This window comes from Numenius arquata, chromosome 24 (assembly GCF_964106895.1).
Source record: "Numenius arquata chromosome 24, bNumArq3.hap1.1, whole genome shotgun sequence".
Lineage (NCBI taxonomy): Eukaryota > Metazoa > Chordata > Aves > Charadriiformes > Scolopacidae > Numenius > Numenius arquata.
In genome coordinates, this window is record NC_133599.1 from 6,270,268 (window position 1) to 6,341,393 (window position 71,126).

Sequence of the window (71,126 nt, forward strand, 5' to 3'; positions counted from 1 at the left end):
CAGTCAGCAGGGACACCCCCAACTAGACCAGGTTGCCCAGGGCCTCGTCGAGCTTCACCTTGAATATCTCAAGGGAAGGGGCCTCAACCACCTCCCTGGGCAACCTGTTGCAGTGTTCCACCACCCTCAGAGGAAAGAACTTGTTCCTAATATCCAATCTAAATTTCCCCTTCTCCAACTTAAAACCATTTCCCCTCGTTCTGTCACTGCAGGCCTTCGTAAACAGACCCTCCCCAGCCTTCCTGTAGCCCCCCTCAGGGACTGGAAGGCTGCTGTGAGGTCTCCCCGGAGCCTCCTCTTCTCCAGGCTGAACAACCCCAGCTCCCTCAGCCTGTCCTCATAGCAGAGGTGCTCCAACCCCCTGATCATTTTAGTGGCCCTCCTCTGAACCCACTCCATCAGGTCCATGGCCTCTCTATGGAGGGCTTCAGACCTGCACACAGTACTCCAGGTGAGGTCTCACCAGAGCAGAGTAAAGTGTCTTGGCTCCCTTCTCTCCAGGATGGTGCTGCTCAGGGCTACGGGCCTCAGCTTTCTGGTTGATGTACTCTAGAAGGAGATGCTGCTGCAGTCCCACCTCTGCGTGCACCCAAGAGTTTAAAGACTGTTTGGATGATTGTCTTGTTTGGCTCGTAGGCCGGAGGTGGAGTGGGGACTTACTCTGGTGTCCTTAGGAAGCCTTTCAACGTGAAGATCATTGATGCCTGCAGCAGTGCAGCCTCAGACAGAGCGTCTTGACACAGCCCTTGACACGGAAGGGTCTGGCTGTGTTGGTGTGAGTCTGTGAGGTTGAACTTGGGGTTCTTTCCCCTTTGAGAAGGATAACGCCTTTCTAGCTACAAGGTTCACAGCCCATCCTCCTCCTCCTGGCAGGCCAAGATGGTGATGGATTGACCCACTTGGAGCAATGGCTGCCAACTTTGGCACCCATCTCCTGGATCTGGCTGCTCAGGAGGGGATCCAGTTGCCTCTGGAGATGGCAGTGCTCAGCAGGGAGAGGCAGCCTTTGGAACAGCCTCTGCCCGTGCTCCTCCCTGGCCGCACCACTGGTCCCATCCCTCCATCTCCAGGGAGTGGTGCTATAGGACTGCAGAGCCCTCCAGGTCTCCCCAGTGACAAGGCACAGAGGTTTTTCCAGCCTAGGAGGCTCTTCAATTCCAGTTCCTTCAGAGGACTGAGATGCTTTAGAGTCCCAGCATCCCCCATGAGGCTTAGTTTAAGAGTTTCCATTGGTGTGTCTTACCTCTAGCCAGGGAGCTGAACAATTCCTTCCTGGGTGATGAGGTTAGGGCAGAAGGAGCTGTACACTCAGGGGTGCCCTGGCAGTCTCTCCCCCAAATCTTTGAGGATGATGCTCTTCTGTAGGCTCCTGTAGCTTAGATCCAAACATCATCATCTCTGATTCTCTCCCTTTTTCTCCCTGTCTCTCCCTTTGCTCCCGAGCGGAGTCAGTGTGGCTGGTCTGGAGATGCAGACCAGGAGGCAACTGCTGCTGGAGCTCCCAGAGGGAGTGAGAAAGGCACGTACACCCCATGCAGAGGGGTTTGCAGGAACTCAGTCTGTGTGGGAGGGCACCGCCATGAGACCCGGTCGCGTGTCCTGCTGCGTTCCCTCTGTGCCACATTCAGCTCTGCTCACAGGGCTGGAGCATGGAGAGATCTGAGAGAAGAGCATGACTGCATGGAAGCTGCTCTGGTTTGCACGGACCAGGCCCTGTGGTCACCAGCCCAGGGCAGCATTATGCTTTGGGGCAGGATGGGGTGATGGCATCACCTAGGTCCAGCTCAGTGTCCTGCGCAAGGTAGAAGAACTAAAAGTCAAACTGCTCTGGTCTGCTTTCAGTCTCCCATGGCTCCCTTCCTTTCTCAGTCTCAGGTAAGAATTTTTTTCTTTCCTTTATACAGTCCCCAGTTCCCCACAGAAGCTGGTCAGCCCAGCAGCAAGTGTGCTATGAACTGGCAAGCAGAGGGGAGTGTGAAAGGACTGATATTGGCCATCCCCAGCCTGCCCATCCTAGTCAGTGCAACTGCACCGGGATTCTTGGGAGAGCATCTCGCCCGCAGGAGGGGGATGAGTTTGATGCTGATCATAACATTGCCCATTTTTGAAGGCACTACTCCCTACTCCAGAGCGTCCTATAGCACCTGCGCCAGGAAAGTCTGGACAGGGCAGGATGCTTTGTGCTGGAGGATGCTGGTTTGGGTAGTGAGGAAGGTAAATGGGAGCCCAAGGGGCTGCTGGGTTGCTCCATGGCTTTCTGGAGTCAGGGGTATGGAAGACCTGTTCTGCAGGGTCAGCTTTGCTTGATTTGTCCAAGGGAAGTGAAAGGAACAGGATCTCTTCATCCACCATCCCAGTCTGGGGAAGAACAGAGACGGGGCTAATGTAGGACAAGATGGACCCACTTTCTGGCTCTGATGGTCCTGGATCTGCACTGGTTGCAAGTTCCCTCCCTGGAGTACTGGGCTACTCTCTGTGCAGGGGTGATGCTCCGAGGGGGGAAGTTCTACTTTTACCAGTTTCCGAGTCCTTACCCTTTGTCCTCGCAGGTTTGGGGTGCCACAGGCTTGTGAGTGCCTTCACCATGTTCCCCTGGCCCTGGAGGTCCCTTGCATGCTCTGTCAGTGCATTTTAAGATGCAATCTCCTTTCTGCATTAGCAGAACTGTTGGTGAGTTAGAGGGGTGCAGGCACGGAAAGCTAATATTCTCTGGGTTAGTCACCCTCAACTGCTCTGGTGCAATTGGCAATGCAAAGAAGTAAAACTGGACAGGTCTGGAGTATTTCTAAACCCTCTGCAGCGTGTCTCAGCAGTGATTCAACTTCTGACGGGAGTCCGGCAGCTGCCCATCTCAGCAGAACCTCTGCTGCGATTTAGGCAGCTGGTGCGAAGCTGCAGCTCCCAGGGCACTTCCCAGTCAGTCACGCTTACCGTGATGGCCATCCGAGGCAGGGGCCCTATGGGGCAGAACATCAAAATGCACGAGCTTCTTGAGCTTCTCAACTCAAAGCGACCTGTCAGTAATGCTGGCAGCACGAAGCTGGATGGAGGTGTTGACCGGACCATAATTTCCTGCCTGATCTTACTTCTGGGCACCGTAACATGAAAGACAAACCAAACCCACTGCAGTGAGGACGCTGTTAGCCCTTCACTGCTGAAGCCAGGCAAGGTGAATCTCCCTCTGGGTTACCACTGAACACGGTCTGGGGGCCACAGGCGTGTGGTTAAACCAAGCACTGCCGTGTCTGATGTCGCTGTTATTCGGAGAGTTTTATTTTAAGCCAGTTCGGTAAAAGGTGATGCTGTGTGCACTTGGTTTCCCTCACAGCAGCCTCAGGAGGCACCTGGATTGAGAGGCATCAGAAAAGATCCCATTAAGCCACAAGGAACTAGGGTGCTTGCACAAAGACAGGGAAATTATTGGAAAGTCTGTGCAGCTCATTCTTGCTGTAAAAAGGCCCTCCAGCTTCACGCCTTTCTCTCTGCCCAGCCCTGGCACCGCCAGAAGGGCTGAGTGCCTGCCCCACAGGCTGTGGTCCCCCAAGGGGTCAGAGCTATCTGAGAACTCAACCAAAACGGGTCACGCTGAAATGAAACCTGAGTAAAATCACAAAACCGTAATGTGCTTGTACTGGCTGACACCTGTTTGCCTCAGCCTCGCTGGTGACACGGGCTCCTCCTCGCCCTCAGCAGGCGCAGTCTTCTCCAGCAGATGCAGATTTGCATGACAGACCCAGAGGCACTGACCAGTGAAGGTCTGTTACCCTGCAAATGACATTTCCTCTCATTTGCTCACTCCCGCACGAGCGAAGCCACTCTATGCCCCGTCCCAAACCGCTGGGCTGGGCAATGCCATTCCCTCTGGGGTGGCCTCAGCATAGCTGGAGTTTCTCGCGGTGTTGTCTCGTGCAGCTCTTCATTCTCTGTGCCCACAGCTCTGCTTTTATCCCCTGCCCTTGTCCGTGCTTGTGTCCTACACGGTCCCTTTGCCGGCACCATGGCTGCACCCCGCATCGTTTGCCGCTGCTTTTCCTGCTGTGGTTGCTCGGTGCCATGCAGGCAAAACCAGATTCCTCTGCCCTCTTTCGCCTCCTCTCCCTCTCCCCAGCTCCTTCGCTGGCAGCAGCAGCCACCCCGGCTTTCCACATCCCTGATGTAGGGCTGGCGGCGGGGTTGGGGTTGTTTTGCGTCCTGCAGCAGCCTGCTGCCTGCCCTGCCTGTGCCTACACCCCACTCCTGCCTCGGCTGCCTTGGTGGGGCTTGGAGAGGCCTTTGTTCTCGCCCGTTGCATGGCGAGCAGATGAAAGCCAACCGTGAAGCATAATTTATAGCTAGCTTGAAACACAGTTTTGGCAGAGCAAAGCACGCCAAAAGATGTAGCAATGCCCGAGGAGCTGCGCTCATAGTGCTTATCAAATGATGCTTGAAAGGCTCGGTAATGCAAGAGGAGGGTTGAGTTGCTCAATTCTAGCAGAGGATAAACTGCCTCTATTACAAGGACACGTGTTTGGGAGCAAGGAGCTGAGAGCTGGCTTTTGGAAACTCGTCCAGCAAGGCAAATCCCAGCTTTGGGAGCCTTGGTCCAAAGGGCAGCGAGGCTGCAGGAGAGCAGCCATGCACATCCTAAACAGGGCTGCAGCACCTCTCCTTTCCCCTCTCCTAGAAAACTGGCCCAGAAAGGAGCTCATTGCCTTTAATACAGTCAAACACATCAGTAAGCTTCACATCAGTGGCCCCAAAATCTCTGGGCAGCAGGAATTCGGCACCGGCACACCCTGCAGGGATGTGGGCTGCCTGCCACCAGGAGAGCCTGGCCAAGAGTTGGGTGCGTGGCAGCCTTCGCTACACCGACCTGCCGTTTTCTCCTGAGCAAGCCACACACTGCCCTGGGCTCAGCGTGAAAGGAGAGTAGACCACACACCCTGGGAGCTTGGCGTGCCTCTTCCATCATATGGCAGATGCCCAGAGCATCCCTGTCACTGCTGGTTCCTGCTGGCTCTTCTGTGAGACGCCACTGGCCTGGCTGCTGGCCCTCTGCGGTGGAGGGAGTCTCGTGGTGCTCAAGGAATGGCAGGATTGTAACACTGCAGGGTGAGAAGGAACCTCAAAAAGTCACCTCGTCCTTTCCCTGCTCCCGTGCAGGACCCAGAGCAACCAACCCTTGCTCAGAAGAGGCGTCTGCCTTCTTAAAGACTCCCAGTGCTGTAGGGTCCACGTGTTACTGGGGTATGAGGCACTGGCCCCAAATCACCAGCACCTTCTTTTTTTCCCCTCCAAACCCCTTTTTCAGTCTGCTGGTAGGAAGAGTCCAGGAATTATCCTCTCCATTAACCATCCCCAGCAGCCAAGAGAGGCCAGAGTGTGGGCGCAGCCTCCTGTCCCCTGGAGCAACATCAGCTGTGAAACCCTGGGACAACGCTGGGCCTTTAGGACACACATGTTTCCAGTGTGGGAAAGACGAGGCACTGCGGGAAGACGCTGTGATGCTGCAGAGGCTGTTCCAGCAGCTGTGTTGGGGTTATTGAGCTTTTTGGGATGCTGGAAGAGCTGTCAGGTGCCTTAGAGATATCTGGACCACACATGGATCATCTGCTGGTGTTTCATGTGTGCTTGTGTCTTGACCTATCTAGGTACCCGTGTGCTGCTGAGGAGGGGGGTCCAGGCAGCAACTCCAGTCCTGACCCAGGTTCCTCCATCGTTAGCTCACCCTTTGGCTTTGGTTTGAGTTATTCCAGGACAAAGCCTGGGTTTCATGCTATAAAACCCCCACCCCACCACTGCCCTCAAATTATTTCTGACTTTTGAGCCAGGCAAAAAAAAAACCCTTATGAGAAAAATAATGATGTCATAGGCCACCATGTGGGTTTTAAAAGCATGATCCATAGACGTAGCCTGCTCTGAAGAGGGATGTCCAAAGCAGGGTGACCAGGAGCCCATCCGTGCTACCTGTCCCAGGACCAGTCTCTGTCTCTCTGGCTTTAGCTGTGACGACACCACCAGTGTCACCCTGGCCTGGGTGGGAGTCCCCTTGGCCAACACTTCTGTGTCTTAGCTATTGGGACAGGACTTTTTGTACTGCCCAGAGCCAAAATAGCATCCTAGGTGAAAATTTGTCCTTCCCACAACCTGTGTAAATGCTTTGAATGCCACGTGCTGTGCCAAGGACAAAGAGTTTCCCTTCCCAAGGAGGTCCCCCTCCTTCAAAAGCTCCTGCTGGGCTGCAGCAAGGTGCCCTTCCACCCCTGTTCACCTGCCCACAGGGGCAGGAAAATTCCAGGAGCTGAGACCTCAAGTAGAATATGGAGTAGACCTGTCTAAAAATTGGTGTTAAAATCCATTTCTGCACAGAAGGCTCTTAATTTTATTTTATTTTGCCAAATTAACTTAAATCAGAGGTTAAAAATTATTCAGGGCAGCTGCTGCTTAATAACTTCTGGAACATCCTTTCTTTCTGGCTTTCTAGATCAAACATTTGTATAAAATTTCAGACTGTTTTTATTACAGGAGGAAGATGAGGTACTTTGATCTACAGAAGCAAGGTAAGCCTAAGCAGTAGAGCAGTCCTTAATGATTTAATTTTAATCAAATTATATGGGTATTTCAACCTCAGCATTTACTGTGTCTTTAAAGAAAAGAGAAATTGCTTTCTGGTGTCACAGAAGTGGAGAACCTACTCTCCAGCCTTGGTATCTTCACAATGCAGATTAGCCTTGAGTTTTGCAGAAATGGAAGACAAACACCGTAGACCCTGGTGTTGGCCACATTTTAGGTGCCAGACTGCTCATTCCTACCCTTTCACAGGGATGTTTGCAGCCCCCCAGATGTTATGAATGACTTTATAGTTCAAAATTGTTATATTTGGGCAGTTTGGTTGCAGTGTGATCATCCTTACTCTGTGCACTGAAACTCTCTAAGTCCATGTGGCTGCTGGTCAACTTGCTTAAAAACCCATTTTTTCCCCTGTCAGGGAAGATGTTTGGGGCCTGAGCACACCACCATGGGGAGGCTGAAGGAGGTGGTGCCTTCAGCCTGGAGAAGCAGGAGCTGAAGGGGGCTCACCCAGCAGCCTTCCTCCACCGTGGCAAGAAGGGCCAGGTCCTTCTCCAAGGTGCTCCTGGAAAGGACCAGTGACACTGTGCAGAAGCTGCTTTTCCTGTGGGAGATGTGCAGCCCTGGGATGGTCTTCTTTCAAGGACATTCAAAACTCAGCTGGGCAAGGACTGGAGCAACCCGAGCTGGCTTTGCAGTGAGCCCCACTTTGAACGTGACTCGGGACCTCTCAAAGTCCCTTCCAACCAAAATCTTTCTATGATTTTCCCCCGCTGAAGGGCAGTGACACAAACACACACGCGATCACTTGCATCCTACAGAGACTTGAACAAGAGAGATGGCCCTTGATGATGACATGTCTTGCTTGGGCTTTGGCAGCCTTGGTAGAAGGAGGTGGCACAAAACCCAGAGCCTGCTTTCTCTGCAGCAGGGCACATCGTGTGCAGGACATTCCTGCACGGGTGAGTTGGTTAGCTATTTCCTTTATAAAACAGGGGTGGTGTGTGCTGTCCTCCAGCTGCATGGTAGGAGGTGAGGGATGTGCTCTGGAGGATGAGCTTCTTGTTGTCCTCCTTGATTTTGTGTCATGGCCAAGACATCAGAACTGAACTGCGGGTCAAGAGCTATTTCTGCCCCTGACTCCACTTTGGATTTGCCAGCCGGTGTCACCAGGTCCCTCCGTGGTGCCTGGGGCTGCTGGGATGTGGAGCAGGAGCCCAGCCAACTGCCCAGGAGGCGGAATAAATTGCATCCTTAAACCAAGGCTGAGGGGAGGTGCACTCCTCCCTGCCCCGAGCTCTCTGAGCTGGGTGTCGGAGCCAGGTCAGACTATCCGGGTGGCGGGGCAGCCGGGCTCCCCTGCCAAGGGGAGAGGGGCTGGACCAGCAACGCTGTGCTTCCTGGAGCATCCCGGCTTCCCTTCTGCACATGTCAATGGGACTGCAAAACTTTAGCCTGACGCTACAGCGTATGTCCAATAGGGAGGGGATTTCACAAGAAGAGACCTGGCAAAAGGGTCTTAGAGGCCATGCAAGGACCAGCACCAAGTGTGCAGGTACGACTCGGACAGTTGAACATCCCTTTGGATGTCAAGGAAGCTCCTTGCCTCATCTCGAGCGCGGTTACCTGGAGACTGTGCATGTGTCCAGCCATAAATTCACTTTAAATGTCAATTTAAATCTGTTTCTCCCTGCTTAGTCTGAAGGTGAACATGTGAATACCTGCCCATCTTGAAAACCTATCTCAGCATGGACTCTTCCTGGAGAGCAGACACGAGTGAAACAGGTAACCTGTGTGTGACATACGCAGATTAGCCTCAAATATTATCTCTAAAAGCTAGTATTAGATTTTGGCATTAAAATAAACAATATCCTTAAGAAATAATGTTATGACACATAAGTACGACACATAAGTCTATTGATTGTCCCATAGTAGTTTTTATTCAACAGGGTTTCATAATTTATTTAGAAAAGAGAATTCACTTCTAGGTTACCTGCTTCATCCTTTAGCACTGGGATTATTATTGTCATCAAAGTCCCTCCCTGCACCCTGCAAGGGCCACCTCTGCCCCACACTTGATGTCCATGTGCCCTCTTCATTCCCCGACTCTACTTTGTCTCCCTGTGCTTGACACCACAGGACCTCTGGGCCGTTGGGATGGAGAACCCATGGGTGAGTCCTGCTCTATGTGTCTCCCACCTGGTGATCATCCCCAGCATGTGATGCTGGGGAGATGTGCCACCACAGTCCATGGCATCCCAGAGTCTTCCCCAATGGGCACCTAGTGCTTGGGAGTAATTTGGGAGCCTGTGTCCTCCTCTCAATCATATTCTCTTCTCCTCCTTGGCCAGGATTCCGCATATCAGCTGAGGCTTCTCCAAGGACTGCAGAAGGGATGCCACAGCCCCACGTGTAGGCGGACGATGGTCTCAGCATGGCCTGGTGCACCTCATACCAGGGAGGTACTAGGTGCTGTGCCGGCATCAGAGCCTTCCCAGACGCAGGATGGGAAGGCTTCAAGGAGGATGCAGAGACAAACTCCCCAGCAGCCACTTTTCCAAAGGAGGGGATGAACGTGGCTTGGATGTGATCGATGACACACTGTTGACTGAGTGTGGGTGACTCACTGTCACCCACCATGGATCCCAGCAGGCAGCAGTGCTGAGTGGTGCTGGTGTCAGAAATCGGTGGCATCAACACTGCGCACACAGGGTCAACCCAATGTCTTCATCTGGAAAGGACTCACCTACGTTGGCAGCTGCAGACAAACACTCCTGGATTTCAAGTAGCCAAGACACCAGGCCTGGAGGACAGGTAGCGAGATGGCATCACCGCAAACTGGTGATCCCAATGCTCAGGCTGCTCTGACCCTCCCCATGAGAGGACAACCATGCCAATGTAGACCAGTATCTTTGTGCTTCAGCTAGGAGGAAACTCTGATGGGACTCCCTATTGCACACTGTGGGGAGAAATAAAACCCCATCCCAAAGCCCTGCACTGAAACAATTAATGCTTATAAGTATCTAAAGGGTGGGTTGAAGGAGGATGGAGCCGGACTCTTCTCAGTGGTTCCCAGTGACAGGACGAGGGGCAATGGGCACAAGCTGGAACATGGGAAGTTCCATTCAAATATGAGGAAGAACTTCTTTACGGTGAAGGTGCCAGAGCCCTGGAACAGGCTGCCCAGGGAGGGTGTGGAGTCCCCTTCTCTGGAGATCTTCAAGCCCTGCGTGGATGCAGTCCTGAGTGACGTGCTCTGGGCAACCTTGCTTTGGCAAGGGAGTTGGACTAAATAGTCTCTAGAGGTCCCTTCCAACTCTGACAATTCCGTGATTCCGTGATGCTCTGGAGGGAAGGGAGAAGGCCCTGCTGGTGCCAGGAGCATCTGCACCTCCCTACAGAGCCCACTGTGATGGAGCGATGGCGCTGCCAGACATGGTTTGGACTCGTGGCCACATGTAACCTGGTGGAGAAGCCAGTGTTTGTCATGGCGTGGGTCACGGGCTACGCGGTGCTCACAGCCCTCCTCTGCTCGCAGTTGCATCCCATGTTCCCCATCTGTCCCAGGGGACAATGGCATGATCCCCTCCCTCTGCCTGCTCCCCTCGCCAGAGGCTGCTTTAACGAGTCGGGTCACAGCGGGATATGTTGCTAAATCTTTACATAAGCTGGTCCACAAGGTTTCCTCCCCCACCAGCTGTGCAGGAGATTTCACAACGCCCTGGAATTGAGGGCATCCTCGCTCCCTTTCTAAATTTGGCCCTGTCATCTCTGCACCCTCCACGGTGGGAACAAGCTTTCCCTTCCCTGCAACGTTTCTGAGCTGGTCCACATTGTGACGGGCATGGGAAGGTAAGGAGCACAGGTACCATCCTGGTTGAGATATCCTTCTACCTACCCTTCTCCACCTGGGTCTCCAGCTGCAAGAGACCATTCACACCTATTTGGTTGTAGACCTCCCTGAACTATGTCTTGACTTATGGTGGGCATGGGCTCAAGTCCTCTCTTTGACTTTCTGCACAGTGTGTTCATATGCTCCTGGGCCTGGCAGCATCACCTCTGGAGATGATGCCCCACACCCCTCCCTCCAACTGCTCCTGGAAGCAGCAGATGCACCTGGTAGGACCTGACTTGACTGCATTTACATGGCACCACCCAGGTAACATTCATGCACCCCATGGGGCCCCTGAAACACACTTAGGTTATCTCTGGGTTTCTTCATGGCAGTGTAGGCTCTTCTCCCACATCTGAGTGTGGTTATTCCAACCCCAGCCACCCTCAAGCATTGACTCCATTGACAGCCAGCTCCCTCTAGACCTGCCAGCCATGGCATGGCATGAAGAGGGGGATTCTTCAACCCATTAAACTTCTAGAGGCAAGGGAGGCACTGGTCAGTCCTTGGGTGGTCCTCAAGACCTAGAGAAAGAGAGCAGGTAGATGAAGCTAGGGAGAATGTCTCTACCGCAGAGGTCTCTTGGGTCTTCTGGGCATGGTCAAGCAGGATTCACTGTCACCTGGCAGCCTGTAGCAGGAACACAACTTGCTGAGGGGCTGGCACGCCCTCACAGGCAGCCACGAGAGCTCAACCCTGAGTGCACACGACTGGAGGTGGTGGGCAGTAGCATGACACAGACACGTAGACAATCATCCCGTTATCTCAACAGCATTGCCCACTCTCAAGGGAAGCCTCTTGCAGCAGCCCCAGGTGACTGGTCCCCGAGAACAGGCTGCAAAGGTAAGTGCCATGAGCACAAGGAGTTCCTCCTTGCACCCATCCCCTCCCACGTGTCCTCTCCTGCCAGTGTGACAACCCACCACTGAGGTGCACCAGCACCAGGGAAGTTCTTGGGAGAAGGCCAGCCCCAAAGATCCTGAGCTGGGATCCTCACGCAGTCTCCTGCATCTCCTGGGACTCATCTGCAAAGGAGTTCGTTATCCCAGACTCATGCAAACACGGTCACAAGCTTTGTCCTTGGGCTGCTGGGCAAGGGCTGCAGCAAGGAGGGGCTTTGCCAGCAGGTCCTACATGGTAAGTCTTGGTGTGAAGCATCTCCCCACAGTGCATCTCCTTCACAGAGATGGGTGAGGAGACAAGTACAGGCTGAGCTCACCCTGGACTGGACATTGCCCTGGGAGAGTACTGGGTAGAGATGGAAGGAGGTCAGCAGCTCCTTGACCAATTTTGTAGAGGCTCCTCAAGTGAGATGGGGACACAAGGAGATGAAAACTGGGTGGAGTGGCCAACTTGATGGCTTTCTCCTGGAGAGGAAGCAGAGCTCCTTCCTTCTCCATCACCATCCTTTGCTCCCAGGGTACCTCCCTGATGCCTGCCCTTCCCTGGCAGATGCGTGGCCACTCCTGGTGCTTGTTTCCGGAGTGACCTGCTGACCAAGGCATGTCCCGTTTTAGCTGCTGACAAGCCTGCACAGCCCTGTGAGCTGTACGCAGTTCAGAGTTGCAATGTTGTTGCTCATCAGAGGTGGGAACTGGGATGTGACTCTTTGGTAGGGGATGTCCAAGTGTAGGGAAGGACCGAAGGGACAACCTGTATCCTCAGCCTTGATAGCGCAGAGTCTGGACCTGCTGTCAGGCACCTGCAGGTTCCTGCACAGAGCTTTAAGGGTGGTCTCCAGTCCACAGATGTCCTGCCCTGCTTGACATTCCCTTGTGTAGGTTACACATACCATCTGCCACAAACAGGGGCAGCAAAAGCAGAGAACCAGGAACGTGAGCCCATGGAGGTCCAACTGACAAGGGCAAGGGTTTGGCCTGCTCTCCAGCCCCAAGATGGTCAGGGGTGGAGCACAAGACGTGCAAGGAAAGGCTGGGAGACCTGGGCTGGTTCAGGTTGAAGAAGAGAAAGTTTGGAGGGATCTTACAACTCTCTGCAGCTAATTAACTGGAGGATGCAGAGAAGCTGGAGTCAGATCTTCTGAGGTGCATTGGGAGAGGAAGCAAGGCAAGCAGAACAAGCTGGGACGTGGGAAATTCCTCTTAGATACCTGTAAAAAATTTCACCATGAGGGTAGTCAAATACTGGGAGAGAGGCCAGATGGGATCTCTATCAAACCTCAACTGGACAAGGTCTGGAGCAACTGGGCCCCAACCTGGATCAGTAAAGCTGGCCCTGCTTTGGGCAGAGGGTCAGTCCCTTCCTACCACAATTATTCCATGTTTCTGTTCGGGCACACCTTAATGGTGCCTTAACATTGTTCCCAGGTACTTTATCTCCATTGTGCAAGACTTTCATCTCACTGCACGTAGCCTCGCAGCTGCTCTGCGTGAGCCGTCCTTCCTTCGTTTGGAGAAATCAGGGATTTCCTTACTTTCCTCACCTAAGCACCTCCACAATGGGAGATCTTTGGGGCTCACTGAAGTCTACCTGCTTTGCCAAGGGCCAGCCCACAATCTGCCAGGCGCTGTCACCTTCTCATCTTCCCACAGCACCACCTCAAAAACATCTCAGTGCCACATGTGTGTGAGGAGTGGAAGGACGGTTTTGCTTAAGAACAACCTCTCCACATGTCTCAGCAGGCTTCTGCGTGGCTTTCCTCAACTTGGCAGCTCCATGCTCCCTCTCAGCTGGATGCTGGTTACCCTGTTGGATCTGAGCTCCCCATCTGCCCCGTTCCTGTAGCGCTTTCTGGTCCCACAGAAGAAAGAAAACCTTTCATGAGCGGTTGAGTGAAACTTATGCTTTGCAAATCTGAAGAGCAGGTTTCCTCCTGAAGAAACCTTGCCAGGCTCTGGGAAGTCTCAGCTGTGCTGGGGCGAGGCTGAGTCACTGCTCAGAAAATGGCATTTTCCTGGGAAATACAAAAAATTCCCAGCACCCTTACCTCTGTCCCTCCTGGTCACCTCCCCACCCTGAGGAAGAAGGAACCCTAGGTGCTAAAATAACCCCCCAGCAGGGCTCCCTGTCACCAGTTCTGGGGACCAACTATTTTCCCCCGGCAGATTTCGCAGGGATCCGTAGACTCTTTCAGCTCAGCAGCGCCCGACAAGTTTGAACAGCAAACCCTGCACCGCTCTGGGAGCAGCGTTGGGCCAGCGAGCCCTTTGATTACAATCGGCGAGTTGGCAGGAATCCCAGGAACTCGTACAAAAATGCTTTGAAGAGGCCAGATGCACAAGGTGTGTCCCCGTGTGGGGTGCGGAGCGGTGATTCACGGCATCGCCATGCGATGCTCGGTGTGCACACATGCAACCGTCGGACCGCAGCGAAGGCCCCTCCGTCTCCCTCAAATCGCTGGTTGCCTGTTTAATTTTATTTTTATTTTTTTTACCCCTCCTGTCTTGTGCCGATCGCACCCCGAATTTGGCACAGGTTTTGTTGCCCCCCAACACCCCCCCCGCCGCCGCCTGGTGGCCCCAGACAGGGAGGCAGACAGGGAATGTGCTCGGGGCGCTGGCAGAGGCGAGCGCGGGCGCTGCGCTGGGCTGTGCTGTGGACGACACTCGCTGTGCCCTGCTCAGTAAGCATCCCCGGCCCGTGATTCAGAGCAGAAACAGCAGTTTGCATAGAGGCCCAGCAAACTCCTTTATTTAAGCGCTTTTTGCTCTTTTAGAGATGGGTTTGGAGTCTTGCAGAAAGCCAGGAGATTCCCTCCCTTGGGCCAGACTGTGCAAACTTGACCGAAGAAACTATTGTTTCTTGAAAGCCTCTATAATCTCCCTGTCCCCAGCCCCGCAGCCCAGCTCAGCATTTTGGGCGGGTTATGAAAGAGGGCAGATGCCAGAGCGCAGCTTTTGTGTGATCCGCCAGCAAATGACGGGCTGTGATAAACACTCGGCTCTCCCGTGCGGGGACAGGGTGAGGGCTGTTCCTCGCCGTGGGGGAAATGACATTACAGGTTTGCAAGAGCTGGCCACTTTGTTGTGCAGAAGCCACCTGACGCTGACAGCCTGTCATTGATTTGCGAAAACATCGCTTGGCATCGATAACAAGCTTTCAGGAGAAACAAGTAGGACGGAGGAAAACAACACCCAGGTGTTCCCTACCCAGACTGGAAGCGCACAGACTCAGCCCCGCTCTGTGAAATGCACAGGAGCAGCAGAAAGTCCTCCTCCATCTTGCTGGGCATCAGCCATCCTGTCTTGGGCAGCACTGACCCCTCACGCTGCCCAGTCTTGCTTAGGCACAGTCTCAATGTCCAGGCTGGTTGGGTGATGGAGCAGAGTGAAGCCACCGTGTCCCTTGGGTGAGATATCAGGAAAAGTGGGGAGAGGGGACTGGAGGTAATTACCCTCCGGTCGCTGTAGTCCTGTGTCTCATTAACAAAGCTTGTGTTTCTGCTGTTGGGTTTTATTGAAGGGGCATCCTGAAGCATCAGATGAGGAAGGTGCACAACATTAATCTTCCCCAGGAGCATGCTGTGTCCTTTCTGACACTGCTCTTGTTCCAACGAAATATGAAATGTGGCATCTGTGTGCTCACAAGCCACCAGGGAAACACGAAACCTGATGAATGGGAATGAAATAAAGTGTTTTCCCGCTGCTTTCAAGGAGGGACCCAGCATCTGTGAGCTGAAAGCACCAGGCCTGGGGGCAGCCAGACCCTGGGCACTGATGATTCCCACCAAGAGAAGCCCCACAAGTCCTCTCCTCTAAAGCACCCTCTGCCCGGCAGCGTGGAAGAGCCTGCTCCTCCCGGCCCTTCTCTGGGCTGATGTAGGCACCCAGGACCCGGTCCTGGGGGGCCCAGGAAACCTCTGCCCTGGGCACCCTCCCCTCAGCCTCCACCCTGGTGGGATTTGTGCCTCATCTCCCATATCAGCCTCTTGCGGCTTGGCAGGAGCTTTGTCAGCGCTTGCTGTGACCTGAAACTGGTCACACCAGCACTGAGGTGTTCAGTTCTCTGCAGACGAGTTGCTGCAGTGTGGCTTGGCAGAGAGAAAATTCTCTGCTCACATTCATAACCTGGCGTGTCATTTCTTGTACAGATATTTTGTCTTCTATTCTCTTTGCTAAAAAGTCCTATTTTTCTCGGTGCTACCCCAAGTTACTCGCAAAGGTCGCCCCAGCTCTTTGCCTGGCGGCTGCTCTCATTTCTCCATAGGGCTATCCCTGCAAAATTGGGACCCTCTTTGGGAAGAGGTGTCACCCCCATGAGCACAGCAGCGCACTGCAGTCAGCAGGACGTGCCATGACCCCCGCTTTTGGGGCTCTGCAGGTGACCCTGGGCTCCGTGGGGTGGGTTTGCAACCCGTGTGGGCAGATGAAGCGTTTTGCAAATGGGGAGGTTTGCAAACAGGACACATTGACCCAGGAGCACCTCGGGAGGACGGAGGCAGGACCCCAGGCAGGGACAGGCGCTGTGGCAGCTCCCCTCACCCACGGCCTGTGCCCTGCTGCCTCCTGCTAGCAGGGACGTCCCCAGGCCCTTGGCACTGAGACGTGATTTTGATCCAGTCGAGATTAAGGGAAATAATAAAATACAAGAGGAGCAGGCTGTGTGGGAGACCCTCCAGCCCTCCGGCTGCCCAAGAGCACCATTTCCTACCCAGACCCACAGACCCCCGCCCATGAGCCCTCCACGGCCAGGGGGACGGCGATGCCCATCCCCAGCCCTCATCTCTCCCAGCCTTGCCCTCTCCCTTGTCCCACTGGGACCCTCGTGTCCCCCCTCCACCCGTCGGAGTCGGGGGAGGCAGGTTTGGGGCGAGGGCTGTGGGGAGCTGCGTGCCCCGCAGCGGGGGCTGCGAGCAGCGGCGGCGGGAGCGTGGGTGTGTGCAGGCAGGGCGGTATATCCAGTCTGGCAGAGGGTGTGCCTGCTCACACGCCGGGTAGCCGAGCCGGCAGCAGGAGCCCTCAGACACCCTCGTCCGGGGGACGTATGGCAAGGAGGGGTTCGGGAGATTAACCCCAGCACGAGACGCGTTCGCTGTCGCCTTGCGTGGTGTGCGGTCAGGTGAAGTGCAGCCCCCTCTTCCCCCCCCGGCCCCACGGTCTGCTGGCAGCCATGCTCCACTCTCCGCTGAAAACAGCGCTGGCGTATGAGTGTTTCCAAGACCAGGCCAGCTCCACGCTGGCTCTGCCCTCGGACCACAAGCTGAAAACGAAGGGCACAGGAAAACAGCGGGTCCAAGAGCAAGTGATGATGACGGTGAAGCGGCAGAAGCAAAAGTCGTCCGTGTCGTCAAGCGTGGGTCACTCCAACCGAGGTAAAATCCCACCGCGCTCTGGACAGCCAGGGGGTCCCCTCTGGGGACAGAGCGGATGCTATGGGGTGCTTTTGTGGGGTTCTGTTCGTAGGGGACAGACCGGTTCATGTCTCTTTCATGGGTTACTCTGGGCAGGGGATGCCGAGGTCTCTTGCACCGGATGGAAGAGTTAGGACAAGGCATGGAGCTGGATGCATCGACTCCCTCCCCGTGGAGCTGATCTCCCGGGGATGCTGCGCTGCTCCACATCCCTGAGGTGCTTGGACATTTTGGTGTGGTGCCATTAACCATTTATTCCCTGGCTCTAAAGCTGGAGTCCCTGCCTGACCTTTGCAAATCCTTCCTCTGCGAGTGCCCCTATGGTTGGAATCCTCCACCAGACCCGTCCCCTCCTGCGGGTGGTCACTAACAGCGATGCTCTTCCACCGTGCCGTGGGGTGGGAGCTGGCTGTAAGTCGGAGCTTGGCTGTCGCCTGGGTGTTGCTGCAGGTGGAGGCAGCTCTGCCTACACGCAGACATAAACCTGAGCTCGGGATTTGCCTCTGAAGCTCCCAACATGTCTCCTGAGAAGTGCGGGAGCCTCCAGGACGCCCCAGTGTGAATGGTAGGAAGGAGATGAGTTAGGAGGAGAGATGTCCTTTTCTTCCCGCAGTGGCTCGTGGTGGTTCAGTGGGGATGCTTTGCAGCCCCTTCTGTTTTGCAGATGGGTAGAAAGGGGTGTAGGGGTCCAGGCAGCCCATCCACCTCCACACACCAAGTCTGTGCCATAGAAAGCAAGAAATCAGCTGAGTCCTGTAGCCAGGTTTCCTACTGGAATACCTTCATCTTTGGGTCAAGGCTTGGCAAATGGTTTTCTTTGCCGTCCTTGCATCTGGAGAAAGCTGATTTGGAGATAAACCCCAGATTTCCCCAGGCAGGAGCTGCGAACCCAGAGGGTTGTGACAGCCTCAACACAAAACCTCCCAACTCCCGGAGGTGCCTTCACCAGCAGCTGCTGGGAGCTCGCTGGCCCAGCTGAGTTCACCAGGGAGAAGAAAGCCCAAGGCTTGGAGGGAGAGGGGGGTGCCGGGGCTGGGACTGAGCCGTTCAGCCCCCTCCAGAGTGAGCTGCATGTACAGGTGTGTTTGCTGGAAACCGGGGTGAGCTGGGCCAGTCTCTGCCACCTCTTTCAGGGACTGTGGCTCGTCCACCAGCTTTTCCAAGCTAGTTCGTGAGGCTGAATCCAGCGCTGGTGAGGTGTCATGGTTCAGACACACATTTTGGGCTGGTTTACCAAGAAAAATTGGGTGGCAGTGGGTGCCGGGGGAAGGAATGGATGTGGGGCTCCCACAGGAGCCATCCTGGCTGTACACATTGCAGTTGCTGCAGTGGAGGGAATCGAGCAGCTTCGTGGTGGATGGATCTGTGCAGTGACCTGGGATGGGCACTGCCAGGAACAAATCTCTGCTTTCTCTTTTTTTTTTGCTTGTTTGTGGGCAGAGACTGCAAGGGATGGGCTGGGGACGGGGCAAGGAGAGTTTTATTCTGCCGCTAAAATAGAAGGCGACAGGAGATGCAAATCTCCTTCTCTCTCAGGGGGGTTTATTGCTTAGGTGTTGTGGTGCTGGACTTGACAAAACAAAATACAAACCAGGACGAGAGGGTCTGGAAGGGACTGGGGCACTGCCAGCCCCCCTTTCCAGCAGAGGGGCATTTCAAGGGGAAGTGGGCAGAGATGTCTCCCGCCACTGCCCACAGGCAGGAGGGAAGGGGGATTATTCCGCTTGGAGAGGAGCCCAGGTGAAACCTCTGGGAAAGGGGAAAAAATAAGCAAATTCCCAAGCTGCCCGTCTCTGTTCAACAGGCTGAAGACAAACCCCTCCTCCAGACACTTTGGGGAATGTCTGGGAATGGGAATTGCGTGGAGATGTGCAGCTCAGGTTTCTGTGTCCCAGGGAAGCTGAGTCACATCCAGCTCCCAGGAGCTGCCTCCGAACACGGGGCTGAGGCCACCCCATTCCCACCGCGGGGAGGTTGGCCAGCATGAAGGTTCTGGTGGCTGATTCACCCCAGCAGCTGCTCTCTCAGACCATTTCTGGAGGGAATCCCAGAAGGGCAAGAAGTTGCCATTTATTCTTGGGCTTTTTCTTGTGGGCTGGAGCCCAAGGGGGTCAGACTGAACTTTCAAGGGGGAGCGTTGTGTTGGTTTTTACTGCTGTTAGTCCAAAGATTAGCTGAGCAGACTTGATGAGAAGCATTAATGTTTCCTACAACTGGATGTCAGCCTGTTCCAATGCTCCTCCAACATCAGCTGCCTGCATCCCCCAGTGATTTCTCAGCGATGCTCCTCAAAGGCAGCACAAGCTGGGGAATTCACAAAGCCCCTCAATAAACCATTGAGTGCTTTGTTCCCTCTGCACCCAGATGGTTTCCTGCGTGTGTCTGGTGAGGTGTTGGTCCAGGTCCAGCTTCTGTGGCTGCATTTTGGTCTGTGGTTTGAGCAGCAGCTGATGCGGGCGCAGAGCTTCCCCAGCTCCAGGAAGGCATGTGTCTGTGTATGTAGGACAGGGAGCATGGACATGGACCCCTCTTGTGTGTAGTAGGGATGGGAGTTATTGTATCCCGTAACTGGAGTTTCTTTAGAAGATCAAGAGATGTTCCCTCAATGTTCTGCTAATTCTGGATACATAAAATTAACTGGTTACTTGGAGTCATGCAGATCAAGGCATTGTGGGCACTGTCTGAAGGTCTGGTGTCACTCAATATGTGCACAAGCCACAGCGGGGCAAGGTGATCCATCTGGGCTCAAACTGGTGCACACTGGGGTAGGGCAGTGAGAGAAACCAGTTGCCAGCAGCATAACCCTGCACCCACAGTGGGAACGGCAGCTATCGGTGTTTCCAAGGATGGCTGCAGAGTTTTGGCTCTGTGGGGTCTGCCCTAGGGCACATCTGCCCTTCTCACCATGGGAATAGCTGACTGGATGGCTCCCTCTGAATTTGTAAGTAATGCCAACTTCCAGGGAAAATGAATTTCAGTATCATGGCAGGAGAAAAGGCCAGGCCAAGCAGAACCAGCTGCTCGTAGCCAACAGCGCTTGGCTGCAAAGTCCTCTGGCTAAAGAAAAGTTTGGCCAGTGATTCATCACTGGCTGGCAGGGTACGGCAGGGAGCAAAGATGTCAGGAAACCCAACCGAGGAGTGTCGTATCCAGCTGTGTCGTGGATGAGCGGTGATTGCTATCTGGCTGTGGCTGAGAGGGGAGAAATCCCATCTAGCTCTAATGGGATCCCACCTCCCTGTAATGGGGTCATTACTCTGATGTGAAGGGAAGAGGATATTTGGGGCTAGTAAGTCTTTTGAAGACTTCTATAACCTTCTGCCTGCATGAGACGACTCAGTGGAAGCCACCCGCTCTTCCACAAACCTTAGACAGAAAAAAATACCCAAACTCTTTAGCTGAGAGGCCAGAAGGCAGAAATGGAGTTTGGTCATTCCTGCAAGAATCTGAGCTTCTGGGATTTCACTAACGTTTCTCTTCTAGGAGAAATCCAGGCTTCGCCTTGTGCCTCCCACAGGCCTTCTTCCCTTACTAGGTTTTTCCTATGTTTAATCATCCTTATTGTTTTAAAGCTGTGCATAGTTTATTATTTAACTTGTCTATCCTGCACTACCAGTGACTGGTTCTTGTCTTGCCTTTCCCTGCCACAGATTAATATTTATTAACATGCATCCATTTCCACAATGCTCCCTGTTAGCTTTGTGTGTCCGGCTGAAGTCTTTCACTGTTGTGCTTGAAAAATGACGCTTTTAACACAATTCTTCTCTTTGCCATCCGTCTCTTAGCTTCAAGGGGTGTTAAGTTGCCTTTGAAGAAAGTAAATAGCTCATCAACCACAGGCATATGGTTTAGACGGAAGTCTCAGTTTGCTCTGCAATGATCGATCACAGCTACAGAGAGGAGAATGAGGGCAAGGAGAGCATGTAGTGGGGCTCACAGTGGTTAAGTGCAAGATCCTGCAATCCTTACCTGTTGTAGTTAGGTTTTACTCTGATGAACTGTCCTCCTGAAGTGAAATGAGATTTTAGCTTGACTGAGTTTTGATGGAAATGTCTTGGGGGAATGACAATTGGGGAGTGGGAGAGAGGGGTCCCTATGAAGCCCAGCCGGCACCTGAGCAGCCCTCAGGGGTATTTTCTGTCCACAACCATGGTCACTGGGAGACTGTGCTTCATCTGAGTGGTTCTCATCCGTGTCATTTCTGCCTCTGTCCCATCTGTTATCTACTACTAATACAGTGGGTTTAATTGGCTCTGTGTTTGTCCAAGTGCAAACGGGCACTTCAGAGACCTAAACAACTGCTTGGATGACAACAAACGGGACACAGACATATGGACATAGCTGCAAAAAAAAAAAAAAAGCACCAGGGAGGCATCTTCCCCAAAGAGCATTTCCACCTCCTACCAGAATGTTTGGGTTATTTTCAGGAGATAGTCTGTTTTTATCCCAGATTCTCGGGTCCTGTGACCAGCTTGTGTGGTCTTTACCCTTGAGGTGGTTGAAAAGAGGAATATCCTTCCTCTCCCCAGGGGCTGGCAATACACCTCCAAGCTGGTTCTCAAGATGAGCCAGGCAGAGAAGTGTCTAAACTTGCAGGACGAAAAAAAGATGATATTTTCTTTAGCCACCTCCATCAGAAAATCCCCAGGTTCTTCCTGGCCTTCTGACTGAGCTCCCCAAGCAATAAATCACAGCTGCGTGGTGGCAGGAGAAGCACCTTCTCCAACCAGCAAGGCAGCTTCAAAATGCCTTGAACATTTGAGGTTATATATAATTATATATTTATAAGCTCTTACGTACAAGTTCTTGGAGGTGAAGGTAGCTCTTCAACAACTGAAGAACATAAACTTGCATGAACTGCCTGGACTCTTGAATTTGGCCATGTAGTAGTGAATTTATACAAGAAAATTGGAGATGTGCCTAAAATGGCTTATTTTTGGTGTCTTCTCACTCAACCTCAAAGTCTTTAGCGCAGTGCATGGCAAGAAGGGATCCTGAAAGGAAAAGCATGGTCCCCAGGGAGGACTGGTCAGATTAACCTGTGAGTCATGCCCAGAAACTGCTCACTCACAGTGTCAGGAAAACGCTCCCAGGTGCTCCTGCCTCCAGTTACATGATGTTTGCAGAGAACAAGAAGTTGATTGCAAGAAGGAATTCCCAGGAAACTGTTATCATGAGATTGTTTTATCTTTGTGCTGAGAACTATTTTTATTAGATGACTGTCCCCTGATAAATCATCTGGCCCAAACTTTATGATTTCAAACCATGCCTTGCTTCTGCTGTATCCCAGTCCTAATGTCCTGTTCTGGAGTTCCTGGGAAATCCCAGGGTGGGGAGGAAAGCACAAGGTGAAAGACGCAGCTGAATTGTATCTCCCGTTACTGGTTGATGGCCATTTCCTTGCCTAATCAGCAAGTTCCATGCGACTTTATAATAAATATGGAGCAATCAGGGCTGGGGAGATATTAATAGGGAGCAATGCCCACCAAGTTGATAGGCTTTATGGAAAATGAGATCCTGTGGCTTTCTGCACAACTGTACGTCTGTGAAACTACCCTGCTGTTGCTTATTCTGCATTCAGTGATGTTCTTCAGGTGCTGCCATCCGTGCAGTCTTGCTCCTCTCTTGTTGACAATAGAAAGCACATCTCATTATTTATACCACATCTACGGGAATCATCTTCCTGAGAAAATGCAAGAATTTTTAGCCACGAACCAAATCACCATAACAGGTTCTGGCTGCCTCAGGCAAGGCAATGAACTAGACTTAGTCCAAGGATCAGTGGCTGTAGAAGACCTGAGTGGCTTCAGGGCTTTTGTGGTCGAGCTTATCCAGTTTATCTAAGAGATGAGTCTTATCAAACAATCAGAGAGATTAGGATATTTCTGACATTACCCACCAGTTTAGGTGCATAACTTAAGACAGGTAAGTCCTGATTTTGTACCTTGTTAGACATTCAGAGCTTCCCCTGGCAGTTAATTGGAGTGTAGGGCTTGCACTTCCTCATAACGGGACTTGGGATGCCACAATTATTGAGCACTTTTGAAAATGAAACTTAAATGACCTTAGACTCTTTTGGACCATCTGAGGGAGGTTAATGGAATTCCAACATGGAAAGAGAATGACCTGCTTCATTTTCTCTTGTAGTGATGAAAGTAGCATTGAGTAAAATACTAAGAGGGATCCAAAGATTGCACTGCCAAGGACTACAGGTGAGAGGCAGCTGGAAGGGCTTTCAGTCGGGGTGGGATAGGTAACTCCAAACACTCTGTGGACTGGGAGAGAGTAGAAATGGCAGCTGGGTTCCTCCCGATTCAGGATGTTTGCATCTTTACAAAACATATCTGAGATCTAGTCTCACATATCTCCCCAGCGCCCCAAAAAATAATGATGGAGCTTAATATATTTTCAGGGAAAGAAAGTACAAATATACAGAGTGGTCCTTTAGAGACTGGAGATTGAAATTTAAGGCAGTGCAATTAGGTTTTTAGTGTTTGACTATTTCAGACCCCCAGGTGTTGAATCATCATTCACCCATCATGTTTGTTATTTACTATTTATCGAATTCAGCAGGCTCTGCTCAGGCTGCTTGTATTGATGTGATTGTTAGTATTCAGACCAGAAAGGCCAGACTGGCAAAAGAGTTGGGGGATGGGTTTTGCCTTCAGAACTGCCTAAGTCAGAATAAGTGAAGTGTGTTCCAGGTTTAGACCTTCCAGGCTGTGTAGCACAAATTATCATCCAGATCCTCTCATAAGGCAAAGACCTACGACATTGGCCTGGTCTCTGACCCTGTCTGCTCTTGTCCACTGTAGATTTTATGGCACTTTTGTGCTGAAAATCTTGGGCTGTTGCTTGTGGTCTGAGGGCTGTTGTTTCCAAGAGCTCTTCTGAAATGAGCATCTCCTATGAGTTGCCTGCAATGGCCCAACTTGCTGCCCATCTTTCCTACGTTCCTCATAATGTTTCTACCTCTGCTGTTCTTCAAAACTAAACTCACTGGAAAATAGAGCACTATGCTGTGAAGGGATGCTGCTGGGACTGCTTTCTCCTGTTGACCATGTCTTTTCTGTTTACAGGTTCCATGTACGATGGTTTAGCTGATGGTTATGGCTATGGGACATCCCGGGGCAGCTATTATGCCAAAACCCAAACAGGAAACAGCAGCTGGGGATATCCGGTAAGATGTTTTTTTATCTGGGAACTGTGGCATACTCTTGGGGTATCCTGTGCAGAAGCACCCTTCAGCAGGAGCAGTCATGTTAAATTTGGTTTTGTGGATTAATTCCACACAACACAAGAGGTTTAAGCTGTCTGAAGGATCAGTCATGGGTTCAGACTCCTGCAACTCAGTTCCAGTTTGGAGCCCATCCATTGCCCACCTGGGACGTATCAAAACTTCTCTGTGCATAACAGTAATGTGGTTGAGTGGTGATGCTCAGGGGATTTGCATTACAACTGTGTAGCTACTCCCAATCTCAGTGCTAGTGCAGATCCTTTTCAGATATTCTCTGAGCTTGGCAAAGAGGTGGTCCACTTCTCTCATAGTGATTTCCAAAAGAAGTATTACAGATTGCCAGAAAAAACACAGGTGAGATAGTACTTGTCTTTGTGCAATCTGAGTTTATACATCCCACAGAGGTCCTGGTCTTGTCTGTGGTGACAGACTCTTGGTACGCTGGGAATCACTCCAAACCACTCCATCATCTACTGTGGGATGGGACAACTTGTGCTTGTATTGCCCCCTTCACCTTCTGACCTGTGTTCTGTTCTTTCTTGGTTTTCATCAGCTATAAAGTAGAAAGGAGCAATTCAGAGATCTGGGATTTGAATATGGGAAAAAGAAAAGGCTCCTTTCAACAGCTCTGGGGCTGTAAAGCAGCTCCCTGTCAACCATCAAAGGGCTGAACCAGGAAAGGTACTTATGTTGGCTTCAAGCACACAGACAGAGGATTGAAGTTTTTCCTGGTAGTCGCCAGATCCTCTGCTGGTTCGTAGCATCAGCATTCCTCAGCTTCAGAAAGATTTATCTGTTGTCTTCCTTGATAGCCTCGGTGCAGCCTGCTTGCTTCAAGGCTGGGTTTGCACCACTGGGTTTGCTGCCGACTGCGTGTTCAGTAGGAAGGACTGGGAGCACAGTCATGTTTTTGAAATTTGTATTTACAGACTGTCTGTCGACTTGTTTCAATGTTCTATGCTGACCTGGTTAAATCCCAGACAGAGGTGTTTCTGCCTGGTCTAAGACTAAAAGGGTGACTCTGATGGATCAGAGAAGAGGCCCATCCAGCCAAGTTCCTGTCTCCATCACTAAGACAGTGATGGACCCTTACAGAAGGGTCTAAGCATGGTTAGCAGGCAGTGATGCATCCCAGAGTGTTTTTGTGGCCATCAGAAATGTGCAACTGAGAGACCTCCTGAGCCAGAGGTGGAGTGTTTGAGTGCCATAAGTCAAATGATTGTGATGTTTTGTTTTGAAGATATATTGCTGTTTGTCTCTTGTGATTCCTGAAGGGAGTTTGTTATGCTTTGTCTAAGCAAAACTGCTCTATTCCAGCATTCTAGTAGTTTCTAGTTGGGGTTTTTTTTTGTGAAAGAGAGAGGAAGCTAAACTCCAGTTTTGCAGTTGCCCCTCCAGCTCATGCTCATGCTAGCAAGTGTTGCTGGTGTAAGGATTATTGTTCAATTTTGTTCATTCCTGATCCTCCTCCCTATCTTTACAACAGCTGGACAAATTCTAGGTGCTTAGAAATGCCACTGGCTGCTGGGGATTTCATCAGCAGTGCTGGTGAACAGCTTGCAAGACGATTACAAAGATCAGGGCCTCCGTTAGACCACAGAGTACCTTGGACATAGCAGTTCAGTCACTTCTGGTTCACCATGAATTTATAAAGCTCATGGAACTTCTCTGAAGGTCTCTTCTGCATTTACTGATGAGGGAAGGTCTTTCTCCAGACCTAAGTGTCTTACAAGCCTTTCATTCTAGAAATTTTTGGTACAGGCCTTCAGGCCCTGGGCTACTTTAGAAAAAGGGACTGGGAGTTGTGAAGGTTTCACGGTAAAATTTGTCTTACCTAACTGTGGCTATCTGAAAATCAGCCATTTGGTCTTAACAAGTAGTCTAGACTCCTCCCATAGCCAACAAAGAGAGAAGTACGAGGAGGTGATTCATCTCCTCTATCTCGGAGATCTGTCAGGTCAGGATGAATCAGCCCCTCTGGATGCCTATCTCCTTCCACTGAGCTGGACTGGAGCAGTCACCTAACAGGTAGATGACTGCAGTTAGGGGCGATGAGTCCCAAGTGCCATTGGCACATTGGAACTTATAACCTCAAGCCTAAATCTGCTTAACAAGCTTAACAGACATCACACTCTCCAACCACACTGAGGAACCTCCTCCATTTTGCTTCTTCACAGAAAAGTACTAAAGGTTTACACACATCCACGACCAGCTTCCAGCTTGGGTTAACTTTAACTTCTGCCTACGGACCTGTTTGAAGTCTGCGCAGGTTCTAGGCATTCTAAAAAAATTTTTCCTATTTGTAATTCCTGGGTTGGAAGACATGAAAACAAAGATAAAGCAAGTCTATTTTTGAAGACAAAATTGCTGGACTTCTTTCCAGCTGGAGCTGGTCCTGTGAATGTTTCTGAGAAGTCACACAGTCCTTTGAGATGCACAGGCAAATTCAGATATTTCAGGGAAATGACCCAGCATAGCTTTCAGGAAAAATTACCTACTTTTAATCCTTCTAGAGCTAAAAAGGTGTAACAGGAAATCCATGTCCATGTTACTGCTCCACAGCACCTGCAACTTAGACACTGCTCTTAAATTGCCTTAATCCAAGGCATTGCCTTAGATGGTGACTCTAAATGACAGGAGGGATCCTGTCTCACCCACAGCTCTTAAAAATTATTATTCCTGACTTACTCCTCTTGTCTTGTTTTATGTTGTCTTGGAAATCTCAAGGTTTTTGCTTCTGAGTTTTCTTGCCTGTCTTATGATCCCAGTGTTCAAATATTAGAGCAAAAGAAATTATAGATCTGGGGAAGAGATCAGTCAATGCTTCTGACTAAAATCTTTGATTTACCCACTATTAAAGAGTATTTACTGTTTATTCTGCCCGTGGAGTGCCATGTTTGTAACATCACTGTAGCTAGCATTGCAGTGAGTACCCACTCGTTATCAGTGTAGGGTACACTGAAACACTGAAGTCAGTGGGACTGCTCCAGAATTGGGCATTCTGAGGGCAGTGGTTTGCGCTTGGCTGCAGCGTTTCCTTGGCTCAGGTGCCAGGGATTGTCTTGGCCTCCAGGGATGAAATCCCCAGTCCCGTTTGCAGAGTGACCATGGTGGCATGCAGAAACAGGTACATGAGTGACGGAAAACCTCTCTGCGCTGGGTGATCTTTCAATCCAGGTGCTGTTGAGCCCAGGAGACCCTTAGAGACATTTGTCTCCCTACTGTCAATGTGAGTTATGAGCAGCCACCCAGTTCCCAAAGCCATCCAACCTCAGGACCTGGCTGTGCTGTGTCCTGGTGTAAAGCCTGAGCAGAGCCTGAGGTCCCACAGAAGCTACAGTGGTGACCACAATTTACACAGACAAACCTGAGGGAGGTTTAAATAAGCGAAGCTGGGCACCTAGAGCAGTGCAGTCATGGCAGGAGAAGTCTCAGCGGGAGCTGCACCCATGACTCTGATACCTCAATACCACCCCAAAATGGGATCTGTTCAGCAGTGGGCTCAAAGCTCACAGTCCGGTGGCCCGTGGGCTGCAGCTTTGGAGATGCACAGCCAAATTCCAAGGGAACACCAGGGGAAGGGGGGATGTGGAGCCAGGATCCATGCCATCAGCAAAGACCCTCCAAAGCTTAATTCCCACCTGCAGCAATGCTGCTCTTGCCTGGGTCTACTGGGTTGGCAGCTCCATCCCTGACAGAGAGTCGGGGGCGTCCCAGGTCCCATGTCTGTTTTGGCATAATCTGTCAAGATGATGCAGCATGAGGACAAGGAGCAGGAGCACAGCCAGCCTCCCCGTGCTACTGCTCCCATAAGAAGGAAATGCAGTGGCATGATGTGGGTGTAAGCCCCAGCATGCTCCCCCTGACACTGCCCCGAACAAGGGGCAAATAAGCCCCTGGTGTGCTGGGTAGGGCAGGACACACATCTCGGACGTTGGAGGGTGCTCTGCCTCCATCGGGGTGAGCAGATCTTCATCCCCACAGAGCTGACCTGAGGCTTGCAGTAAGTGATGTTTCTGAGAGCAGCCCTGCTCCCATACCAGGGAGTATCTGGCATGTCTGGTGTTCCTCTGATTAAAGCAGTTAACTGAGTTGGATCCTGGCACATAACAGTTGGGGACCAGCGGCTACTGGGCCACCAGTGCTCACCACTGCTATCCCCAGGCACCACTGCTGGGTTCTGTGCTCTGTGCTGCACTGGCCCACGCAGCTTGCTTTCTGTAGCAATTATGTCCGTTATGGCACTAGTGAAAAACATGCTCTTTGGTGATCCTTCTGCACCGGAGACTGTACATAGATTCTTAACCAGATGTTCTCTGTGGAGAAAGTAGCAGATGGGAACACTCCCTGCTCTCCCTGGCTGGGTTTGCCTCCGTGGAGAAAAATCTCTCATCGTCACTGGGAGCTTTGTTCCATAATGTTTTCAGGACAAAATTTGTCATTTGCCGGGATGACACATTCAAGTTTAAAAGAACCCCAAAAATAGTGTGGTTTGGGCAATCTTATCAAAGAGAAAGATCTATAATTGTTGCACATCATTGCTCAGTCAGACCCTGTGAGGTTTTGCAAGAGGCTTTTCACTTCGGAGTAGCAAGTTGGACGTTTCCTTCCCTTGCCAGAACAGGCTGAACCATCAAGACCTAAATAATCTCAGCTGCATAAAGAACCAGACAAAAAAGCGTACGGAAAGGCAGCACCCGGGAGAGGTGGGAAAGAGCATTTCAGAAATAGATAAACAATGCATTTGCTGGTTTTGCAGTTTTTTCCCCCCTGCAATGGAGTGTGCAGCAGGCAGCAGCTAAAGCGTTTCGCAAGTGGCATGAAGAGTTCTCCCCACCCATCACTCAGGGTGGGACGCTGTCATGTTGCATTGCCTGTGCTTTGCCCTCCAGCCTGGGAGAAACCTGCTCCTGACGTGTTTATACGAAGCCCTTTACTTCTCTCTGTCTGCTGCTCTAGAAACAAACAAATTGCAAGGGAAAAAAATGAGAGCCCGGTAATGAACTGATGGCGTCCTTAGATGCAGAAGTCAGAAACACCCAGTTATCTGGGAGGGCCTCCGATGTGGAGAGGCAGCGCTGAGATCGAAGCGTGATTCCCGGGGCTGGTGCTCCTTGCTCTGTGCTCCTGCTGCTCTGGAAAGCGGGAGGAGGAGAGGGACTTTCCCTGCTACACAAGAGGATTTGTGGAAGAAACAGAAAAGGGATCATGATCAATGACTGGGATAATGCCATTTTGACTTTCTCTCTAGCACCAGTTTTATTCCAGTTGAAATAAGAGGTTAAAGATACTTATTTTCCTGTCTTGTGCGACAGTTGGGTATTCCAATTGATGTTCCTAAAATAGTCCCACGTTGCAGGCTGAGAACTGGTGACCCGCAAATGCTTATTATGTTAAAGGCAGGTCTTTGCTGCTGCCGGTGAAGGAAAGCTCTTACTCCTTAAGCCTGATGAGAGCATCTGCATGCTATCAGTGCTCATCTTCTGCCTTTCCTCCCCGTGCCTCCCCTCCTTGAATGAACGGCTCCCAAGGCTTGGCCTCAAATGTACAGTCCTAAAATTCAGGATCTCAGCATTGCCCGGCTGCACATGAGCATCCTCCTGCATCCTCCGAGTGCAGGGGACTACCAGTGGGTGATGGTGTCTGGCAGAAAGGAGAGACCTACCAAACTGCCCTGACTCCTCAGGCTCCATGGGGAGATGTCTTGGTGACAGCCAGTGCTCTTCTAAAATGGTTTCCAGGTCTTGCAGTGCAGAGGGAATCACTGCTTTCTGTCTCCACCCTGCTTTGAGGGACTTCTTTGTCCTTTCCAGCATTTCTCCGCACTCCTAAAGGGAGGAGGTGTGGACCTGGCCCACCTCCCCCGTGCAAACGCCCACAAGCAGTGGGCCGATGCAATCCAGGGTGTTAGGAAATCTGGGCGGTTTATGAGGTTTGAAGGCGAGAGATTGATTATTTCCTTTCACTAATGCTATTCTGCATAGGGAGAGCTCACTCTACACATGTAATGGGATCAGCAAAAGTTACGAGATTGTTGTCGGGTGGCTCTTTAAACCACAGACAATGTAATAGCATCACCTTCACCTTCAGAGATGTCATCTCTTCTCCAGACGGCAGAGTGCCTCGCTTCTGCCTTGCTGTGCCTCTTATCTCACTGATCGCTGCACCCAGCGAAGAGATAACGACGTGGGGAACCCCATTCCCTTGGCCAGGTTTGCTCCAGTGTTAGAAGTGGAGGTCTCTGCCTTAGCTTGGTGAACGTCTGAAACGGGGACACGGGTTTTAGTTTGGGAAAGCAGCTCTTAAGGCACTTTGCCGAGATCAAGAAGCGATCATGTCAGCTATGTCTGTGCGAGGGTTCATAGAGACTATTTGGCGAGCAGGTCTGAAATCCGCTGAAGCCGGCAGGAGACTCCTCATCGATTTGGAGGCTTTGGATCAGGCTCCTGCTGCAAAGAGGAATTCTAAGATACCAATTAGGTCCGTGCCACTTGAAAGAGATTAAAATGGGCTCAGCCAAGCATCTGGTAGAATCAGCAATAAAAGTCATGCACTGACTTTGGTAATGAGCTTCACATCACACGGGAACTATTTTCCCATGAGTTTGCAAAAGGCTTCCCCGCCCTGCCAGGACCTGCACTGACTTGCCGCCCAGGGCTCCCTGTGTTGCAGAAAGATGTCTTTCCAAACAGGCGGTCGCTTTGCTTCACCCATCTCCGGGCTGGCAAGAAAGTGGGCAGTGCTCGATGCCACTATAAAACACAGCAGGAAATAAAGAATTGATAATTCCGTATCTCTAAACACAGACACACTCACACCTTCCCTTGCCCGTTCTGCTGGTGGAGAGCCCGTGCGAGTACACTGGAGAGCAAACAATGGCTTTAGATAAATAACAACTTACCTCTTCCACGGTTAGCTGAATTGGTTTCAGCAAATGCCCAGGGGCTCCATGGCTCTGCCAAGCTTCTGACAGCCCTACAAAACAATCCCGGTTTACACTGACTCATAAAGAATAACGACAGGGCTCACATCTAACAAGCTGCTGCTCTGTCCTCCAGCAGCCACTGCCAGCGGTGAGCCCTGGGAGCAGGTTCCCCTCTCCACAGAGCAGAAAAGTCCACCCTGCACCTCCTGCCACAGCCCTGTCCTGTCCCTCACTGTCCTGAGGGTTTCTGAACACAGGAAAATGAAGAAAAAATGAGGATGTCTTAGAAGGACATACTCATCCGAAGTGGGGTAGATCATGACTTCATGAAAGGGGAGACCTTATCGCTGTCTATAATTCCCTGAAAGGAGGGTGTAGTGAGGGGGGGTCAGTCTCTTCTCCCAAATAACAAGTGATAGGACAAGAGGAAACAGCCTCAAGTTGCACCAGGGGAGGTTTAGGAAGGATATTGGGAAAAATGTCTTCACAGAAAGGGTTGTCAAGCCTTGCAACAGGCTGCCCAGGTGGAGTCACCGTCCCTGGAGGTATTTAAAAGCTGGGCAGACACAGTGCTGAGGGACATGGGTCAGTGGTGGTTTGGGCAGTGCTGGGTTAATGGTTGGACTCGATGATCTGAAAGGTCCCTTCCAACCAAAATGATTCTATGAAAGATCATTTTGCCATTGCTGTGTGTGTGCTGCACCCAAAGCAAAACCAGGTTGAACCCCTGTGCAAGACCATCCTGGGAAGCTTAGTGGGCTTGCCAGGGGAGACCCCGAGTCTCATCTGACTTACCCATGTGCCTCGTCCTTGCTCTTCTTATCACATGCAAATTCTCCTTCCAAAGCCCTGGGAGCTCTGCAGCACGCACCAAACCTGTTGCCCACTGTGCTGCAGTACTAACAGGTTTTTTCTGTGAACTCTGGAGTAAACGCAAAGAGAATTTGCTCCCCTTTTCTCCCCTTCCAGCAATTCACCTGTTTAGATGCAAACCTGCAGAAAGCATGAAAACTACTCCAGAGTGGGGCTCAAATGCCAGAGCAATCTGGGTATCAGCGCAGCTGGACTAAAGGATTACTTCCTCTCCGGATGGCATTCCTGCTGCGTAACCCCTGTTAAAAGTTTTCAGCCGTTACCTGTGCAACAGGGAGGATTCACTGCATTCCTGAAGATCAGTTTGTTAATGGAAATATTTGACTTAATTAATTAACATAATGACAATTCTGCAGAGTGTTGGAGACAGGAATGATGCTGAGTGTGCTCAAGGCTGGGACGCAGTCAGGGCAGAGCAGCGGGACTCGGGTGAGCCTGCAGAGGATACCAATTTCCTTGTCACGCGGTGTTTCTAGGTTAGGAAATATGGAATTTTTCTTTCAGCGACATGAACTATTGCACCAGGCACAGGCTTTTCACACCTTGTGCCTTGAACCTCCATGGAAATAATAAGGTGCCAGTGTTGACTTTCCTCTTCCAGCTCAAGGGATCCTTGGGTGGCTTTTGCAGAAAGAGGCATCTGAAGCAAAGAGGCTTAGAGTTAGGTGAGAAAAATATCCTTGGTCCAACAAGAGACCACGGATGAGCTTTCCTGAGATAAACCAACGGGGGATGGAGCAGGCAGTTTTATTCTTTCATTCTTTTTATGCCTGTTTGCTGTATGTCTTGAACATCTGCTTGCCAATGTGCTGAGGCAGATGCAGTGGAAAAACTCAGTATCACGGGGCAAACAGCATTAAAATAGCTTTATTTATTTTCCTTTCTGGACTACACAGCTTAGTGACTATGTAGTTTCACTTGGGTACAACCCTGCAGGCTTCTAGGTGCCAGCACTGACATCCAGAAGGTTTGATATTGCAAAAGAATATTGGATTCAGTCCTGGTGCACTTGGGGCAAATCTGGAGGACTTTTGGTGAAGGGGTGAGGACACTTTGAACCGACAGCAGGCCAGCTAAAGCCATTTTTCATTTGATTAATTGCAGTTGGGTTTTTTACTGTCTTTTATTCTCTCGTTTTTGTTTTTTTTCTTCCTGGCTTAGTCATCTCAATTCTTACTGTATATCCCCCATTGTTCTCCGAAAACCCCATTATATGAGCTGATATTACACACCTTGTAACTCATAAGCAGATATTCATTGTCTCCACTTGTTTCTTGGCATAATGAGATTCAAGAATCCCTTCTTACTGATTTTTCACTCCCTTTACTCGCTTCCTAAGGAACTTATAGATGGAAGGGGAACAAAATAGCATAAGGAAATAAAAAATAAATGCAGACAGTGTTGGGAAGTCAGAATGGGGCATCATTCTATGTGATGGCAAGAGATGTGATGTGAGTTCCTCTAATTACAGGTTGGGTTAGACCCATGTGTTGAAAATAAGGCATTATCTATGTCAGGGTCATGTTTGAGTTTTCAGTTCTGCTTTTACACCCCTGGATGCCATATCCTGATCATTAGGTGTCCCCAGATTTCAAGGGAAGCTTTGGCACCTTTGTAAGAGCTGCAGATGGGCTAATCTCCCATCAATTTTGGGCCACAAAAATACCTAAGAGGCGTTTAGTAGCTGTGGCACCCACGCAAGAGTGGGCTTGGCAATGCCGATCTGCAGCTCAAGCCTTTCCTAATTTTTCTGTCCCCTGTTTTCTTGTTGACCAGATGTACAACGGGACCCTGAAGCGGGACGTGGAGAACCGGCGCTACAGCTCGTACAGCCAAATGGAGGGCTGGGGCAGCAAGCACTACAGCAAGGCTGTCTGCAGCCCCGCCAGGGCCGGCAGCGACTACTGCTTCGTGCAGAACATCAAGAGCAGCCGGAGCGAGCCCGACCTCTACTGCGAACCACCCCGGGGCACGCTGAGGAAGAGTCAGGTGGGGGGCCGGGCAGAGCACAAGGCGACCCTGAACCGCCAGAGCATCTACAGCAGCTGCAGCACCCAGCAAGGAACTTCCAGGACAAGTAAAAAAATGCCAGCACGGGCCCTCTCCTGCCCCTCGAGCAACAAGCCCGACGTGGTCTATGCCCAGCCCGTGATGAGCTGCAAACAGGACGTGGTTTATGGACAGACTCAGTCCGGCTCCAAGTAAGTCTGCTGCAGCGGGATGAACCTGAGTAAATGTAGACATCTGTCATGGAGGTCTGTCCATCAGAGGTAGTCACCTGAGCTGCTCTATAGCCACTGGAGAGCTGCTCACCAGCGCACAGCACGCTTAATCGCATCCTGCAGTAGCGTCTAAAGTGGGTCAGATGAGTCACACTCTTAAAGGGCTTATTTCCTTTCATGGGCTATGGAGGAAACCAACAGGACTGGCTCAGTGTATATATCTCTGCCGTAGCTGTGTGATGTTGGGCAAGATGATCCCCAAGTCCCTGTGGTGGTATTAGCCAACAGCTGTGAGATGAAGGTGGGGAGGTGAAGAGCGGAAAGCCTGGTGTGCAGTTTGGGTGGCTCTCCTGCTTGTCACACTGCTCTGATTTGGCAGAAAACAAACCTAAAAAATCAAGTAACTTTGGAGGAGTTGGCTCCTGAGAGTTTGACTCAGAGCAGAGCTAAGAACCTGGTGAGTGGTTGTATTTACTCCTCTGTCTTTCCACCCAGCTCTTGTTTCATTCACCCAAATAGTCTGATTTGGGTTCCAGAAAAGATTGACTCAGAAATTGAAATAAATAGCCAAACAGGAATAATTTACCTAGCCAGGAAAGAGGAGGGAACGGAAGCTGTTCAATTCCTTCCTGTGCAGAGCATCAATTCCCACTGGGATTAGGAATTATGCAAAGATGGAGGATGGTCCTTTGTGCTTCAGTTAGCACCAGGTCCCTTCTTGTAAATATTGCCTACAACAACAGGGCACGTAAAACAGTGAGCTCAGACACTCCCAAGCTGATACAGCCGTGCAGTGCAGCAGAGCTCTCACTGAAAAAACCTCGTGAGGTTTCAATGGCCTTAGAGTGATGTGGATTCGAAGCTGGCCTGATGCTGACGGCTCCACTGCCTCTGGCTCTGGAGCACCAACCATATCCTGCCATAGTCTGGGAAGAGATTTGTTCTGCACAAGCTATAGTCTTGGAAGATTAGGGTTTGCACGTTTTGAACTACAAAAGATTGCAGTTCGAGGTTGCAATGTTTTATTGGGCTGAAGAAGGAGGGTCTGCATCTTCCACAAACATTCCCAGGGGCTACTGCACTGCTGTTGCTGCACCACTGTCATAGAGGGCCTGCTCTGCCTCAACCCAGAAGTTACCACAACTCCCAGACAGATGTGACAGCTTCTCACACAAACCCTAGAAGCTCCCAAGCTCACTTCTGGTGGTCCCTGGTCTAAAAGAGAATTTTCATATTTCAGCATAAGTGTGAGACTAATTCACAGGGCTCATGGCCTTTGTTGTAACTCACACCAAAGGCCTGAGATTGTTGAGCCATTGACCCAAGGTGTGATGTAGATATTGAGAAAATTCCCCCCTCAGTCAGCAGTGTGAGCCAAATCCTGCCCTTTTTCACATCTGAATGTTGATTTCCAGATTTCTTTGGCTAATTTTCTGTTCAGCCTCCCTCGTTTTCTATTGAGTAGGAGAAATATGTCCCAGAATATGTCCCAGAGTGTGTATGGCAAGAAATGTCACTTGCCTGTTAGCACATTGTCATGAAGCTGTAGCTTCCCATGTGCCCAGTTACTTCAAGTTTAACACATGGAAAATTGGCCCTGGCCAACCCAAAGCACCGGTGGCATTGGCTTGCTACTTTCAGAAGCTTTGTGAATCCTCTGGAACAGGAAAGAGAGACATCGCATAAACTGGAAGTGACTTGTTCTAGGGAATTTCTGACTGAAGAGCATAAAAGTGTGGTGGGAGGGATGGCAGAATGCTTCAACACAGGACTGCAGCTGTCTTCTGCCAAGGGAAAATATTGCTTTTGAGAAGTTAGTCCCAGGCAGACAGGCTCTCTCAAAGCCAACCCTGCTCTGCACTGCACAGTGTTCGTGGGTGTAGACATGGCCATTGCTTTGGAAAGGTCACTTGAAGAATAATGGCATTTTCTGAAGAGAAGGAGAGCTGCTGTTGTGAGAGGAACACTCTCCAGCGCTGGATGCCCTTTGGTTAGGGAGTGGCTCCATTTATACACTTCTCCTGGCTCGGGGCATGGCTCATCTGGCAGAACTGGTTCTGATGTGGAAATGTCGGGCTTCAAGTCGTAGGCTCAGCTGGGGCTGTGTCCCCTGAGTAAATCTGATTTGGCTGGGGCACACCCCCCTGCTCTACCTGAAACTCACTGCAGAGCTGGGTTAGTTGGGAGGGCAGCTTGTACAAAGATTTTTATTTTTTTTTTAAATCATTTATTTGGAAGGCCATTAGCCCTTATAAAGTGGCAGGTCCCTGTTAGCCTTGGTCTGTAGTGTGCTTTTGTTGGGAAGGGACCTTCAGAGATGGGTTAGGACCATACCTGGGCTCTCTTTGCTGTGTAGGACTGTTTCTGGCTGGAGGATTGTGCCCTTGGAGGGCTCAATCTGCATTTGGGCAGCCTGATCTTTGAGCAGGGTTTTGAGAGGTTTGCTTGTAGGCATCCCATTATTAACCTCCTCGTGCAGAAAGAGGGCTTAGCTGGGTAATAGCTGCTGTAGTTCCCTGTTTAGGGATCTGTTCTTCTTATTCTAGTAACTCTTCAGGTAGAGTTTTTGCCTTTATAACAAGGATAATTTTGTGTTCAGTTTTCATGCTGCAAATCTCCTGTGTAGGTGGCTATCTTGTCTGCAGGTTAGCAAACCACCTCTGTGAGCAAGGGAAGGGCTAGGTAGTTTCCAAGCTTTCAGAAGTGACCCAGTGGGGTGATTTCCATGGCTGTGAGAGGGATTACAGTAGGACCTGTGATGCACTGGGTCTGTCTGTGGTACAAACCTTCTCTGTGACTGTGGACAGTCTCAGTACTGGTTGAAGAGTGGTGCTTCTCAGGCATCCTGTGCTACGGCTTTGATCTCCGTGGACGGTGTGAGATGAAAAAGGGGTCACTGGATGTTCTCAGGTGGTTAGAGTGACGTGTAGATATCAAAATACTGAGTAGGCAAGAACTGTCAAACTACCTGTACTGAACAGTCCCTCTGTGTTTGGTCATGAAGTTATTTAATTTCTGGAACTATTCTTGATTGTGTGATTGCTTCCATTTATTGAACTGGCTTCGGCTGTGTAAGACATGGAAGAGCTGTCTCTTTGATAACTATCTCTCAGAAGAGTCCTTCCTCTTACAGAAGCAACTGTAGTTGATGAAAGCACCTTTCCTCCAGCTAGCTGATGAGTAGATTAACGCCTAAATGTTTTTTGGGAAAAACCATTCTATGATTCTATGATAAACTAAACCATGATGTTGGGTTTTACTCACCCCATAGTATTGTGTCTGGTGATGAAATCTGACTTTTGTACTGTTTTTTCAGATCAGGAGTACTGATCAGTGCTTAAACAGTACTGACTTGCTTTAAGAAACCTCCTCCTGAAGTATATTCTCTTCCACCACCCCTGTTGCTATGATCCTGCCTCAGTGAGAAGAGCCAGACCTTCTGATGTCCCTTCCAGACAGTCTTCTCTATAACCACTGAAGGGCTTAAGCCTTAGTAAGCATTATGTCATATCTGGAACAACATTTCCAAGCTCAGTGTATCTGTCTTGGGCTCAGAAGTTCATGGGTTATTCTGGTGGCTCCTGACCAACAGCAGTTCTCAATGAGCAGTGCTCACATTTTGCTACAATACATCTCTCTGGAGTGAGTCCTTCTGCCTGACAGAGCTGGAAAGAGTCTCCTTGGTGTCCAGGGCTCCCTCTTCTCCCCAGAACCCTTCTCCTTTTTGGGCTCTCATGACATCCTGTAGATCTGCAGCCTTTCATCTTGGAAAGTGGCAGCAACAGTGGTTTCAGCAGCTGGTGCTGCAGACGATGCATATTTGCCTGCTTTTAAGCATTTCCTCTGATGGGTGGTACTTGCAACATGCTCCAAGTGGCAGTGTGTCATCTTGAGCCAGCCAGCTTTTAGCTAAATAACATGTTGCAATTCAGCCCAGTCAGGAAAAAAGTTTCTACATCCTCCTTGGTCATCAGGTAGTGATAACAAGAAGAAGCGATAAAAGATGAGATGTTTAATGCATCCTAGAAAACTTTGACTCTTTGTCCTCCTCCAGCTGGAACCTGAGGCACAGGAAAACTGTGGCTGCCACCAGCTGGCACTGTATTAGTTCTGCTTGCAGAGGTGTTGCACGTCGTGCTTCAGATGCCACGTGCACATGGGACTGACAGCCCAGGACCAGGCCAGATCGTGACACATGGTGGTTGTGGCTCTGCAATAGTCTGTGCAGGTCAACGGTTACGTGCCTATCACTTCTCTAGGGGATGCCTGCATCGGAGCTGGGTGCCCCTGTTGCCCTTCCAGAGATGCAGTCAGTGGCCAACGGAGCTGAAATCTGAGGTAGGGCAGTGAGTTACCCCCTGACAAAGCCAGAGCCTCTCTGTTGACTTCAGGGGAAACCCAGGTGTCTGAGCTGGAGACATTGCTGAGAGGCCAGACTAATCTCACCCCTCGTGAAGGATTCAGGGTATTCTCATTTGTGAAGATGAGAGGTGAGCTGGGGTGTCTGCAGACGTTCCCCAGCTTAAGGGTTGCTGATATAGATCAGGAGCCGTTAATGGACACCTACAATATGAGCTGTCTCCCATAACACCACACGCACCTTTGGCCTCATTTTAAGACAAGGATGCGTTTCCCTTTGGTGTTCTCTGTATATGGGGGAAAGAGACTGGAGCACCTCATTAGCGATCCTGTGAATGCAAGTGTCTCTCAAGGCACCTGGAAATACGTAATATCTTGGTGCTACTCTGTTAAAGGCCTTGAATACCCCGGGTGGCAGCTATGGAGGAGGCTGTAAAACCTGGGGCAACCCTTTGGGTTTTCCATACGGTCATATTTGTCTACAGTGATGCTGACTTTGCCCCAGACAAGTTGCAGCAGCCTGTGTGAGCTGTGGCTAAAGTTCAGGGACAATAAGTGTGTGACCTGTAAGCACTCATTCCTAGTCAGGAGCTCAGTCTCTCTGGAAATACTATAAACAGTGAAAACAGACCAAAGTTATTGGAAGACAGAAAAGGTACCGAGGGTGTTTTCTGATAGATCTCCTCTCTTTTGGGACAAAGGTGATCAGTATGAAAACATAAATTCACCAGGGCTATGCCACACAATGAAAGCAGAACCAAGTATCGTGATAGGCACCTTCATTGTGTTCAAGGCAAGGTTGGATGGGGCTTTGAGCAACCTGGTCTGGTGGGAAGTGTCCCTGCCCAGGGCAGGGGGCTTGGAACTCAGTGATCTTTAAGGTCCCTTCCAACCCGAACCATTTTATGGTTCTATGATTTTGGTTTATTCTTATTTGGGATAAACTGCCTCTAAAAATGGCCATTTCTCAGTGCTGACTCCTGGTGATGTGAACTTGCCAGCACTGTGTGCTTGCATCCAAAGCAATTGCTGTGGAGCTGAGTGATGCTGTCCTGGTGGGGTTCATATTATTGCACATGGTGAGGATCCTCTCCTCCCTGGCTCAGCGTCAGTCTGTGTCCATCTTCCCTGGTACCAACCCAGCAAGCAAAGCCTGAGGGGAAGCTTCAGCTGAGCTTTCAGTGGCATCAAAACCTTGGTGCCATGTCCCAGGGGTGGACATGGCTGCTTGGTGTGGAGCATAGCTCTCGGGTTTGCTCCAGTGTGGCCTGACTCTGGAAGGCTTGGATGTGCTAAACACTCAGCTTTGAGTGTTTTCACTCTGATTTCGTTAATGAACAATGGAATTTGTTGGAGTTTTCTGGCTTCCCTCTCACCCGGGGCGTGTAGCCCTCACAACCAGAACAGAGACTTAGACCTGGTTAACACAAACCAATCTGCTAATACAAAGTGAACAAAAGGTGTTAGTATCAAACGAGGGACTTTGCCTTTCTGTGATACTGAGCCTTTTAAGTATTTGTTTCCCTTCCATACCTGAATCTGATCATCTAATTTGTCTCCTGTTGAATCATTTCTAATTGAGGTCTCTCCCTATTCTGATTGCTTCTTTCTTGTGGAAGAAGAACAGTCTTTGGAGCTCTTCCTACGAGGCACATTGGCCCAGGTTGGAGATGGCCATAGTCCAAGAATTTGTCTTGGAGCAGGTTCTTGTTCTCGTAGTGTAGATCTGGTTAGGAATATCCTTGACTGGCTGATGAACAATCTCCCATTAGCATGGGCTTTGCCAGGATGATTATATTCTCAGGCAGAAGAAATCACTGCTGCTTCTTGGGCGGCATGACTGAGCCCGGCTGCTCACCCTCTGTGAACTTCTCCTGTTGGTGAGCCAGCAGGAGAAATAGAATCTTCCCCATCTTTTCCCATGCAGAACAGGACCCAGATGCCTAGTTTTCCCCTGCTGAAGGAGCCTTTGGATCCCTTATGGAGTGGATGTATAGAAAATTGCCTTCCTTGAGTAGCTGGACCAAGTATAAAACCTTCTTTCTCCTAAAAAGTGCACCTGATTTAGCGCTTTACTTAATTTGGTAATTTAAAAAGAAAAAAAATATAAATCACCATGACTACATATGCTGCACGGCCACTGACCTGGTGCTTTTATTAATACACCTCGCTCCCCACACTGCAAGCCCAGGTCTGCATTCTCAAAGGACAAGTCTCTGGTGCTACTCACGCTGGAGCCACCGGTGTCTCAGCTCTATTGTGTGTCTCAGGAGCATGAAAAGGACAAGAGGAAATCACAGCATCCTGGATACAAACCAAAGATTTCTGATGTTCCATAGTTTCTAGTTTAAACTTTGTGTTTCCTTGTTGCAAGTGTAATGGAAGTTTCCTGGAGCCAAGTTTTGACAGAGGTTCAAACTGATGAAAAATAATACAATGACATGATGCTTTATTGTTAGTGTAGAAATAAAAGTGGAATGACGTTCATTTAACCTAAGACATTGAATGGTTAAGGTCCAGCCCAAGACTGTTGTCTATCATTCCTGTGTACCAACAGAGGCAGAGGTATTTCCAGAGGGCAGGTCTTCCTCCTGTCTTAGGAAAAATGTCTAAGACACAAAGGCAAGTTGTTCTTTGGAAGCACCTACTTCTCTCCATTGACTACACAGGTGCTTGAATGAGTAATTTAAACTGGGTGCAACTTTATACCAGTGAGGGTAAGGAAGACACAACAGTCTTTTGTGCTGTCTACCAGTGTCACAACATAATTGTTGGCTTTTCATGTTCTGTATGAAATTTGCTATAGAATTGTGGATGCTTATGTCCTGGTTTGAGGTAGAACAGAACTGGCCTATGCCGTGTGGAGGTGAACCTTTGGATGCTTAAGGACAAAATGTTTTATCTTATTGAAAGCTGCTGGCAGTGGTCACCACACTTGGGTGTCCTTTCTAGACCTTTATTAACATTTGTTTGGCACAATCAAAATGAGTCTGCATATTCCATGCCTGAAGAAGCCACTCCCTCATAGTAATATTTAATACTTCAAAGGTTTATTTAAAGAACTTACTAAATAACACTGTTTGGTTATCTATCGAATTGTCTGAAGATGATCAGCCCTTCTACGTAGGCACTCGCTCATATGACATGGAGCAAGAGCTCATGTACAAATTAATGTGGTTCAAAGAGGAACTGATCTCCCAACCTCCTGGTAAAATTCCCCATCAGTTGCAAGTGGATCCTGAAGAGGGAATAACATCCATCAGGCACAATGATGACCCAGTTGTCCCAGCAGAGCCCCCACACTTTTTGATTTCATCCACTTAACAAAACGTTTCCCATTTGCATCCCGTCACTGCTGAAATAGTAATAACCAAAGAGGAGTTTGGGGTTTGGCTCTTCTCAGTCCTGAACCTTGCATAGTCATTTACTCTGATGCAAATTAATGCCAACACTGTTGGTGTGAGTGGAGACCCTGCTGCAGCCAGCTGCAGGCCTAAGGCACAAGGATGCTAAGAAGAGACAGTAGCTTTTATTAGACTGACTGATATAACTGGAAACACAGACAAGCTTTGAGCTTGTCAAGTTCAGAGCTCCTTCCTCAGCCTGAAAGTTTTTATACTTTTCTAACTTTATGTGGTTAAAAGATCAGAGGTGGTGCTAAATTAGTACAAGCCAAAGAGAGCAGGACCTTCATATTTCCAAACAAGTGGACAGATCTTGAGGTGTTTGGATTTTTCCCAAGGCTTCAACCCTGCTTCAAGCCAGAGGTATTCATATCCTTCCTCTGGAGTCTGTGGGCACATTCTTTCCCTATAACAGGGGATGATGACAGTGGCCAACTTTTATGAAGAGCTTGGAGACTACCCACGTAAACATACTCTGGGAGCAGGATGTCTCAGTGCTATTATTAGTATTTCATAAACTCAGTATTTGTCCATCCCATCACTCCAGACATGCCTGTCGCCTTTTCCTAAGGGATCTACTCCAGCCTCCTGAGACCATCAGCTGCTCTCACATTTTTGCTTCCACCACATCTCACATCAAAGGCTCACATGCTGTGGGAAAAGGATCTGCCTACTTTAGGTTGTCCTAATAACCAGATGGATGGTTTCACTCTTGTCCACTAATTCTGTTATTTGAGGAACAGTGAATACTGGTTCTCCGTTCATTAAACCTTCCACTTTAGACACAATTAGACATCTCAGACCTCAACCGAGCTTTCATTTTCTGTCTCCTTTGCTTCTGGATAGACTGGATCCATAATTTATTAGGTTAGTGTCCTCCACTGTATTTTTTCTGCTTTTATATTGTCTTTTTTTTTTGAGACAGCGAAATGCACTAGGGGTGTACCATGTGGTTTATAAGGCGATGTGATAATATTTTACATTTTGTAATTGATTCCTTCCTATCAATTCCCAGTACTGGTATAGCCCTTTTGGCTGAGCACTCAACCAATACTGTATTTCTCTTTAACACAGAATATGTGGTGATGAGATAGACGGCGGTACAATGACCATTCAGAAAGCCATACAGCTTCTGTGTTCCTCTGATGACAAATACCAGGCCATGGGTGCTTACTACCTCCAGCACACCTGCTTCCAGGACGAGTCTGCCAAGCAAGAGGTGAGCAAACTCCTTCCAATCTCTGCTACCACATGGGATGTGATGGCACATGAGATGGATGAAACTGGTTTTCCTCTACCAAGGATCCACAGGTTCCCTTGATTTTCGTGATGGAGCTTTATACCTCACCAGGAGGTATCACACTCAGGAATTAATTAAGTAGATTTTTCAACTATTAGCTGCCATTTTCTGTTAATAGCAGTCCGTCAGGATTTTAACACAGAGGAGTAGTTACCAGGCACCAGAGGAGACTGTGTCCACGTTATCACCATAAGATGCTGTGACACAGATTGAGGGGTTTTGGCGATACGGGAGCTGCCATCAGATGCAGTGTCCTCTTCTGGAAGGGGTTGCAGCCTGTTCCACATGAATCTTTTGCTATGTCAGAGCCACAGTGTCAGAGCCACACAAAATTGACCTAAATCCCTCTGTGATCTTCGTTGTGCATTGCTCAGTGACGTTTCAGCCATTTTCAGCCTTCTAAGCCAATAGGTTAATCTGTAATCATGTACAAAGATATTTGATCAAACAGAAGCCCCTCTCACAGAGCAGCTTATCTTTCTTATGCTCTTACTCTCCGATTACTAAACTCATGCCAACACATAGCAAAGGAGGCAGCTCGAGGATGGATCTGCTGTGGCAAGACTGTCACAGAAGTTTATCCCCACCCTGGTGGGTTAGCAGTGGTGCCAGCATGGGTCTATCAAGATGCCATCCCTATAGAGGTGGCTTCCCGTTTCCTGGCACAACAGTGGATCTGGACATGCTGGCACAGCATGCTGGCTTTGCTGCAGCTGAACCCAGGGCAGGTACCCCAGCCCACTTTACAGTCGCTAATTGTGGGGTGGCCACACCCTTCGTTACCGTGGAAAACAGTCTCTGAGCACCGGGCTGTCCCATTGCTTCCCAGAAAGATATGTCAGAGCAGGTATGTGAGTCATCCCAGCGCACGCTTGTTTTCTTTCCTTTCTAAAAGGTGCTCATTCATTTTCTATTGTCAGCAAATCTCCAGCCGATGGGTTGGTTTGTGCCAGGAGGGGCTCCATGCGGGATCATGTCCCCAGGAGACCTGGTAGTACATCCCCGTCATTTTGAGGAGCTCAGCTGGAGGAATTTGCCTTTGGACCTCCCCGGCCTGTGTGTGGTGTCCTGCAGGTTGGGTTCACACCCTTTTGTGATGCTGCCCCTGTTGAGTATGGCCCAGTACTGCTTCTGGCTGACCTTGGGGGTGTTTACACTGCACCGTGACCATCCCTCTGAGCTCAGCCTGTGATTTCAGGATGCAGATAAATTACCACATCATGTCATTGTATTACTATAAATGGCCTCTACAGAAAGGCAGAGCAACATTTTCACCTGATGCAAACTGGTGGAGGAAGGTGAAAGTTTGTGGGAGCCAGCACATTTACATCTAGGAAAGGATTCGGTCCATGGCCACTACTCATAGACATCCACTTCTAGAGTTTAAGCTCCAACCTCAAGGCCAACACCTTTGTGCTCATGACCCATGGCCTGAACCAGACATGCCATCTGCAAGGTCTGGCCAGCCATTACTGCCACCTCTGCTTTCCCAGCTGCCCTGAGTGTGTGCCGTGTTGACTCCTTGCATTGCCATGGCAATGTTGTCCCCATCCCTGTGATGCTCTGCATACCACGCTGATGGCAGCATGTCTTTCCCGGTGCAGGTCTATCGGCTGGGGGGAATCGCAAAGCTTGTTGAGCTGCTCCGCAGCCCAAACCAAAATGTACAGCGGGCAGCAGCTGGAGCCCTCCGAAACTTGGTCTTCAAGAATCCAACCAACAAGATAGAAACCCGGCGGCAGAATGGGATAAGGGAGTGCGTGAGCCTTCTACGGAGGACAGGGAACACTGAAATACAGAAACAACTGACAGGTACACAGCAGACTGCTCAGCCCTCAGCAAGGACCATGCTCATCCCTGCCTGTGGTCCATGTTGCTCCAGCAAGCAAAGGGCGAGTAGCCATGGTGCTGCCATCCCACAAAGAGGATGTTTTACACTCCTGTCTTGCCAAATGGCAACCTAAAACAGAAAGCAGAGGAGGCCCAGACTCTTCATGTCCCATAAGGGTTCCTCGCATCATAAGTGCCCATTGGGGAGCACCTGTCCCAGGTTTCCCTCCACCTGGTCACCCTGCCATTCGCATGCCTTCCTGCACCCCGGCCCCTGTGCTGTTCCCAGGGAATGCCAAGGGTGCTGGCAAGACCAATATGGTTGGGCAGGTTATCTCATTGATGTCCCACCTTTTCTTGAAGGATTGTTGTGAGTTTGTTGGTGCAGCTCACCCTCAGCTGTGACTGACATCTTGTGTGCAAGCCTTTACGAGATCCCTGGAGAGTTGCCTTCCCCCTGCAACCTAATGGCAATAAACACCAATTCTGGAAGGAGGGAGGATGCTTAGATGCCCACCTCCACATGATACCACACTCCTGGTGCCTATCCTGCCTGTCTTTCATAGGGATGGATGGAGACTTGGGTTTAGGGCAGCCTCTGCACCCTTAGTTCAAAGAGGGATAAAGTAGGACTTCATTGCTGGAATTCACTCTGACCTGAAAGAAAGTTTCTAATGCATGGTGACTCTCTGCTTGAGCTTCTCTCCCACCTCCTTCCTAGGACTGCTCTGGAACCTCTCCTCCACCGATGAATTAAAAGAAGAGTTGATACAGGAGGCCCTCCCCGTCTTGACAGACTGTGTTATCATCCCTTTCTCTGGCTGGTCTGATGGCAGCTGCAATAGGACAAGAGAAATTATTGACCCAGAAGTATTCTTCAATGCTACAGGCTGTTTGAGGTGAGTCATCAAGCAGGGACTTACTGTAGATTGTGTCTGTTGACAAAAGCTGAAGCTGTCTAAATTCCCTTACGATAAGCTAAAGACACGCTCACTGCAATTGTATTAATACAAAATTCACCTGGAGAAAGTTTTCCTGACAAAGAGAAAGTGCAGAAAAAATTGCATGTGAAATATTTTGCCTAGTAGCTTTTTTCTTTTTTTTTAAATAATTTGCACTTACAAAGTCTCTGCTTAAAAAATATAAGTTGCTTTGTCACGGAAGAGCTGCAATACTGAAACCTGACAGTGTTCAGCTCACACCAGGAAACTTGACACTTTTTGTCCTTAGATTTTTGAGGCTTCCAGAGAAAACTTTGGTTGCTAGAAAACAAACCAGTTTGGAATTCAGGTAACAAAAAGTCAGAATTCTCTATGTGGAGTAAACAAGCATTTTCCCGCTGATTTAATAACTGGTTTAGTACAGGACAGTCCCATTGCCCTGGACTTTTCCTGGCTCATTTCACCAGACAGGTCAGCTACAAAACAAGAGGTACAGATTGAGCCCAGAGTAGTTTATTTTTTTCACGGGAAAGCCGGAGCCCTTTTGCAGAGGATCTTCGCCCTGACTTGCTGTTTTCTCCTACCACCCTCCTCCACTTGGATGCGAGCTCCTTGTCTCACTGGGAACAAGCGGGGAAAAAAAAATACCCTGTATAATTAGGTACTTTCATCAACTGAAGCTCTCCCCGAGGGAGCGCAGCACCGACCGCACCCTTACCAGACATGCAGCCAGTAGGAGCTGTATCTGCTTATGAAACGAAACGGGTGAATACGGTAGGGGCCTTTTGAGACGTGATACTATCGTCTTCTGTGGCTGGGAACCGTGTCTGAAAGATAGCGAGTGCTGCTCCCTTCCCTCTCTTGGAAGGCACCTTCCCCATGCAGTTGCTCATCGGGATGTGAAGTGTACGTTACATATGAGGTGCTCCACTTTTAAGACCATCTCAATCCATCAATGCCACAAAATATTCTATTAAAATGAGGGGAAAAGTACGAAGATCGCTTGTGGAGCTCTCCATGGAGTTCAACTCAAGGCAGGCTCTGTCTCCTGAGACTTATCCCAGTCTGTGGCAGTAATATCCAACACCCCCAGTGAAAACTGATGGAGGCAGGTCAGGGAGGGAGCTCAAAAGGCTGGGGGGAGCAGGGCTGGGGAGCAAGGTGAGTGAGGAAAGCCAGGGAGGTTGGGTCTGGAGCCCCTGCTCCGAGGAGTGAGCCGGGATTGCTCTGACTCACTGCCCTGCCACATCATAACGCAGAGATGAGAACAGCCTTGGGTTTGCCCTGGGCTTGAGCCATTGCTGCTCAAGCATTTCTGGATTGCAGATGAATTCATGTTAATGAGGAGGCTGCAAATCACAGTGAACATCAAATCCAGTTCTGGAACGCCTGGAGTGAATATCTCACAACGACTGCCAACCTCTTTGTTTTTCATTTGCAAGCTACAAGGCAATAAAACAGGGAAGAAAAAACCCAACAAAACAACAAAAAAGCATTTCCTGTTACTGGAAAAACTCCCCTGTCCTGGCAGCAACCAGTGCTGAGGAGTACATTACAACATTACAAACTGGTCAATCCCTCTGGTCAGAGCGATTGCTGCTCTGCAGCATCTCTGCCCCCGTTTCCCACACAAACATCACTGTTGACCCCCATAGCTCCACACTTACACCCATACGCACCTTCCTGATTTTCACAATAATCCTAGATGGTCTTTGTTCATGTTTCTCTTTGGAAACACCTCCAAGGAGTCGATGAGTGTGTGTAATGTCATATGCATAGCCTCTAAAGCAAAATATTGCTGATAGTTGCTCTCACTAGGAGAATGTCTTCTATGGAGTATGTCTTCTATGCAGAGTTCCTTAACAGGATATTTTCCTAGATTAAATCAATCCTGAAGAGCAACAAGAGAACTATGCACCAGTGCAGTCCTACAGAAGCCCTCCAAAATGAGAGCAGTACACCAGCCTTGCTGAATCTACAAAAATATCTTTAAATTCAATTTCACCATAGCCAGAACAGATCCCATAGAGACTAGTAAGTGAATCCAACTAATTCTCTCTCCTCCTTCTCTCCTGACATGCTCTGTGATGGCTTTCTTCAGAAACTTGAGTTCTGCAGACATGGGGCGCCAGACCATGAGGAATTACCCTGGCTTGATCGACTCAGTCATGACTTACTCCCAGAACTGCGTGGCTTCTAACCGACCTGATGATAAGGTACCAGATACTCACCCCAAGCTGTTTGCTAGAGCTCAGACCCATAGTTAATAACTGCAATTTTGGGAATATCTCAAAATCCCTTTCAAACAAACACAGAGGGAACTGGACTCTGTGGCTGCTCTTGTCCTTCCAAATCCCAGTGTGATCTGTTGTAGGGTTGCAAGTCCTCTGGGCCTGACGTAGAGGTGGGTTTTACAATTTCCCTTTACCAAACACAGAGACAGGGCAAAATATTTTGACTCCTGAGCCCCCACTATGCTTTCCTCCCATCCCCTCCCACCATGGGATCCTTCCAGTGTCTTAACCTCCATCTCTTGCTCTTCCCACCACCACATCTCTTCATTCAGCAGGACTCAAGTATATAACCCCCAGACTGGCATCACATTCAGCAAGAAGCCAGGAACTGGCATCTCTCTGCCAGTTCCCTAACTGTGACTCTGATTGCTATATGTAAATGGCCCTTACCTTGGACAAATTGGTGTTTGTAGCCACATTTTCAGGTGTTAAAACCTGTGATACCAGCCAGACACCCAAAAGTCCTCAATGCCCAGCAAAGCGCCAATATTATTTCAAATAAGCTCAGGATTGAGCAAATCCTCTTTTGGGGAGGGCTTTTGCAAGAAGACCACTTTCAACCACACATACTGAACACAGCTCTTTGGAAATGTAAACGTGTGTTTTTGTGTCGCTTAGAGGTATCTAGTGAAAATTCTCCCTTGCCCTTTATATTGGATACTCTGGCATCCAGGTAATGGAGGCCTAAAAGCCTGTTCTTGGTAAAAAGTGACCCCTAATCTGTAGCTGTGGCATGCATAAAATCATGGAAAGTTGACTGTGGCAAGAGGAAGACTTTCAGGATTTGTCATTTCATGGCATCAGTTTGATCTAACCACCCTCTGCACTGTCTTTTCCTGTTTATCACCACGTCTGTGGTAATGGGACCTAACAAGGTTCACTGAGTCAGTCAGCTCAGAGATCCACAATACAGCATTTGGGCTATGTGGCCCTTTATTCAAGTCTACTCCACCTTCTTCTTCTTTCCCACCCATTACTACCTTAAGCAGAGTCAGGAGTTTATATAGTATAACTGCTAAAAAGCTAATTATTGCATGGTATATGTCCTCTCTGTAGCTAGAGCAGTTGCTGCTCCATATTTTTCTGCCTAATGTCATGCTTGCATTTTTATTCTGGTGGTGACTTCAGTCTGTGGAGAATTGCATCTGCATCCTGCACAACCTCTCCTACCGCCTGGATGCCGAAGTTCCCAACCGATACACCCAGCTCAACCACATGGCCCGGAGCGTGTATATGGACAAAACTCTCACGGGCTGTTTCAACAGCAGGAGCGGTAAAATGGAGGTAAGATGCACCACAGAGGGCTTGGGAATCTGATCTTCAGTCCCAGGCAGGGGCTGCAAGTGAAGAGCAGGATCTGAGCTTCCAGTTTTTCATCTCCTTGTAGAATGATGAGTATGGTGTCCCCCTTCCTGAGGAGGATTTTAAACCCAAAGGACCCAGCTGGCTTTACCACTCTGATGCCATCCGCACCTACCTGTGCCTGATGGATCAGAGCAAGAAGGATGCCACCTTGGAAGCTTGTGCTGGAGCTCTGCAGAACCTCACTGCCAGCCGAGGACTGGTAAGTGCTCCTCTCCACACAGGTGCGGTCATAAGTGTCAACACCTTACAGTAATCAACGAGGAAAATGTCCTCCTTAAACCTCAGGGCACTATTGCAAGTCTTTCCACAGTGGATGCTCCAGCTGAGGTACTGATTAATGGCAAAAATGGGGTCTCATGGGGGCTATCATCAGCATCCCAAGGGTCTATCCCAGATACATACACTTTCCAGTGGCTTCTCTAGGTTGGTCATACCACCAGTGTCTACTGGTATTGGTGCCCTCCCCCCAGGACATCGGTGGAGATGTGCACAGATGTGCACATGTGGACAGATGCCACCAAAGCAAAGAGAAAGGATGTGTGTGTGCCACCGCCCGTGTGTGTTTTTTAAGTGGGAGGTGGCTCTAATAACAGGGTGGGTTGTGCTGTGGATTGTGGCTTGTCCTCACATCAGAGCTGCTTGTAAAATAGTGCTGATAGATGTCCTAACCCGCAGGTCTGGCAGAGTGGAGGTGACAGGGCTGCCTGACGCCGTGGGTATTGCAGGAGGTAGGGCACGGCAAGGGCCAAGTCACGACAGCAGCTCTGCTGTGCCCATTATCGCTACCCTGGGCATGTCCTCGCAGGCTGCGTTCACGTGGACAAACCTCGACTTGTCTGTTTGTGTCGAACTTCATCAATTCCAATTTAAATAAGATGGCTAGGGAGATAAAGAGATAATTATTTCATACGTAGGAGAGGCATGTCACGTGTGCGAAGCGTTCCACCCAGAAACACGGAGTGACTCACGAAAGGAGCCTTCGCTGCTGGGACAGCTTTAACCTGCCAGCTCTAATCTCCTGGGAGCCTTTGTTACAAGTCTTTCAATGTGAAATACGTTGGGAACCCCTTTTATTTTTTTTTGGCAGTTTAACTAAACAGTGGCACTGACAAGGTGGAGAGAGGCTGCTGCAGTATGGGCAGAGCTGATCAGAGAAAAGGGGCTGGAGCTCCACGCTCCGTGGAAACGAAAAGTCTTTCAGCAATCAAGATCATTACACAAGAATGTCTTTTGGGCAGGGGGGGAGAAAACAAACAAACAAAAACCAGCTCTGACAGTGTTGAAGCAACTTTTTTCAGCCTTCTGGAAGGGAATGGTTGGAATTTGCCTGGATGTGCAAAAGTGTCTTCTCCTTTCAAGGGTCTTATTCCAGCTCAGAGCTGGAGTTGGGGTGGGTTGCTGGGTTTGCTGTCACATGAAGGAAAGGGAAACTGAGGACAAGCTTGCAAAGCTTACTAGAACCCTTAATCTTATAGAAGAGAACTCTGAATCTCTTCTCAGACTCAGCTTTAGACATCTCAGTCCTGCTGGTGTGGATTTGTAACGTGGCACATGTGCCTCCTAGAGCATGGGAGGGAAAATGGGTCTCAGTCCATTGGAAGGCTGGTTGCCTTCCAGCATGTTCCCTCCATTCCATGTCACTGTTGATGGACAAATGTCCTTGGTGGTGCGACAATCTCCAGCAGCCTTTCTGGTGGGGCAGTAGGTAGAAATTCAGTTTAGACTTTATAAATAAGAGGGCAATTTATTAAGGGTATGTGCTTCAACACCCATGAACACTCATCTGCGCTGGCTATGTCTTAAGATGGTCCAGATTTACGTAAGCAAACATGAGATCAGGATCCCAGATGAGTATTTTGGGCCTTCAGCTTGTTTTTTAAAGGTATCATTAGCTGTTCCTATTCCAAAGCAGCCTATTACTTATGTCACATCAGGGAGCTGCAAGGGTGTTGTGCAAGGGCAAGGGCAACAGGTTCATGAAGGTAAAACTTCTCCAGCTTATGGGAATATCAGTTGGGTGAGCAACTGTCCCCCCTCAGGCTCCAGAAAGAGAAGTCCCAGCTGTACCACAGAGGATGAGAGGCTGACTTTGCAAATGGCTGTGGAGAAGAGGGGTAATTGGCAAAGTAAGTGGGATCATGGTAGCAGAAGAAGGTATTATATAGATGTTTATTTTATAGTGTAGTCATGTTTCTCTGGCCCTGTACATCATTCCAGTTGTGTCCTCCCGGCATTAGAACTCATGAGAGACATCTCTGTTCTGTCTCCTAGATGTCCAACGCAATGAGCCAATTGATTGGCTTGAAGGAAAAAGGTTTGCCGCGCATAGCACGGCTCCTCCAGTCCAACAGCTCTGAAGTTGTCCGGTCTGGGGCTTCTCTGCTGAGCAACATGTCCCGGCATCCTGTTCTCCACAAAACCATGGGTAAGTAATTCCCACTACAGTGGATTCCAGAACAATGTCTAGTTTCTAACTCTCTAACCTCTGCCCACCTTGCTTTGTAAACCCCACAATAAGGTTTAACCAAGCTCCAAAACTGGGCAAAGCAGTGTCCATTCTTCTGGCCAAAAAGGACAATTTCAGACTGTGTCTGCAGGCTTAATTAACAAAATGTGTGCTATCTCAAAGTCCCTACAAGCATGTGGTGTGCTTTATAGATAATGACAAATCTGCAGCATCGTGAGGATGATGGTGTTTTGAGAAATGAGTTGGACTTGACTACCCATGACCAATATCACTGCCCTTCCAGAGGCCTGAAGCACGCATTTTGTCTCTGAAAATCAAGCAATGACAATTATGCCATTACTGTCCAACGTTATTACTGCCCCCTTCCAGAGATAACAGTGCATTCTTATATTGAATAGTGCTAACATAAACCTGTGCTAGGTTTTATTTAAATGTTGATTGGGACATTTCACCTCTTTAGCTCACCAGGTGCTCCCAGATGTATCACGTCTCCTGTCATTCCAGTCTGGAAATACCAACAGCTATGGCGAGATCATGACATCAGCTTGTTACACTCTGAGGAACCTCATCATGTCCAACCCACACCTGGGAAAGTCTTACTTGACAAGCAACATGCTAAATAATGTAGTAAGCCTGTGCCGAAATGGGTGAGTCTGGGGCAGAAGGCATGGAGAGGGTCGTGCACAGACATTTTGTGAGCCCGTGCACTCTGTGCAAAGCCAGATTAACCCCAGAGCCTTCCCAACGCTCTTTGGAGCCATAGTAAAGCATAATTCTTTCCCTGTGCTTGTAAATTGAGAGCGCAAAAAAAAATCAAGCATGTTCGTAGACACCAGGCATGAGCCATCTGTGGTGGGATTTGTAAAGGGGCCTCAGGAAATTTGCTGGCTGAATTTTAGGGAATTCTAAAATGAACTGAAGGATCGACATCTTAAACCCTGTTAAAAATTCCAGCCCTCAAAACAGGGGATGTCAATATGCAGCCTGACTCCCTGGGGCCTGGGCTTCCCCCTCACAGTGTCCTGCAAACCTTGTTGTGAGGGTCAGGTCTGAGGTTCACGCACCGCTGAGATAACGGGATTGTACTTAGCTTTAGTGTTCAGATTTAGTGTTCATCCTACAGTTGGAATATCCACCTCAAGTGGCAAAGACGCAGCTTTGATATAAGTACTTCCTCTGGTCTATTCACATCTGTTTTACAGCAACTGACCAATCCCAACATATTTTACTACTTTTTCTTTTAGGACTTAGTTTGAGATTTGGTAGTAATGATTCTGTCCTGCTTGTTATCCATACTCCCCACAGACTGTGCAAAGGCTTGTCGCCTCTTGCCAAAATATATGTTCATTTTTGGCCCAACGGGTGTTAAACTTACATGGTCTTTGACCAAGTATTCTCCTTCCTAGACTTTTCTCTCTCCTACCATCTTTCTTTTTTTTAAAATACCTTATACAAGTAGCCTATTGTTTTCTGTTGTGAAAAGACATTCACATGCCTTCTCCATCGTTCTTTGACAAACCCCTCACAATCTGTCACTTGTTTCATGGCAGCAGAGACTCTCAGTCATTACAAGTGGTTTAGTTTGGACCTCAGCCAACAAACATCTCTCAGTTCGCTGCTTTTATACACTTCTGCTCTGCGAGCCCAATTAACATGTGACCCAGCCTTCTTCTAAGTCTTCATTGTTTTGAATGGTATTAACTTCTGCCTAAAGTCCCGCTTTGGATCCCTCAGACCGGTCGTCAGCTAATTTACTACTTTAGCAAAGTGTTGCTTAACTGGGGTTGTGCATTCCTTAATTGTCTTGACTGTTTTGTGTGATGAGCTTGGTTTGCAATGACTCACTAAACTGCGAGAGTTACTAAACTCTGGAAATGTCTTCAGTGTGTTCCTCCTGTCTTTATCATTAATTCCTTCTGAGAAACTCCCCAGTTCTTACAAGGTCCAAAACTTGAATTGCTCCTTTTCCTTCATTATTCATTTCTGTCCCTGAAGATTTTTATGTTGGTCAATTCTTATGAAAAAAAAAAAAAAAAAGAAAAGACAACAATTTACACCTAGGACCAGTCTTACTTATTGAAGCCATATCATTTAATCGTGCTTCGGCAGGGGAGTTGGGCTAGATGATCTTTATGGTCCCTTCCAACTCTAAAAAATTCAGTAAAATTCAGTGAAATTTCAGACTGTCCCCATAAAGCAGAAGTGAAAGATGTCTCCCCTCTACTTGGACACCTGCTAGTTCACACATTAGCGAACTTTCCCACTTCCCTGTACAACCTGTGAAGATGAACAAGAAATTTTAGGGTGGGATTTGTCCATCAGAATGAGCCTCATCCACTAGATCAAACACCTCTACTGGGGGCTATTGCCCAGGTTGGATGCAGACCCCATGCTCCCCACAGTGATGTTGAGTGTGGTGAGTCCCATGCTATGAACCTCCTTCCCAGCACCAGAGCCAGCAGAAATGGAAAGCAGAGGAGGTCTCAATGGTGACCAAACCACCATAGAGAACACCACGCCTTGTTGCACCTTGTTAGTATTTTGCAGAGTTTTCTCTGTTAATCTGCCTCGGTTTCCCTGAGGACACACTTCCCTCACCTCCAGCATTGGCGTTGGTTTGTTTGGCATGTCTGTATAGAGCTGCCCTGGCATGTGTTTCTTCTGCCAACCAACAAATGTTTCCTTACCCATATTTTTGACCTGGTCTCTTGTTGCATTTGAAGCTGTAAATCATTAGTTTAATATGCTCGAACAATTTTGTATTCATATTTTAGAAAGAAGTTCCAGGTTACAGACAAGTAAGTGATGGATCTTTTCCTTTCTCATGTCCTTCTCAAATGTCAACCAGGACTCTTCAAAGCTGAGGTTTCTTTTCCTGGATGTTTCCTGTAGCTCTATTCTGTGAAAGGCATCAAAGGTTCAGCAGTTTATCTGATAGCTGTGGTTTCTTCTCCTTCCTGGAGCATCCCAATTAAATAATTGTCTCCTCCTGCATATATGCTCATCTATGACACGGGCTTCATAGTGATGATGGTGTTTATTCCGTCTTTGTTATCTTTAATCCAAGTTACCAAAATATCGACTATTACCGTCTCTTTTTGTTGGTGTTTCTGAAAATCAAGCTACTATATCAAGTTACTGACTTATTGTGATGTCAGATGTCCTTTACATCTTTCTTCTCCAACTGTCTTAAAAATATTCCTCTGTTTATTTTCAAGAAACTTTATTTCACAGACAAAATTATCATTTCTCTCAATAATTCTACTGGCTGAACGAGAAGCTTTTCTCCAAAATCTCTTACTGTAATTTTCAAGCATCAGATTTGCAGTTTTTCTCACTATCACTTTATCACTGATTTGTTTCAATTTCCCTTTGTTCGTTCACTTTTCCCACCTTTCCTATGATACAATTAAATTTTGCAGTTTAATTCAGCCGTAAGATTCTACCAAAGTTAATCTTTGAAGAAATTCAGCTCTTTCCTTGATTCTTTTCTGTGGAAAGGTTCTACTCATCCACATATTTCCAATTTCCCATTTCTTCCAAAGATTGCACCTTGATATCAATTTTATAAAATCATGACATGCTGAAGAAGTCCTTCCAAGAATCCCTTGGCATCTCCTGTGACATAAATAAGGTCCTTGATATCTTTCTCCTTTCAGGAAACATTTTTTTCCCCCATTATTTGGTATGCATGTACAAAACCCCCAGCTTTTGTGCTGCCCTCACGCTCTCCCCCAGCCTCACCTTCTCCATCTGATTGTGTTCTCGGTTGTGTTTTGTTGAGTCAGTAGTTTTTTGGATGACTGCTGCCACAGTGGACACCTTCCCTGTGGTCTTTCCACAAATTTTTACAAATAATTCTGTTTGTAAAAAGCAGACTATCCTTAAAATCAACTTTGATTTTTAGGTAACTTGTTTTCAAGAAAGCAGGTGACTTGTTTTTTTCCCCAAATCAGCTGTCCTTGATATTCTGCTCCATGTTCTACACTGCTGCAGTCACACACTATTCCCAGCACTTTTGTTTAAGATATGCTACTTTAGGGGCTGGCGTTGTCATCACAGCTCCATCAGTTCATGCTTAATCTTTTTATACCTAAATTCTAGCAATAGATGCTATATGAAACACAATCAGTAAAAATCCTTCAACTTAAGAGTGGTCAAATTCTTTCATTTGCATTTGGAAATGGCTGAGATACCAGATGCTGGTAACTTTTGTTTGAAAATAAAAGTTCTTTTGAGGTGTGCTCTGAAGTTGCAATGACAAAGAGTACGTATTTGGCATCATTAGAATCAAATTATAACAAGAAAATTCCTCTAACTCAGAAAGAGGGAAAACACATGGAATAACATATCCTAGAAAAACAATGTCCAGGAACATGCACTGACCATCATCTAGTCACAGATACCGCTGGGTTGATTGTTTTTTAATGGCTTTTCAGCCACAAGCAATTTTGCAGCCACAAATTTTTTTTTTTTAAACACAGTCATTCTGATGACGGCATCAGAAGGTTATAACCAAAGAAGTGATTTTGCAATACAACCTAGTTCTCTTGTCCCCTAAACATTGCTCAAGAGCTTCTGATGGTCTGCAGCTCCTCCATGCAATACCAACGTGAGCGATCTGCACAACCCCTTTGCAGTTTATGACCAGGTTAAATTTGCTAATTTCTTTAGTAAAAACTGCCATGTCTGTTAGAGAAATGCCCCAAAATTTACTGAATGTGGTTACATTCTTGTCCTTTCACACTCAGAGTACGGTGCTTGCATGTCCCAGGTTGTCCCTCATGTCCACTCTCAGCCTCATTTCTCTGATGAGGATTATTTTGAGGATATGATGTTTTGTGACAGTGTGTCATGCAGGGAGGGTCCTGAGTCTGGTCTGGTACCTCTCATCACCCTGGCTGAGACAGGCTGGGGCTGTGGCACTGAACCCAGACCAGGAGTCTCCCACAGGCAGGACGAGGTCCAGCAGATTGGGAGCAGCGATAAGAACCAGCAAGGAGGCTTATATCTAGGTTGTCATATGAAATGTTCCAAAATTATAAAAGGTACTGCTTATGACTCACAGGTTTCGGAGCTGTTACGTGAGCAAGTATCTATTAACTTGTGCTGACTAAGGACTTATGGTTGCAGATGTTGTTATTACGAATGCTCCCATCTCCTGCGTCCTCACCAGGTGGCACAGAGCCCATTCCTCTGCTGCCCTCCCCAGTGATTCGCCCACACTGCTCCTGCAGACTCCAGGGAAGGGCTGGCACCATTTCCCTTCTCTTTCCCAAACTTCACACTCCAGAAACACTCCTTCAGCTCAGCTCAATGGCCATTTTTCCACTCAAATCCTCCCCTCATTTTCCTGTTCCGGTCCCAGAGGTTGTTGTCGCGAAACATCGCTGAGAGAGCAAGGCAGGTTTTATTGGCAGTCCTCGGTCAAGCCTAGCCAGCCTCCTGACTAGAGATGGGCTCATTTAAAGGCTATGGGTAATGCGTGTGGGTCGCTGCTCTGTGGCTGCCTCAATTCACCGGGGTTGCTTTCATCTTCCCAGCTCCTGTCCAAAAGCGGCCGAAGCTGCTCGCCTCCTCCTGACAGATCTTTGGTCCAACAGGGAGCTCCAGAGTGTGCTCAAGCAGGTAAGGAAAACGCTTCTGCTCTTTGGCTGACAAGAACAACCCTGATCTTGACTCACTTGCTGCAGTTCACAAAGGCAGTGATTCAGCAGCGAGTTGGGGCAGTGGCTGGGAGGAGCCCGGGCGCTGGGAGGACCAGGATGGTCTCAGCAGACGGGCACCCACCAAAGATCCCAGCAAGAGGCAGCCAGTCTCAACTGAAATTGCCGGGACTGACTTTAGGGACCATGCGGATGGCAGCGTGTTTGTGTCGGGCAGCTTTCACCCTGGGGATGATGCTAGCTTGGGTGGGCTCCTCTGTGATGCTTCTGGAGTCGATGGTGCCCTGTGTGCACGGCACTGTCCTGTGCTGGGAACAGACCGGGACATTTCATGCTAGCTTGTGAGAGTCCCTTCACCACAGTCCATCGTGTAGGATCAGCCTGCCCCAACAGGTTCGTCCTCTCTTTCCCCCCATTTTCTTCTGTGTCCATAACCCTACCCTGTGGTTACCTCGCCCCTACAGTTAGGGTAATCTTTTAAACCAAGAAGAGGAGTATTTAGGATTTGTTTTGCTCCCTGCAACAGAAACTGTGAAGGTGCAGAGGCAGACGGGGCTCCCAGCCAGCTCCCGGCTGCCCGTGGCTTCCTTTGAACAAGCTGGGGTTTTCCAACTCCGCAGCAGCAGCACCTGCAGAGAGTAAAGGGCCAAATTAAAGAGAAGGAGTAACATCCACAAAGGGGAGTACCCCGGGGGCAGGAAGGGAGAGAGAGTACCCAAACATCGTTCTCGTATTAACGGTTAGGGACTTTCTCCACGGGAGCTCGTGTAGTTTTGTGCCAGGCTCTGCTCGGGGGCCTGGGCCAACTCATTTTGATGTGACTGAGTCACTCCTGTGCTCACACAGATGTTCATTGCATAGGTATACACCAGATGAGAAGGATGGGAGTCTGCAAGGGCATGTGCATGCATCATGCATATATCTGTGCTGTTTTTGCCAGGATGAGGAATAAGATGAGATAATATCCAGCGAAGGATTAAGTAAAGGTTTTCTCCGGCAAAGCTGGAGAAGCCCAGCTCTTGGTGAGTGGAAAGCAATGCAAGGGAGATGAAGTCCATCAGTAAGGGTGATGGTTCATGTGTTGAAGGCACGTAGAGAGAGGACAGAGGAGGTTGTTTGAAAATGAAGCACACTTTAAGAGGAGGACAGTGGAAGTGGGGCAGGAGGCTCTCACAGCAACAGATAGCTGTCAGTTTTGAAACCGATACGTGCTCACTGCTCTTCATATACATATTTCAGCAAGGATTTGATAAGAACATGATGGGATCTTTATCTGGAACAACCTTCAGGACCCTCTCCTCCAGATTTTAGGAGCCTCTCCACGCACGTTCAGGCTGCAGGTGAGAACAGGGCCCTCATGCGTGGGGAAGGGGTGGTTTGGGGGGCAAAGGAGTAGTGTGTCAACCCCATGAGTTTTTTGCTATTTTTAATCTCCGCTTTCATGGGTTTGTGAGTTTTTCATCACGAATCCTTCAGCCCAAACATCAAAGTATTTGTTTCGGTGAAAAGTCAGGAGCTGTGCTCTTCCTGGGTTTAGTGCAGATGTTAAGTTTTAGACATGCCCAATGCAGATGCCACAGGACAGACAAAGCTGCTGGACCTGACTATGCTTCATGTGTCTCTCTTACTTACTTTGCCAAGCAATAACTAATTGATTGCATTTTGCCAAATCCTCTCAGGTGGGGCTTTTGACAGGACTCTCTGACAGTACTTTCATTCCTGAATTTTGAATAATGTTATTCAGATAGTGTCAGTAACGTACAATTAATTCCAACACATACTACGGCATTAGCCATCACCCTTAGGGATTTTTTGAGCATTTAATAATCTACCTGTAAACCTCATGTTAAGATTCGGAACTGCATGCTGACATCTGAATAATCCCAGTAGAGAAACCAGGCTAGAGAAATCGTGGACAGAATTTCCAGAGCATCATTGTGATTTTTTATTCATAGAATTATAAAATCATAGAATGGTTGGGTTAGAAGGGGCCTCTAAAGGTCATTGAGTCCAAACCCCCTGCAATGAGCCCAGATATCTTCAAGTAGATCAGGTTGCTCAAAGCCCCATCCAACCTGGCCTTGAACCCCTCCAGGGATGGGGCAGCCACAGCTTCTCTGGGCAACCTGGGCCAGGCTCTCACCACCCTCAGTGTAAAAAATGTTTTCATTATATCTAGATTAAACCTTCCTTCTTTCAATTTGAAACCATTACCCCTTGTCCCATCACTACAGGCTATGATTAAGAGTCCCTCCCCAGCTTTCCTGGAGCCCGTTTAGGGACTGGAAGGGGCTCAAAGATCTCCCCGGAGCCTTCCCTTCTCCAGGCTGAACCCCCCCAACTCTCTCAGCCTGTCCTCACAGCAGAGGGGCTCCAGCCCTCCCAGCATCTCTGTGGCCTCCTCTGGACCCACTCCAACAGGTCCATGTCCTTCTGATGTTGGTGGCCCCAGAGCCAGAGGCAGCACTGGGTGAGGGTGTCTCCCCAAAGCGGAGCAGAGGGGCAGAATCCCCCCCCCTCACCCTGCTGGCCACGCTGCTGGGGATGCAGCCCAGGGTGTGGGGGGCTTTCTGGGCTGCCAGCGCACGTTTCCAGCCCATGACCAGCTTCCCCCCCAGCACCTCCAAGCCCTTCTTGGCAGGGCTGGTCTCCATCCCTCCATCTCCAGTCTGTGCTGGTACCAGGAGTCGCCACGACCCCGGTGCAGGACCCTGCACTTGGCCTTGCTGAACCTCATGAGGTTCTCATGGGCCCACTTCTCAGTGTGAAACGAGCTTGAATCTGAAAGATACTTTTTGATTCATAATTCCCACTGAACGGAAAAGCATTCTGCAGTTTTCAAATATTGTATCTCTCTATGATGGGTACTGAGATTATCCATAACAAGTTATTTGTTCCCTTTCCCAACATGCTCTTTGCAATCAGACTAAGCACAGTGCTGATGTAAGAGAAAATGGTGCAAAAGTCCATTTTTTTCCCTCTGCCCGGGTACGGATTTCATTTGTTGCTCTGTTGGGATGTTTCCACTGAGACTCAGAGGAGTGTGGAATTCTTAGAGAAAAAGCTATGGGCAGTATATAAACTGGGTACAGGCCAAGAAAAAGGATGAAAAGTTGGTTTTGAATGTAGTGAAAAGATTTCTTGAATGTTTTAATTACCTGGGGTTTTGGTTTTTCTTTGTTTTTCTCCATTTCAGAATTTGGAATTGGTTCATGTCCAGGAAGACAACCCTTTCACGATTACTTAGGATGTTAAAGATGTAGAGTGTTTCTGAGTTTAACTCAACTGTAAAGCAAACTAAACATACAGATTTCATGTGGATGATACTGATATTTTTAAGCATTTTCTTCTTTTTAGGGGGGAGAAGGGACTTTTATTGAGGTTATACTTTCTCAATGTCAATAATTATTTTTTTTTTTGCAAAGAGTGTGTCTGTGTAACTATGTACGTGTTGCTGTGTACGTGTGCATGCAGGAAACATCCATGCGCACACATGGCGAGTAGGATCTTCCCACAGGCTTAGTCCCCTGTCGTCCACCGAAAGTCGGTGCGAGTCGTGCAGTTTAATCCCCTTGCAGAGTTTTTCCCAATTCCACCAAATTCTGTGCACCAAATACTGCCGCACTAAAAACTTGTCACAGCATGTTTTTACCCACAAGTTTAAAAATTGTCAATTTTAGGTTGAATCCCCCCACTACATATGGCTGTTATAAACAGATGCACACAACAATACTCTTCTTTACAAAGGATGGTTATTTCTAACGTTTATAAACACAGGTTTCTTTTCTGCTTATGATTTTTTTTCTCCAATGAGCTCTTATAGTTATTAGTATTTTCTTTCCTGTCAACTGAAGTCTTTATCTCAAGAAGCAAATTGATGTCTGCAAATTCTCTCCCGGGTCTCAGTAACCCTTCTCTGAAGACATATGTGAGGGGACAATTCTAACACATCTGCAGAGCATGAATATTACAGGGTCCCGAACCATTTTGAGCGCCAGAACAACTCAATCTGATGACTGTACCTGGACAAATGTGGCGTTTGAGAAGCTGAGCTGGAGACAGGCAAAGCGTTTTTTCCCCTGGGAACACCGGCTGCCACACAGGACTGAAAAAAGTGAGGGATGTGGCCTTTTTAATCACACTTTGTTTTTATTGATCAATGTAAAGAAATAGTATTAATATACAAAGGAATGTAAGCACTTGTGTGAAGTCAGGTTTGGAAATATTTTATTTCTTGGTATCTTTAATTACATGATCACCCTGGGATGCTAAGGCTGTGAGAGGGGACTGCCGAGCTCATTTTAGGGCAACCCACTCCTTATAACAGTAACCGTGTGATGAAAGAGGTTGATCTTCCTCTCTCCAGAAGAAAAATATCCTCTGCCTATCCCCAGAGGGGATGCAACTCAGATCTGCAGGGAAAGGACCAGCTGAGGATGCATTTGCTGGCTGTCCCACATGCATGGTTACTGCTTCTTCACCCCTTTTGCAAATATCCGGGAGGCAGGAAGTGTTTGGGAAGGATGAATTATGGAGCTGAGTCTAGAAAGGGAAAAACAGTCTCATTTTTTGTGAGTGTCAGACTCCTGAGTTGATGGAAATCACCATATCCCCATTCACTTCACAGAGACAGGGTGATTCGTGCCCACTAAAGAGCCGTCCATGAAGTTCAGGTTCGCTCTGACACAGCTCTCGGTCTAAGAAACACGGTGGCACTTGTTCATCCCCCATTTAGGCAGAGAGGGAGCGTGTGTCCACAGAGGGAGATCATTTTCAGGCTGGTTCTTCTCTTGGACTACAAAGGGTGGCTTAATCTTGTGCACTTTAATGAGAAGCAACTATTTGCTTGCCTTCACCCACGTTCAGTCGAGAGCTTTCTGTGCAGAGCTCCCAGCCAAATGAGAGAAAAAAAAAAAGTACCTTTGAAGTGGAGAGCTAGAACCAGGAGAATCCGGTAGGACAGTTTCAGGAGCATTTAAAGAGCAGGGAAGGAGCCCCAGCCCGTGGGCATGCCCTTGCCGTACCTGCCAGCTCTTCCCTGGCTGGATGCAGATTCTCAGGTGCACGGTTCAAAATGTTTTCGGCAGGACCCAAGACAACGGATGTCCAAAACGGCCGCAGTATCCACACGGAGGATTGTTACAGTTTTGGTGTAAAAGTATGTTGCGTGCAATTTTGCATTCAGATTTGTTCCTGTAATTACATGTTTGACAGAGTCCTGGGAGCTAATGTTTTTCTGTGTAAAATTAATTGGAGAAACCTAACTACAAAATGTAACGATGGAATATTGAGGAAATTCATTCTAATTGGCTGTTACTTAAGCTTTATTTTAAAACACTGCTGCTGCTTACACCGGTAATGAAATTTACTGAATCACTATCCAAGGCACAAAGAACTGCAGCTTGATGATCGTCATCTCACAATTAAATTTACGAGTACTGGAGATTTCGTTAGTAAGTATTAGACTCAAAGAGACAGATACATTCATTCACATAAATTTTTATTGAGTACAGCAAAGTTGTTTTTTCCAAAGCTAATAAAATGACAAAAATAAAATCTGTCTCCATCCTCAGAGATCTTCAAAACATGACTGGGCACAGCCCTGAGCAATCCCATCTGGCTTTGGCGTTGTCCCTGCTTTGAGCTGGGCAGACCAGAGAGGTTCCTTCCAATCTAATTTTTTTTTATGATGCTGTGTGTTACTGCTTTCATACCTCAAAATACAGCTAACTTGAGAGAGCAGTGGGCTGTGTGAGCTGTAACTGCTCTGCCATCCCAAGGGCTATTCTGCAGCTAGTTCTTCCCCAGGAAATTCTCTGATACTCAACTCTATTTTCCTCTCAGTCTCCCTTTTTAAAAACTGGACTGCAGACTCTACCCGATCCCGTGAAGTGACACTGATGCCCAATTGTGAGAAGTGAAAGGAAAATCAGCGTTACCAGAGTAACTGGTATTACGCATAATCAGCAATTTTGGGAGCTCAATGAGGTTCCCCTCATCATAAATGGATGCTGTTTGCACTTCCAATACATTTTTTTTTCATTCTAGGGAGACATAGTTTCTTAAAGGCATGTTTTTAACTGTGACATCCTCTTCAATGAGCTGTTTTCCTGTTTCTTGCTTGTTTAAGAGCCAAGGTAGGGCATACTCCCTTGAAAGGGACAAGGGTAGATCTGCAGCAAGTAGCACATGCCTGGGGTCGTAGTGATGGAGAATTACTGAGGAGGGGTGGACCATAGGCAGCAGCATCATTAGCTCTGCTGGCAGCAGAAGTAAGAGCAGTTGGGGCCTGATTTGTGCGCAGGACACACAACCATGTAAATAAATACCATACTTGTTTGTCCTGGGCTTAGCAGAGCTTTTTGGTCTATTTTCTCATAAATGCTTTGTTTGTTTTGTGTATGTACAATCCAACCCACCCCAGCATTTCAGAAGCCTCATGGACGAGTAGAAGGCAGTAGGCAGTTTTATTCCTCTCTGACCACACACACCAGTTTGAGACCAAGTTAGCCTACCAGTCCATAGCTATACACTGTATTCTGTAAGATATAGGTATGTGAGAATAATGTATCAGAGTTTTGTTTTGGCTGTACTGTATGTATTTGCTTCATTGGAAAAGCTGAAATCAATAAAAATTGCTGGAATTTCTTCAAGCTTCCTGTTTTGGGTGATTTTATTTTGGGCGTCTTGCCATGGTGTTAGGAAAGAATAAAGCATCTCTTTGAAAGGTTTGTAAAATCCTGTTACCCTGCAGCAGTGACCAGTCTGGACTGCTCTGCCTTATGCCAATATGAGGAATGAAGCTGTAAATCATGTTTCCTCCACCATTACATCCTTGGCAAGCCTCACTGGGTTTCTCTCCCATGAGCTTTTACAGTCACCACTTCAATCCATGAAAAATTTAATTATCAATAGCATCATTTGTGTCCCTGCTGTATGGATCCACATCTTGTTGTGGGGAAAAAAACATACCTTAGTTTCTTCTGAACCTGACTCTTATGAGCTGTGTTTAAAGCTCCCTAGGTCTTATATTTAAAAAGTGTGATGAGTCAGTCCTCCCACAGTTTCTCTTTGGTCCAGGCTGGAAAGTCCTAGCTCACAGACCAGTTCCTCAGATGGAGCCATCAGCTCGTCACGTGCGGTGACCTTCCTTGAACCTTTCCCAAATAAACTATTTTCTTTCTGAGACAAGGAGACCAGAATGGCATAGAGTATGCAAAGGGTGAGCAGGACAAGGGTTTATGTAGGGACATCACAGCCACCTTGTTCTCTTCACCTTCCCCAATGATTCCTAACATACTCCTTGGTTCCTGCAGCTCTGTTGAGTGTTGAGCTGTCACTGGGGTGGGCTGTCCCTCATAGAGTTCCCTCCAAATGCTCATGGTCATCTTCAAGCCCATCATTTACATGTGTAGAAAAAATTATTTCACCGCAAGTGTATCACTTCACATTTCTCTATGCTGATGTTTGTCTGCCATTTATCGCCCTTTCCTTATTGGTCTATAGTTCCCCAAAATTTTACATACAGACGTGACCTTCACTCCTCAGGTATGTAGTGGTGTGGGTTTCCCTGTATCAGGTACAGGATGTTGTAGAAATCTTCCACATTTCTCACAGGCATCACAAACTAGAAAAAGTAAATACATGATCTTCTCTGCTCTTCTCCTTTCTGAGGACTCCTTTCACCCCTGATATTTATTGGCCCTCCAGTCTCCACGGAAGGTCCTCATGTATCTGAAGATGCTCTTACTTTTTGTGGCTTATTCTTCTAACTTCAGTTTGTTGTTCCTTTGACTCCTTTTTGACATATTTAGCATGGTTTATGTTGAACCTGGCAGAGGTTATCAAGTCTTCCCTATTTCTGTCTTCAGCTTGAAAGACACCTTCTGATACCCTCCTTCTCCTGCTGCTTAACCAAGCCAGGTCCTTTCTGCCCTTCCTCAAGGATTTCTTAACTGGTGGGATGCACTGGGATTGTGCTTCAATAGGATAAGCACAATCCATACGGCCTGTGAAGTTTAATACTCCCTTTTTGCTTCCTACTGACAAGAATCATCCTTTTAAGTTCCCCTTTTGATAGATGAGTACATGGTGGTGTATATTTAGGCCTTTGTTGATCCAGATGTTAATGTTACAAAGCAGATCTATAAATGCAAGATCTGAGGCCAGACCTTTCATGCTAACCAGGACCAAATTTAAGGCTGCATCTGCTTTGGGGACTTCCCAGCCTGGTCCATCAAAATGCTGTCAACGGTATCTAGGAGTTTGGTCTCTGCATCACTGTAACTTAAGCCCAGTCAATATGGCGATAGCTGAAGTGCAGGATGCAGAAAAGACTTCGTACTTCCAGTACTGGGTGACACCACCGTAGTGTATAAACACTGTCGGCAGCCTTACAAAAGAAATAAGGAAGCAGCATCCTCTTGATCTCCTTCAGAAGATGGCTCTTCAAAGAAGAAACCTGGCAAAGGGGAATGTGATCTCAGCTACAAGGTGTGTTTAGTTCATTTACTCAAGGCAAGGCTGAGGAATAATCCTTGCCACTGACAAGCATCTTATGAAAAGAGGATTCACAGCCTATCAGACAGGCTTGGCACATCCTGGGAATCCCTGTATGGGAAAAGGGACTGGCATCACCCCGTGCCACGTTGCTCAGAGCTCCTTTCCAGGAGCACGCTCTGCTGAGATTTTGGAAGGGTGGGCAAGCATTAAAGGATTAAGCACAAAGGCAAAGCACCCAAACTTCTTAACCAGTTTTGGGTGGACCGTGTACAGCAGCACTTCAAAACCTAAATTGCACTGGCAACTGTGATCATTCCTTACTTAAGCTGTTTTTAGTCCACAGTGCAGCAGGAATATTTTCAATTAGTTCTGAATGTAGTTCCCAAGTAATTGTCTTTAAAAAGTCCGTTAAGGGGCAGTGTATCCAGAAGTCCTCAGGAGGCTCAGATATTGATATTGTATATTGATATTGATATGATATGTCCAGTATTAATATGGTGATGTCCATTCTGCACCTTCCTCAGGCACAAATTACATCTGAAGGCACACCTAAGGAAGGTCATATAAATTATAGGCTGGAAGAGCAAGTTGTCTTCTGAGTCTAGCACAGATGCAGAGTGTCTAAAATTAATGCAGATGAGTTCTACCTATGTATTCTTGAGCAGGCTCTCTGGACACTGAAGAAGGGCAGGACATGTCACCGTAGCTCTCAGAACAATTCTCCAATTTAGAAAATAATTACTCAGCAATGGAGCCGATGCACGACTACGTGCTTGGAGGTCTCTCTATTCATTTGCAGCATGTAAAATGAACACCCAGAAACAGTATGGCTTTTTATTTTGGGACTTGTATCCTTTGCCTGAAGCCACAAGAAAAGCCCATTTTTGGAGAGGGTAGTCTGTAGACACACAAAGACATCAGCGCATTTTGCCAGAGAACGGCAATCGAAGTGCTCCTTGTATGATTCAAATGCAATGAGACGTGCATCCCCTCTAGAGGCTGGGTCAGAGGCCAGAGGTTTCTGGGGGGTGGAGGGCAGACAGTGATGAATGCACCGATTTAGCTCCAATGCACTGGAGCAGCAGAATTCAAGGGAAAGAAAACAGGTGCTGCACAGTACAGAGTACCCACAGAGCACTCCTTCTCCTAAACAGAGCAAGCACTAAGTCCTTGGAACCCCTGCAGCTCATGGAAACTCAAATAATACACAGGAGTCCACCAGAAAAGCCTTATCCCACCAGCAAAGCAGTCCCCAGTATAGCACCCTCTCCCATTCCATGGTGCAACTTTTAAGCCCTTTATCACTCCTTGATGCTTTCAGAGCAGACCCCGCTCTCCATTTTCAGGTCCATGAGTTAACTTTCCCAAAGACCCCAGGCATGCCCAGAAATACCCGACTTCCCCAGGCCACATCCCAGAGGATCATCACTTCCCAGCCAAGAGCAGTTCCCAGTTTCCTGGCACAGAGCCCACACTGCTCTGCGCAGGGAACCCCCAGGGAACACCAAGCCCCAACCACACACCACAACATCACCAGCAACCCCACGGTACCAACATCTCCCGCTGGGACATACTCACTCAACAGAGTTCCTCTGTCTCGGTTTCCCACACGCCAGGTGAGATCATCCCAAGCAGAGGCTCTGCCGTGGCATCCCGACCCCCAGGTGCCTTGGGAGTGCCACAGTCCCACACGGCACGCTGCTGGAGGACACATGGCAACCCGTACCAGAAAGCCCTGCCCCATAAAAGCAAGGCATATGCAGAAGAGCTTCAGCATATGCATGGCACCCGCAGCCCAGAGCCCCCACAGTACCCACCCCCCAGGGCATCTCCACCGCAGGAGCCCGGGGCCTGGGTCAGGAGAAAGCACAAGTCCCACGTGAGGCAGAGTGACTCACTCCCTAGTCACCTTCCCCATAACGTGCATGACTTTGGGCTCCTCTATCGTACAGCCCTCATTTGTATCTTTCCCACAGTTATGTGTCCTTGCAGATTTAATCTTGCTGAGCACGCCAGTTGTTACCTATCCAAGATTGTGCCCGGCCCCTTTCTTGGTGTTTTCTAAGCTTGTCTTTGTCTCAGGAAAGCCTTTTGAGTGACTGTCATGAGGTATCCCAAACACTGGGCCGCCTCCCTTTCTCTCATCTAACACCAGGAGGTCTCTGAGTTGCGCTGCTGGGATGCAGCAGAACCTTGCAGCTACACCTGAGCCTGTGCAGCATCTTCTTCTCCATCACGGTGGGAGAAGTAGTGACATCCAGAGCAACGTTTCATGGATTTAGGAAACTGTGCGCAGTTTGTTAGGATGGGGCGGCCACTCCTGTTCAGCGTGACCATCCTCCATCCAACCAATCCCCAGCTCTGGCTCTCATTACAGACCTCTGCAACTTGATAATCTCATGCAGAAAAGGCTTTGGTGAGAGGGTAATTATTGCCCTGCTGCCACTCCCTGAGCACTCATCCTGCGGTGAATGTGCTGTGCTTGGTGGCAGAAATGAGACCCTTGATGTCCCCAGCCTCCCCGTCCCAGCAGCAGGTGATGAGCAACAGAAGGTTCCAGCACAAGGAATCTTCACAGGGCAGAGGGATTACATGGGGAAGGTGGAATTACTGGCAGCAGTTTTAAGGTAGGAGATCATGTCTCCATTAACACTTTGGCCAATACTCCACGTTTCAGATGGGATCTCTCATGTCCCAAAGCTGAGTGGCCAGATCTAAGCGCTGCTTCTGCAGCGGCCCCAGAGCTCAACACTCATACCCACCACAGAGCTTGCAGGAGACTTTCCCCAGCCCAGTTTTTCCCTTGACCCTCTGCCTGTGGAGTTGTCCACATTTCTGCAAATGAGAAGCAAAGCAATTAAAACACCCACAGCCAGTGCAGTGGCAAATCGCCCCTGAAACACCCCCAGCCTGTGCCGTGGTGAATAACCCCCATCACAGAGGAGCGACCGGCTTCCCAAGGCAACGCACTGGGGAAAAAAGCTGGTAGAAACTTCCAAAAGTGATAACACCATTGGAAGTCTCTGGCAGTACAAAACCCAAATACTTTCCCAGGGAACCAGAGTTCCTCCCTCCTTTCCTTGGCGCTTCTCTCTGCAAAAAGCCTTACAAGTGCGCTGCAGGATCTTACCTAACAGATTCGAGCTCAGTCAATAACTGTAACTGCTTTTGGCTCCCGAGGCCAAGTTTCAGTCTGAGAGATGACCCAGACTGGTTGATGTACAATGAAGTGTAGCAGATATTTGCTTTGTGCATCTTATTGCTTTCTTCCTTATGTTTTCTATTCTTTCCCCAGGAAACTTCTTTATCTCACAGTACAGGTAACTCCTGCTTCAATCAACAAGGATCTCTCCTGGCAGAACAGGAAAATCAGTCTCTCATCACCAGGGCTGAAAGAAATGCTCAAAAAATATAAAGGAAAAAATTGGAGATTATTTGAGTGTCGTTGAGTTCCACACTGAGCTTTTCTTTAGCATGTTTTACCCATGATGAAAACCAACTCTTGTTTCCTTTCAGGGGAGGACAGTCAGGAGGGGGAAAGGCACTGCTTTAGTATCACAGCGGGGCCATTGGCAGGACCACAGTGAGACTCCACATTTCCCATGCAGCAGCACATCTCCTAAACAGCTCCTGTCTTTTTTTTCTGTACAGTGAGAAACTGGCTGTGCCTATCCCAAATTTTTTGTTATTTTTTTTTATTTCAAGGGTAATCCAGAAGCAACGTAGAAATTATTTCCTGCAGGATGTGGAGAAGCAGAGGGTTAAAGAGCCAGGAGAAAGGGGAGAAGGAGGAGATGGCTCAGGCGAGTGTTTATGCTATTCGAAATGATGACTCCTTGGTACACGGAGCAGAATCCACACCCATTGCCTTTCTGCCCCTGGAGCCTGCCCGCCGCAAGCTCCTGGGTGAAGGAGCAACATCACTGCAGGGCTCAGCCACCGTGGGAAAGTCAGCGGAGCCACGGCGAGTCCTGCCGCGCGGCGGGACCCAGATGCGGGTGAGTCAGAGCCCCACCTTGCTTTGAACAAGAGGAAGCGGAGCCTGTGGAGAGGCACCCAAAAAAAGGCAGAGCACAGGAGGGTGGTTCTTGTCCATGGCAGCCCCCGGGAACCCATCGCCATTCCCGGGCACTGCAGTTGCAAACCTGCAGCCACAGCAGGGATGAAGCCATGTGCCGAATTGGCCAGCGTGGCAGCTGGTGGGATAACAAGCAGGGTTGGAGGAGTTTCTCCCCCAGCAATCGAAGCACAGCAGGAAAAGACTGGTGGTGACTGGCAGGTCTCCAGCAGGCAAGAAGAGAATGGGATGAGCAGTCACCATTACTCATGGGCAGGTAGCTAACTGCTCAGCTTTGCCCTGGGAAGGGTCAAACAGAGCCCAGTGCTGAAAGAGCCGAGACCACAGGATGTGGAAATATCTTCTCGATGACTCTCCTCTAAGCTGTGTCGTTTCCACCGCCCTCCTGACGTGGGCCACATCCCTGCAGGGGGAAGTGCCATCATGAATGGGCTGTGCAGTCCCCAGAAACCAAGGCTGGGCTTTAGTCCACACATCTCCTGGTCTTTGGCAGAGGGATGGACCATTTTCTCCTCCATCCCGAGCTGGGGGGACAAGAGTAAGTCATGGTGGGGGGGATATGTGCAATGTCACGCAGCCCCATGGCTGTGCTAAGGACAGGGTTGTGAGCATGATCCGGCAGCAGCAGAGCTGCAGGCACCTTCCATAAACTATCCAAAGGAGAATGAAACCTTCCTGGGAGCGGTTCAAGGGCAGCACCTCCATGCCCTCCAGTGCAAAGCCGGACTGCTCACCACAGGAGCACCAGTGTGGCACGACCTGAGGCCAAACCCTCAGGAGAAGCCAGGCCAAAATAGTCGGTGTCTTCAAATTTCATTTGGCAAGATGCTGCAGGGGCCATCCCTGCGTGAGAGCACTGTGGCTCTTTCTATCCACACTTACGGATATGCCACTGGGCTGCTCCTTCTTCCT

At 48.8% G+C, this 71,126-nt stretch overlaps 1 protein-coding gene across 1 annotated transcript; it reads left to right on the forward strand.

Moving 5' to 3' along the window:
- Positions 1–16,510: 16,510 nt before the first annotated feature.
- PKP1 (plakophilin 1) lies at positions 16,511–58,945 on the forward strand. Its single transcript, XM_074163405.1, has 13 exons — positions 16,511–16,712; positions 23,831–23,931; positions 33,563–33,987; positions 42,846–42,990; positions 44,676–44,883; positions 45,623–45,800; positions 47,944–48,058; positions 49,265–49,420; positions 49,524–49,700; positions 51,773–51,926; positions 52,429–52,615; positions 57,512–57,596; positions 58,874–58,945. Exons 1-13 carry the CDS (start codon positions 16,511–16,513, stop codon positions 58,943–58,945), a joined length of 2,205 nt encoding a protein of 734 aa, XP_074019506.1.
- The last annotated feature ends 12,181 nt before the right edge of the window (positions 58,946–71,126 follow it).

Excerpts from the sequence above, each read along its gene's own strand:
- PKP1 (XM_074163405.1), top strand. The coding sequence starts at position 16,511 with ATGCTCCACTCTCCGCTGAAAACAGCGCTGGCGTATGAGTGTTTCCAA. Across the intron at positions 33,988-42,845 it reads CAGACTCAGTCCGGCTCCAA|AATATGTGGTGATGAGATAG; the intron begins GTAAGTCTGCTG and ends TCTTTAACACAG. Across the intron at positions 48,059-49,264 it reads CTAACCGACCTGATGATAAG|TCTGTGGAGAATTGCATCTG; the intron begins GTACCAGATACT and ends TGGTGACTTCAG.